This window comes from Nicotiana tomentosiformis, chromosome 12, assembly GCF_000390325.3.
Source record: "Nicotiana tomentosiformis chromosome 12, ASM39032v3, whole genome shotgun sequence".
NCBI lineage: Eukaryota > Viridiplantae > Streptophyta > Magnoliopsida > Solanales > Solanaceae > Nicotiana > Nicotiana tomentosiformis.
In genome coordinates, this window is record NC_090823.1 from 92925764 (window position 1) to 92997852 (window position 72089).

The 72089-nt window shown below is 36.0% G+C and overlaps 1 protein-coding gene and 1 pseudogene across 1 annotated transcript in view; one reads left to right on the plus strand and one right to left on the minus strand.

Moving 5' to 3' along the window:
- Positions 1 to 5308: 5308 nt before the first annotated feature.
- LOC104102742 (acetyl-CoA-benzylalcohol acetyltransferase-like) lies at positions 5309 to 48130 on the plus strand (annotated as a pseudogene).
- A 23714-nt stretch (positions 48131 to 71844) lies between these two features.
- LOC108945028 (AAA-ATPase At5g57480-like) overlaps positions 71845 to 72089 on the minus strand; it is a 612-nt gene continuing 367 nt past the window's right edge. The window contains exon 1 of the mRNA XM_070190959.1: positions 71845 to 72089. This exon is cut by the window's right edge and continues 367 nt beyond it. Within this exon, the coding sequence (XP_070047060.1) occupies positions 71845 to 72089 (245 nt within the window).

Genomic DNA, 72089 nt, shown 5'->3' on the forward strand with positions numbered 1-72089 from the left:
GATCCGGTCATTCGTTATATTGCTGCTTTGTTCTTCAATACCTCAGAGTAAATGAAGGCGGCTGCACACTCGAGAGTATAATATCTTCTAGGGTTTGCAGCTTGCCTCATGTTGGTAATATATACGTGAGGTCACAGAGATGATACAAGCAAGTGTCTGGTACACAGCATGCTTCAACAGTGACTGTTGCACTGTTGCGCCTGCTATACAACATTTTAACAGTTGTACAGAGTTGACTTGTACTGTGACCGGAGGAACTGATATCTATATATTTCCTCTACTGTTTTCTTAATTGATTTCATTGGAACTTGTGCCAGATATTTTGACTTGTTGTCCTGAGTACGGAGAGGCTTTGTATCAGGTTCCCTATCTAGTTTTCATATGAAGTTTGTTAAATCATCACAATAAAAAGGTACATAACTTATCAATTTCACCTTTTTTGATGATGACAAAATTAGAATTAAAATTCCTCCTGAGAACCAAATCTCTATATTGTTCCCCATGCATAATAGCCATATTCCCCCTGAGAACCTACATTTCCCTTTCAATTTTCTTCCCCTTTTGGCATTATAAAAAGAATTTTTCAAGTAAACGTAAAAAGAAGTCCAGCAAAGTTAAGTTATGCTACTTGTATGCACACAACATAGCTAAGAACATGACACAAGAGTATAACATGCATAGAAAAAGAACTAAGATGTTCATTAATTTTAAAGAGAAGAAAAACAAGTAGTAGTACTATTATTACAAACTACCCATAAAATAAACAGCTAAAGTATCACAGTCATAGGGACAAGATATCAAAACAGGATACTGGAGAATAGAACAGGGACTGACAAACTGGACACTGACAAGGGGATAATTTAGGGGGCATTGGAAGAGGGAGGGAAGGACGAAGGGGCAAGAGCCTTGAGGAGACCATCCACTCGAACATTAGCAGTCCTCTGCTCATTAATCAACTGCTTTTTTAGGTTATCAACATGTTTCCTTATCTCTGCATTCTCAGCCGTCAAGCGAGCAACTTCTGCACTGTAACACCCCGAAAAATTTCGAAGTACTTAAGCGCTATTAAAAATGTTGATATGCGCTAATTATATTATTTTATATATAGACAAGGACTATTATATGAATAATATCAATTAATTATGATAATATATGTATGATGTGCATTAAGAATGGTTTATAGTCTAAGAAGAGCCCCAAGGCTAAATCAAGTTAAAAAATTTATGATGGGATAAAGTTTCAAGTGAGTTCGCACAAGATTCTACTTCAAACGTATGTTGCTACTAAACTATAACTACATAGGAGATGATATATATATAAAATTAAAGCTCTTTGAGTCTAGTTTCCAAATCTTCAAACCGTTCGTCATTTTGGCACACCTACAAGAAGTTATGGCTAAATTACCAAAGGCTGAAAAATGCGATTCTGTGACCAATTATGCGATCGCAGAACCATTATGCGATCGCAGAAGTGGTTATGCCACCACAAAATGGTCGAAGAATGGACCAGTACACACCAATTTTTGGCACCGATTTTGCGGCGCATTTTGCGACCCGCATAGCCATTCTGCGGTCCATTATACGACTTGCAGACCTGCTTTCGGAGGGTTAATTTTTTTATTTTCATAACCCGACCCCATTTTGATAAATAGGCTTTGGGATTTATTTTGGGGCAATTATCTGAGGTTTTTAGAGAGAAGTGAGAGTGTTCTAGAGAGAGGAAGTAGATGAAGTATTTTGTTCATCAAGATCTTGTCCAAATTTTGAAATCCAACATGAAAATCTCACAAGTTCTTCATCTAAGAGGTAAGGTTCCATACTCTAGTTTTTAAATTTTGAATTTGGGTAGAAGATGGTTGATTATGAGTATGATTCTTGGATATGAGAGTATTATTTATACATGTATGTACTGATAAGGTTTGTGGGAAGATTGTTGAGCTCAAATAAGTAAAGATTGGGTTGTAGAATGAAGGAAATCTTGTAGAAGAACCTTGTATCCAAATTTGCACACCTAGTGTTTGATAAAATACTCAAATGAGCTTAAACCATGAATATCTTCCTAATTTGTGTTCAATTTTGTTATGTCTAAAAATAGATTGGAATTGCTACAATTTTCGGAACGTTGTAGTAATTTAAGGAAAGCTCAAAGCAAGGTATGTTGGCTAAACTTCTTTCCTAGAATTGAATTCCATGATGTTCTTGTAAGTCCCGAGTTATCCTTTATAAATTAACTATTCCGAATAAGCTTTGTGTTGAAAGATATATATTCAAAATGTATTCCGGATGATCTTATCATATGATATTATCCTTCGGGAATGTGTTCAAAGCATGAGTTGGATATAAAAATGTTATGACTCCAAGTAGTATTTCAACTGAAGGCTATTATGCCAAATTGTGTAAGAAGTCTCGATGTGCCTAAGACTCTTAATTGCTTATAGATGCACTAAAAGTCGTGATTATAGATTCTTTGTTGTCGATAATCTGTAAAGATACTTGAAAGTGAAAGTAGTGGGTTGGTGTTTATGATGATGAGCCTTGAAAGTAATGAAGTGAAAGTATGGAATATGAGATACGGCCACCGTACTCTGAATGAAGAATAATATGTATGGCAAAAAGGAGCCAATAAAATAATGATATTGTAAGCAGTTGAAAGTACTAATGAAGTGATAGTATGAACATGAAATGTGGTCGTTTGCCTAAATAAGAATTACGAGGTGTTGTATGTCCCAATGGTTTCGACTATAGTTGTATGCTTCTAAAATAATGTATGTAAATGACTTTGATATTAAGTCCTCAAGAATCATGAACTTAGCTAATGACCTCAAGATGTCAAGTGAGTGAATAACGAGATGAAAGGGAGATGTCCTATGCTAAAATGATGATGAACCTTAAGAAAAGAAATTGGGCTCATGTGCCATTGAAATTGACTTATTGATTCACCATGCATGTGCTAATGTAATGAGCTATGTTTCTCCATGATGAGCATGAACATGAAGTGTTCCAATGATCCGAGAACTTACGACCTTAATGTAATGTTAAACATGTCGTGTTGAGTTTATATATGGTTATGTGCATAATGATGTGTATGAACCCTATGGACGGGCTATGAAACGCACAGGTGTATAATATGTGAATCATGTGAACCGTCTATGAAATGCACAGGTGTATTGTGTAAGTAAACACTGTGAACGGTCTATGAAACACACATGTGTGTTGTGTAAGTAAACACTGTGAACGGTCTATGAAACACACAGATGCATTATATGGTATATGTGAATCCTATGAATGGTCTATGAATCACATAAGTGTTTAATATGATATGTGAACACTAAGGACGGTCTATGAAATGTATAGGTGTAAGATAAGAGAGGGATATGGACGGTTTAGTGAGACGCATTGTAAACGCAGACATTACGTGCCATTTTCATTGGCCTTGTTTGTACATGTCATTTCAATTATTTTATATTATATATTTCACGCATAGTTTATATGGCCCAGTTAATCCTAAACGAAGTTTAAAATAATGTAAGCATAACGAGACTTAAAATGTGAATCTATGGGATATTTCGTAGTTCTTGATGTACTTCATATGACTCTTATTTGAATTACCATGATATGCATATGTTGTTCTGTTTGCCTTACATGCGAGTATTATTCCACATGTACTCACGTCCCTTTTACCGGGGGCGCTGCATCGTTTAAATAGATATAGGTATACTTCTACAGGATGATATGGATCTTTGGTAGATCTTCTGCGCATCAGATTATGGTGAGCCCGCTACAATTCCAGTGGGCATTCGAGTCTAGTTGATTTTATGTACTTAGGTATCTATTGTCATAGAAGCTCAATGTACATTGTGGGTCATGTACTTAAGTTTTGAGTTTCGTTATGTATTTATGTTCACAGATATTTATGAAGCTATGTACCCATCATGAGAGAAAAAGAAAAGAAAAAAAAATATGGGTCATTGAACCAAATGTATTCAATATAAAAGTCATGATCTAATTATGTTTTGATAAATCACGCATGAGTTATGATGAGAGATTGATGTAACGTAGGCTTGCTCGGCTGGGTTCACTCGGTTGAGCGCCGGTTGCGTTCCTCGACTTCGAGGCTTGACATGCACCCTGAGCACTGTTAGAACCAAGTTTCGCGCTGGCTTGACTGAGCTTTCCCTCAAGAATGGCATTCTGGGCCTTTAGCCTCCTTATCTCCTCGTTAGCAGCACTCTAAGCATCAATGAACAGCTAAACTGTAAAACTGGTGCCCACTCCCCCTTTCCTATCAATACACTCGCATTCCTCTAAGGTACTCATGGAGAACATTTGCTTCCGAATTCCCACGGCTGCTCTCCCCAAGGGGACTTTAAAATGTTCAAAAACATTGTGAGCAAGAACCCATATGGCAACACATGGCTCCAATCCTTGAAGTATACCACCTTCTTCATGTGTTCAATCAGGATCCCGGGCAGATTGATAGCAGTGTATCCGTCCAATGCCTCTAAATGAACCAGGTCCTCTATCGATGTAATGGATCGTCTTTCAGCTCGAGGTAGCTGCACCTTGTTCATCTCAAACATGAGTTGGTTCCCCTATTAAAAATGTTGTTTTTTGTTTTCGTTTTATTGATAGAAGAGATGTAATATTTATAAATGCCGATAAAAACCTACATTTAAATTGAACCAAATAAACTCGAAATGAATTGAAAGGCAATCGACCCATCAGATTGAATCAAACAAAGCATAATGTCAATGCACAAAGCATAATGTAATCTCAAAATTCTGAATCCACCTATCATTCATATGGTACATGTCATTTTCAAATTCTGAATCCGCCTATATTTTTAATGTTAGTGCACAAAGCATAAGCTCATAGATTTATAGTAGTTTTCTGTAATCTCAAAATTTATACAGTAAATTTTATTTTAGAAGGATTAAAGAAGCAATTTCCAATGAAAGACAGAAAATCAAATAATTCGACACTTGTATTTCGAACTCTGTCATTCTTTTTAAACATCAGACTAACAAAAGTTCAGAATGTAAACAAAAAAGAAAAAAATTGAAAAGCACATGACAGTCAATTTTTGGCAGCAACTAGAACTTCATACTTCCCTCGGAGTTTGAAGTGCGGACTGTCTAACAAAACAGACATGTTATACTTCACTGGGAGTTGGAAGTGTGACTGCAAGTCAACTAACAAACAAAGAGCATATTAAAAGGCCTCTACATAGTAAATATATTGCAAAAGAATTCAGAAAATTTCCAAGTATTTAATTTCCAGCTTAAGCTAGTCAAATCAAGAGATACACTATGATCAAAACCAAGCAAAGTTTGAATGGTTCTTGTATTAAAATTGAAATCTTGAATGAAAAACTCATTAAACCATCATTACCAACTCCAAAACACCTCCATTCCTATAAGCTATCCTTCTTTGATCAGCTTGCTCCTAATTTTGTTGTACCCCTTCTTTACTTCTACCCTCCTGTTCCAACTAAAAAATTCGAACTACAAAGTGCTAAAGCAGTTCATGCACAACTACAAAATTCAATATCTGAGATTCTAACAAAGTTTAATCCACTTGTTGGACGGTTGTCAGAAGATGGTAATCTATATTATATAATATAAAAGAGGGAAATTGAGAGTTGATGTGGCATGTTTCATAGGTAAGAATCTCTATTTATCTATTTTCTCAAAATTTTGGACTTTTTCCTTATTTTAAATACAAAATCCTTATTTATCTTCTCTAATTATTATTACTTTATTCCTTTTCTTGCCGTACTAATTTATTCTTTTTCCTTAAACCGTTTACAACTTGATTGGTAACGTTTAGTCATTCTTCAACTTCTCGCACCTCTTTGAATTCCAGACTATTTGCACCTCTTTGTATTCCTTCTTTCGAATATATTCTTCTTCCTCTTCAATATCTTCTAGAACCAGAACATGGGAATTCCATTGTGGAGGAACTCCAAGTTCCTGAGTATTTATGAAAACGTATATTAATTGTTCATAGAAAAAATAACTATAGTCATATGGTGTTTTACACCCATGAGCGTTGCTACAATCACATCTCAACCATATTGGAATTTGAAACTCCAAGTAGAAGCGACTTGCAATATAATGTTACATTATTTAGTGGAAACCTTTAAAAACTCTACTTGCACGATAGAGCAAAGTGCTTGGAGCTTTGTGGTTTACGGTGAGAATAATAATTTTTTTATAATTTTTCATTTATCTATCTTAAAAGTCTCTTTTTTCTCTCTTCCTTCGGTATAACTTTGATCTTTAGTCCTTGAATTCTGATTGCTTCTATGTTTCGGACATTACATGTTGAAGTTGCTTATAACTCCTACACCTCACTAACATATCTTCACCAAATGAAATATGTTTCTCTCTAGAATTTACCACATGCAAGATATCTACTTTTTTTATAATTCGGGTATATTTAGACGGCTAAAATTACTTCATGTTCATTGTTTATTTGCCCCTTTTGATTTTTTGTTCTTTGATTTCTTCTGTTTTCAATTTTAAGCAACTTTCTTTTTTAATTATTTGAGTTATAAGCTTGGTTACTGGAGATTGATTAATTATCGTAGGGATGTTGAGTAGGAAATTGTCTCATCCTATAGAAAAACACAAATCCATTATCATATCTGGGAAGCCTAGCTAGCATCAAAAGGTGGAAACAAATGTACATAATAGGTCCTTCCTAAAATTGAGAGCATGTATATATGTGAATTTGAGGGAATAGGAGAAGATAGAGGAGGTGAATTTATGGTAGGGATTTTGATATACCGCCTATCGTGTGATTTCGGTTACTAATTCTAGAATTAATAAGCCTTTATTTCTTTTGTCTAGATTAATAAACCTTTATCAGTCCATGATAGTCATAATGATTATAATCAAATTGTAGCTGATGCAGAGTTATTATTTTCAGTTATTTTTGAAATTAATTAGGTGAAAAGTTGATTAATTGCATTTGAAGACTTTTCAAAAATTAATAATTAGATAAATGAAGAAATGAAGGGAAAGGTCAAAAAAAGGAGAAAAAAGATAATTGAGTTTCTTGGCCAAAGAAACACGGCGCGTCATCTTTTATTTTCCCCAGTTTATTATATATATATATATATATATATATATATATAGATCTCTATTTTAAAAGGCGTTTCTGGGGCGAGCCCTGGGGCGAGGCGTACCAAAAACGCCCCGGGGCGATGGTGTGGGGCGAAAGTCTCAAGAGGCGTACGCCCCGCAATTTGGGGCGTTCGGGGCGCGTTTTTTGCAGGTTAATCATCCTTTTTGTTCCTCCATATAGAAAACTTTATTCTTTTAGACTCAAATTACTTGTGCTTGTAAGTAACGTATAATAGATTATTTTGATTAGTTTTTTGTGGGGATGGAGCACACATATATATAGTTTTCTTCAATTTTTATGCAATTTTACCTGTTTATAAATATTAACTGTCATTATATTATTTTATAAAATATTAAAAATTAAATATCTATGGGGCTTACGCCCCGCTGAGGCATATGTAAAACGCCCCGTCTTACGCACACGCCTTTTAAAACACTGATATAGATATAGATATAGATATAGATATAGATATACTAGAAGGTTTGGTTTCGGTTCTTGAAAATTTATGTCAACACTATTAATTGTTCTTGAGGGAAAATTCAAACTGTTGTTTTGTCTTTTTTATGGGTTTGAGATTTAGTCCCAATGAAAAAGAGTGAAATTTGTTTTAATAATCTTTAATCCGGATAAACTCATACTTAATTTATATGTAGTGACCTCAGCATTTTAAAAGGGTAGTTTGATTACGAGTTTATATATTATACTATATAGTTTTGATGACAAAAAAAACTGAGTTGAATATTAGCACCAATAATTACTCAAATATAGGGAGAGCTTCAAACATAAAATCATGTTATAAATCTGCTGAAATGCTTTGATTTCTTTAGAGAAAGACACTCTTACATAAACTAAATATTTTATATAGTTCATTATGTTCTATTTTTACTATCTTGTTGTATTCAGTAGAAGTTTGATTTGTTAGAAATGATTTGCAAATCTCTATTTGTACACAATTTCTTTTAATGGGTTTCGTAGACTTAATTTGTGATGAATGATCATAGATTGGTTGAAAATTGGGCTTGATATATAACAAGAATAAAAATTTTAGATGACATTTATATTTGGCTGTGAGGAATATTGTGGAACTAGAAAAGCTTCTCACTTGTTGGACTATTACATTGGTAATGAAAAGTTTAAATTCATTTATATAAAATTATAAGTGTACAGCCAATAATATTATTTTTATCTTATTTGTATAGTAATTGGCAGTTGTAAGATGAAATTTACGTAATTTTGGTTTTAATTTTGCCTTTTCATCGCACAATACTCCTTAAATCATTCTTAATTAGGTAAAATTCAAATAAACTGCATTCTAATTCCTTTGGTAGAAGCAAATTAAATGCTTTAGATGTCTAATTCCTTTCATTTTACTTATTTATGATAACAAAGTCTTCTGTATTTTTGGTTCCAGTATGTCTATAGTTTTTATATTTGTAAGATAAAATATTTTTATAATCGCGCAAAGCGCGGACAAAATCACTAGTATAACAATAAATTTTGTGTTTTGAAAAATCAAAAGACAAAAGAAAGTGTAACAAATTGTAGCATTTCATTGCCAAATATCAATAAGTGCTATTATCTCTAGAATTATACAAAGTTCGACGAAAGTATCATTTCATTCGTCTGTTCAACTATTGAATTAAGGTTGATCTTGAGTTTGATGACCCTCTAACTAATTAATAAGAGAGAAATAATCGTATGAAGTTCAACTAGATGAACTAGCCTAATAAAATTGGACTTTTACTTAAATATTCATATATATTTGAGCTGAAAATTTAATTTTCTGAATTTAGGATTTAAACCCAATTCTATATGGACTAATTCAGTCATTTTTAAATGTCTACAGGTACTTCCATAGAATGTCATGACCAAGGAGTAATTTACTTAGCCTAGACAAAGCCCACAAAGATACTGATCTTGTTAAAGTATTTGTGACACCAATAAGAATCAGGCTAGCTGAATGTAATACCTTATATTTTATTAATAATGGTATATAAGTCTTTAACTAAAGTTTTAAAAAAATAATAATAGGAGAATGGGCTAAAGCCCATTAGAAGAAGAAGCGTAAAAAGGGGAAAAGGGACGTAGGAAAGCTGCTACTAAACAACAGAGAAGGAACAAAAAAAACATAGAGGAAACAAAAGAAGAAGAAGAAGAAGAAGAAGAATAACAAAAAGGCTGGAACCAAACCTTGAGAAATCTTAATTACACACCGGTTCTTACGGGTAATACATATCTCATATGGGCTCTTTTCTTCTGGTAATTCTTTTTATCTCAGTTCATAAATTTGAAGGGTTTTTACAAGGTATAAGAAATTTAATACCAATAAGAGTTATTCTGGGCAAATTATGCAATTGAAAGTTGGTCAATGTTACTGTAGGATAAATTCACTTGAAAAAAAAGAAGGAATATTATGGACAGTAATGTTATTTCAGTTTCAATTTATGCACACGATTAAGGAAATTGAACAGTACAAAGAATAAAACATATAAATACCTTTTTATTTAAAAGATTTTGGACTAATTTAAATTACTCATAGCTGTCACGACCCCAAATTCCCTCCGTAGAATGTCGTGATGGCACCTAATGTCTAAGACTAGGTAAGCCTATCAATGCGGAATAATAATAAATATCTGAAATAAATAAACTATAATTCAAACAATTTCAACTCCCAAAACCCGGTAAAAATAAGTCACAAGCTTCTAAGAATTTATTCTCTATAATATATTAGAGTCTAAAGCAAATAAGGAAGACAATATAGTAAGATAGAAGGGGACTCCGGAGTCTGCGGACGCTGGCAGATATACCTCGAAGTCTCCTCGTACAGCTAGTTTACTGATGCGTGGTCTGATAAGATGTACCTGGATCTGCACAAAAAGATGTGCAGAAGCGTAGTATGAGTACACCATAACGATACCCAATAAGTGCCAAGCCTAACCTCGGTAGAGTAGTGACGAGATCATGTGAGGCCCTACTGGAATATAATAATGGAATGGTAAAATATTTAACAATATAGTAAAATAAAATGACACTAGAAATGAATCAAATAGTATGTCACATTTAATGACACCAAATAATTGTAAATAATATCTCGTGGAATCAAAACAGAACTTCCTTCAACTTTATGAAAATCACAACAATTAATCGAAGGCAACTATGGCCATAAATCAATATTAACAAGGGGACTACCGAGTTACCGTCTCGTAGTCCCAAATTCTAAATAATTTCACAATATCTCATTTTCTTATATCACCGCGGGAGCCTTCACGATTTATTTGAAGAAAATATTTTTTCCGAAATAGCATCCCGCGTTTTAGCCACCCTTATCACACCGCATGACTTCTAGTAGCCCCTCCTACTAGCCACGCGTATCAAGCCACCCTTAACTCACCGCATGCATTTCAACACTCATACCTTATACCACCGCATGCGTATCAATATCACAATATATCACAATTTACACCTCAAGTGCCCAATATTTAAATTTTTCCACAAAAAAAATCAACAACAATATTTTTTCAATAATAAAGAGCTCACGGCTCATGCCAGAATAATCCAAAAAACAAATCTTACGAAAATATTCAAGAATAAATAATTCAGGAAAAATAATATTTCAAATTTTTAATACGTTGCTTCAATATCAAATTTAAAAATATCAAATACTTCATATTAATAATATTTAATTTAAAGAAAATCAACCTTAAAATAATGCACAGTATAAAAGAAACCAAGTTTCAATTAAACAGGTAAAATAATTAGCAGAAAAAGGCAAACAAATTTAAAATATATATATCACAGATCAATGATGAAGAATATAACAAGATAAAATAATTTAATAAATGCGCAACAATGATCTACACAATTTAAAATTATAATCTTTCACATTTAGCCCGTGTACACACTCGTCACCTCGTGTACATGACTTTCAACATATTTTAATAATCACATTAATATCAATTCTAGGGAAAATTTCCCCCACACAAGGTTAGACAAGTCACTTACCTCGACTTGCTCCAATTTAACCAAGTATTATGGTTTTTTCTCAAATTTTCCGACTCCGATCGACTCATATCTAGTCATAATTAATTCGATACAGTCAACAAAAAATTATAGTAATCAATTTCATAAGAAAATATTATATTTTCATTAAAATTCGAAATTAGCTCAAAATTTGCTCGTGGGGCCCACATCTCGGAATTCGGCGAAACTTACAAAATCCGACAACCCATTCAATTACGAGTCCACCCATACCAATTTTACCAAAATTCGATAACAACTCGACCTCCAAATCTTACATTTTCATTTTTGAAAGATTTTGCAAAAATCTTGATTTTTCTTCCATAAATTTACGGATTCATGATGTAAATGAGTATGGAATCATGAAATATAATCAATATAGGATAAAGAACACTTACCCCAATATTTTCCTGTGAAAATCGTCCAAAAGTCGCCCAAGAACCGTGCTCCAAAAATCCAAAACGAAATGAATGAAATGACCATTTTTGGTCCTTAAGTTTCTGGCAATCCGTCACTAAATGTCCATTTTCCATCACTAAAAGTCCATTTTTCGTCACTAAAAGTCCACCAGAAATTACTCTATCAGTCTTCCTTCAATTGATCATAACTTTATGTACAAATGTCCAAATGATAAATGGTTTAAATCTTTGGAAACTAGAATCAACCGACTACAACTTTCATGTTTTGCAACTTTTCTGATTCCTTATGAATTGCAAGATATAAGCTTCCAAAGTCGGCTCCATGCATTAGAATTTCTAGCGAAACTGCTCTACCAGCTTTCATTCAATCCATCATAACTTTCTGTACAAATATCCAAATAATGAATGGTTTAACTTTCTGGATACTAGAAACAAACAACTATAACTTTCATGTTTTGATAATTTTCCGATTCCTTATGAATTACGAGATATAAGCTTCCAAACTTGGCTCCTCTGCAAGTTTCTAGCAACCTTCTTTGTCCGAAATCCATTCCGTTTACCTTCCGAATTCCACCCGAAACCTTCGGGACCTTAACCAATTATTCCAACATGTCCCAAAATACAATACGAACTTAGTCGAGGCTTCAAATCACATCAAACAATATCAAAATGACTAATCGCACCTCAAATCAAAATCTATGAACTTTGAACTTTCAATTTCTACAAACAACACCGGAACCTATCAAATCCAGTCCAATTGACCTCAAATTTTGCACGCAAGTCATAAATAACATAACGGAGCTATGAAAATTTTCATAATCGGATTTCAATCCCAATATCAAAAAGCCAACCCCTCGGTCAAACTTCCCAAAAATTCAACTTCCGTCATTTCAAGCCTAATTCCACTACGGACTTCCAAATAAAATTCTGATCACGCTCCTAAGTCCAAAATCATCATACGGAGCTGTTGGAATCATCAAAATTCTATTCTGGGGTCATTTGCACAAAATTCGATATCCGGTCACTATTTGAACTTAGACTTTTAATTTTTAATCAAAATTCTATATCTCGGGCTAGGGACCTCGGAATTTGGTTTCGGGCATACGCCCAAGTCCCAATTCACGATACGGACCTACCGGAACTATCAAAACACTAATCCGAGTCCGTTTGCTCAAAATGTTGACCAAAATCAACCTAGTTGAGTTTTAAACCTCTAATTCACATTTTAATCCATTTTTCACTTGAAAACTTTCCGAAAAATTTTTACGGACTGCACACGCAAGTCTAGTAATGGTAAATAGTGCTTAGATCACATAATTAATCATTAAATTTAAAGATGATATTTTGGGTCATCACATTCTCCACCTCTAAAACAAACGTTCGTCCTCGAACGGAGTTAGAAAAAGTATCTGAGCTGGTGAATAAGTGTGGATAACAGCTGCGTAAATCATGCTCGACCTCCCAAGTTGCCTCCTCGACCGGATGACCCCTCCACTGAACCTTTACGGAAGCAATGTTCTTTGACCTCAGCTTTCGAACCTGCCTATCTAAAATAGCCACAGGTTCCTCAACATAAGATAGATCCTTGTCCAACTGAAGTCTAACACATGAGACGGATCGCCGTGATATTTTCGAAGCATAGAAACATGGAATACCGGATGAACCACAAAAAGACTAGGTGGTAGTGCAAGTCTGTAAGCCACCTCTCCAACTCTCTCAAGAATCTCAAAAGGCTCAATATACCTAGGGCTCAACTTTCTCTTCTTCCCGAACCTCATCACACCCTTCATAGGCGAAACCCGGAGCAATACCCGCTAACCAACCATGAATGCAACATTACGAACCTTCCGATCCACATAACTTTTCTGTCTAGATTGGGCTTTACGAAGTCGATCCTGAATCAACTTAACCTTTTCCAGGGCATCCTGAACCAAGTCTGTACCCAAAAGTCTAGCCTCGCCTGGTTCGAACTAACACACTGGAGACCGGCCCCGCCTACCATACAAGGCCTCATACGGAGCCATTTGAATGCTTGACTGGTAACTGTTGTTGTAAGTAAACTCCGCAAGTGGTAAGAACTGATCCCAAGTACCCCCAAAATCTATCACACACGCACGAAGCATATCCTCCAGTATCTGAATAGTGCGTTCGCACTGCCCGTCCGTCTGAGGGTGAAATGTTGTACTCAACTCCACACGAGTACCCAACTCACGCTGTACTGCCCTCCAAAACCGTGAGGTAAACTGTGTATCTCGGTCAGAGATGATAGATGCTGGTACACCATGAAGTCTGACAATCTCGTGAATATATACCTGAGCTAGCTGCTCTGAAGAGTAAGTAGTAATCACAGGAATGAAATGAGCTGACTTGGTCAATCTATCCACAATCACCCAAACTACATCGAACTTCCTACGAGTCCGTGGGAGCCCAACAATGAAATCCATAGTGATCCGCTCCCATTTCCATTCTGGAATTTCTAACTTCTGAAGCAATCCACCTGGTCGTTGATACTCATATTTCACCTGGTGACAATTTAGGCACCGAGCTACATATTCCACTATATCTTTCTTCATCCGCCTCCACCAATAGTGTTGTCTCAAGTCTTGATACATCTTTGCAGCACCCGGATGAATGGAGTACCGCGAACTGTGAGCCTCCTAAAAAATCAAGTCGCGCAAACCATCTACATTTGGCCCACATAGCCTGCCCTACATCCGTAATACATCTTCATCTCCAATAGTGATTTCCTTGGCATCGCCATACTGAACTGTGTCCTTAAGGACAAGTAGATGGGGGTCATCATACTGGCGTTCCCTGATACGGTCATAAAGAGAAGACTATGAAACCAATCAAGCCAAAACTCGTCTCGTCTCGGAAACATCCAATCTGACAAACTGGTTGGCCAAGGCCTAAACATCCAAGGTCAAAGGCCTCTCTGCTACTGGTAAATATGCTAAGCTGCCCACACTCTCCGCCTTACGACTCAAGGCATTGGCTACTACATTGGCCTTCCCAAGATTATAGAGAATGGTGATATCATAATCCTTAAGCAACTCCAACCGTCTCCGCTGCCGCAAATTAAGATCCTTCTGTTTAAACATATGTTGTAGACTTCGGTGATCGGTGTAGACCTCGCAATGGACACCATACAAATAATGCCCCCAGATCTTTAAGGCATGAACAATAGCTGCTAACTCAAGGTTGTGTACAATATAATTCTTCTCATGTACATTTAACTGTCTGGACGCGTAGGCAATCACCCTACTGTCTTGCATCAACACTGCGCCGAGGTCAATATGCGACGCATCACAATACGCAATATAAGACCCTGGACATGTAGGTAATACCAACATTGGGGCTGTAGTCAAAGCTGTCTTGAGCTTTTGGAAGTTCTCCTTACATTCTTCGGTCCATCTGAACAGAGCACCCTTCTGGGTCAATCTGGTCTTCATAGTTGTTCATAATCAATTACATAATCGTCAATTAACTTCATGTTAACAAAAATCTCATTTCAAACTTTCACAATACTGATAACGAGACACGAGGCATGAAGACCTCAAAATTATTTACCCAAAATAATGAGTCATATTTAATGTCACCTGGGCGGGAACCTATCTCGTAAGTTAAAACTCAATAATTACAACACAAATTTAGCAAGTATGCACAGAGGATTTCATATAAGTATTTTCAAATAAGCCTAACAGGCATGAATCCCTATTAGTACTATAGTACAAATTAAAATTTACAAGGGAGAACTTAAACACAAGAATTTTCCTCACAAGGATCTCGTCCTTATATAACTTCCATCGCAGCTCGTAGCCCGGTTTAAATATATCAGTTTATATTAAATGCGAGGATCTCATCCTCAATTCTGAATCACAAGTAATATGCACATCGTGCCAATCAAAACTTTTCATTTGCTCCTTCTAAATAATTTCCGTTAAATAAAATCATAACACATAATGAACCCCACACTGGTAGGGCATATAATTCATAATTTGCAATTAATTATTCAGAATTTACATCAAAACTTACCGAAATGAGTAACATAAAGCCACCTTTATCCTCACAACTCTTATTAGTGACCAACATGGAGTGATAGGCGTAGTTATCTCCATAGAATCTCCCAACAAGAGTAAACATATAAGTAGATTATAGAATTACGAAGCTCACTCATAAGTGGAGCACTATAGAAGGACTCGTTTCGATACTGAGAACCGAATCAAGTTAAGAAAATTATTCCTTTATATTATATCAAGGTCATATCTGTAACGACCCCAACTGATGTAGCGACCTCCGCCATACCATAAAAATATATTAACGGCTGGGTCTCCATCTCTAGGACGCCTTCTACCCACATGTCCTCCACCCCTAACTAGTCATGTGGGTGGTGTAGTAACTTCAATGGGGCACGTAGCCTGAGTGCTTTGATGAAATATGTCTCTCCCAAGTTTGGGACAATTTTCTCATGATATGCCTAGTATCACCGTATTCATAACAACCCATTTGTGGGTTTGGCTGCTCATATTGAGTCTGTGCCAGACAACTGGAATAACCATTGTAGGAACTCATGTCGGTGGTGCATTAAAAGAACTTACTGGAGCACCCCGAGTAATCTGATGTGCGGACTGGGCTGGCCGACTGCCCGAGCCCCCGCCATAATGATTTATACTTGCAGAGTAGAATCCACTGAATCCCCCAGAACCTCCAAATGTCTTGGTCTCCTTAGTTTCCTTTTTCCTCACCCCGAACACGTTCTAATATCTTAGCAAGTTGTACAACTAGGAGAAATGAAGTATCAGCTTGTAGCTTCCGAGTCGTACAAAATTTTATGATCATAATTGAGTTCTTTAATGAGTCTGTGGACTCGCCCTCTGGCTGTAGGAAGCAAAGTAGGAGTATGACGGGCTAACTTATTGAACTTGATGGCATATTCTGACACCGTCAATGGTGGCCTGGCGCAACTGTTCAAACCCTATGCGCCATGCATTACGGAGAGACTGGGAAACAAACTCTTTCAAAAGCGTTTCTAAGAATTGAGCCAAGTGGGCAGTGTTGCATTGGCTGGTCTTCCCTCTTCATAGGCTTGCCACGAACACTGGTGGAGAATTATCTCTCCCAAGGCAAATTTCTTCTTTTGTTATGCTGACTCAACAGTGTTGAGCTGGCCCATTTCTTAACATACTCTTCGATTCTTCTTTGGGGTAACCCTTACCCCTATTTATACACAACAATCACAAAAGTAGAGCTCCATACAGACAAATCTTTAACCACATTGTCCAGACTCTCGTCAACAAGTGTACTTCCTCCGAAGCACCCCAAAATCTGCAACAGTGATGTCCACGCTGAGTAGACCTTCTACAAATTTAGAATTGTTTCTATAACTCCTTTGGTATTGAAGTATAGGATTATTAAAGAGGCGGACATACCGCAAGTCCCAACGTTATCCTCTACAAAATCTCAGGCCTTAGACATGTGTAAATTTTAGGGAACCTTTCAGTACCACATATATACATTTCAGGCCAAAACTGATATAACACATGACCCCGCAATCCACCCATTGGTAGTGGACTCCCCCCACTCGGTGCGAAGTCATAGGTCACAACTTCTGATGATCCACAATAATAACCTTCACAGCTCGTATAAATCAACCATATGCCAACGTCTGTTGCACCCCCACATGATTCACTAGGTGATCTCTCAATACACCCACATCTTCAGTCGGAACAACATGTTGAGGCAATGTTTGAGCATCTCTGGCTCCCTCGTAGTCCATCTGCGGCATCACAAACCATTGACGCACAACTGATACCAGGTGCGCAATGTCATACATGAGTGGATACAAAGGAATATAAGATATATGTTTCAAACTAAATCAATGTCGCACGATAAGGAATCAAAGAAGTGAATATTTCCTAACAGTTTCATAGCCTCTCGAAGATAAATACAGACGTCTCCGTACCGATCCGCAAGACTCTACTAAACCTGCTTGTGACTCATAACACCTATGAAACTAGAGCTCTGATACCAACTTGTCACGACCCCAAATTTCCTCCGTAAGATGTCGTGATGGCACCTAGTCTCTAAGACTAGGTAAGCCTATCAATGCGGAATAATAATAAATATCTCAAATAAATAAACTACAATTCAAACAATTTCAACTCCCAAAACATGGTAAAAATAAGTCACAAGTTTCTAAGAATTTATTCTCTATGTCTCTATACATTAGAGTCTAAAGCAAATAAGGAAGACAACATAGTAAGATAGAAGGGGACTCCGGAGTCTGCGGATGCTGGCAGATATACCTCTAAGTCTCCTCGTACAGCTAATTTACTGATGCGTGGTCTGATAAAATGTACCTGGATCTGCACAAAAAGATGTGCAGAGGCGTAGTATAAGTATACCACAGCGGTACCCAGTAAGTGCCAAGCCTAACCTCGGTAGAGTAGTGACGAGGTCAGGTGAGGCCCTACTGAAATATAATAATGGAATGGTAAAATGTTTAACAATATAGTAAAATAAAATGACACTGGAAATGAATCAAATAGTATGTCACATTTAATGACACCAAATAATTGCAAATAATATCTCGTGGAATCAAAACTGAACTTCTTTCAACTTTATGAAAATCACAACAATTAATCGAAGGCAACTATGGCCATAAATCAATATTAACAACGACACTACCGAGGTACCGCCTCGTAGTCCCAAATTATAAATAATTTCACAATATCTCATTTCCTTATATCACCGCGGGAGCCTTCACGATTTATTTGACGAAAATATTTTTCCCGAAATAGCATCTCGCATTTTAGCCACCCTTATCACACTGCATGACTTCTAGTAGTCCCCCTACTAGCAATGCGTATCAAGACACCCTTATCTCACCGCATGCGTTTCAACACCCATACCTTATACCACCGCATGCGTATCAATATCACAATATACTACAATTTGCACCTCAAGTGCCCAATATTTAAATTTTTCCACAAAACAAATCAACAACAATATTTTTCAATAATAAAGAGCTCACGGCTCATGCCAGAATAATCCAAAAAAAAATCTTACGAAAATATTCAAGAATAAATAATTCAGGAAAATAATATTTCAAATTTTTAATACGTTGCTTCAATATCAAATTTAAAAATATCAAATACTTCATATTAATAATATTTAATTTAAAGAAAATCAACCTTCAAATAATGCACAGTATAAAAGAAACCAAGTTTCAATTAAACGGGTAAAACAATTAGCAGAAAAAGGCAAATAAATTTAAAATATATATATATCACAGATCAATGATTAAGAATATAACAAGATAAAATAATTTAATAAATGCGCAACAATGATCTACACAATTTAAAAATATAATCTTTCACATTTAGCCCGTGTACACACTCATCACCTCGTGTACACGACTTTCAACACATTTCAATAATCACATTAATATCAGTTCTAGTGGAAATTTCCCCACACAAGGTTAGACAAGTCACTTACCTCGACTTGCTCCAATTTAACCAAGTATTATATTTTTTCCTCAACTTTTCGACTCCGATCGACTCGTATCTAGTCATAAATAATTCGATACAGTCAACAAAAATTATAGTAATCAATTTCATAAGAAAATATTACATTTTCATTAAAATCCGAAATTAGCTCAAAATTTGCTCGAAGGGCTCACATCTCGGAATCCGGCGAAACTTACAAAATCCGATAACCCATTCAATTACGAGTCCACCCATACCAATTTTACCAAAATCCGATAACAACTCGGCCTCCAAATCTTACATTTTCGTTTTTTGAAGATTTTGCAAAAATCTTGATTTTTCTTCCATAAATTCACGGATTCATGATGTAAATGAGTATGGAATCATGAAATATAATCAATATAGGATAAGGAACACTTATCCCAATATTTTTCCTTGAAAATCGCCCAAGAACCGTGCTCCGAAAATCCAAAACGAAATGAATGAAATGACCATTTTTGGTCCTTAAGTTTCTGTCAATCTGTCACTAAAAGTCCACCAGAAACTGCTCTACCAGTCTTCCTTCAATTAATCATAACTTTATGTATAAATGTCCAAATAATAAATGGTTTAACTTTTTAAAAACTAAAATCAACCTACTACAACTTTCATGTTTTGCAACTTTTCTGATTCCTTATGAATTGCGAGATATAAGCTTCCAAAGTCGGCTCCATGTATCAGAATTTCTGGCGAAACTGCTCTACCAGCCTTCTTTCAATCCATCATAACTTTCTGTACAAATGTCCAAATAATAAATGGTTTAACTTTCAGAAAACTAGAAACAAATGACTACAACTTTCATGTTTTGACAATTTTCCGATTCCTTATGAATTACGAGATATAAGCTTCCAAATTTGGCTCCACACACCAGAAATTTCGCCCAAATTTCCAACAACTTTCTTTGTCCGAAATCCATTCCGTTTACCTTCCGAATTCCACCCGAGACCTTTGGGACCTTAACCAATTATTCCAACATGTCCCAAAATACAATACGAACTTAGTCGAGGGTTCAAACTACATCAAACAACATCAAAACGACTAATCGCACCTCAAATCAAAATCTATGAACTTTAAACTTTCAATTTCTACATACAACACCGGAACCTATCAAATCCAGTCCAATTGACCTCAAATTTTGCACGCAAGTCATAAATGACATAACGGAGCTATGAAAATTTTCAGAATCGAATTTCGACCCCGATATCAAAAAGTCAACCCATCAGTCAAACTTCCCAAAAATTCAACTTTCGGCATTTCAAGCCTAATTCCACTACGGACTTCCAAATAAAATTCTGATCACGCTCCTAAGTCCAAAATCACCATACGGAGCTGTTGGAATCATTAAAATTCTATTCCGGGGTCATTTGCACAAAATACGACATCCGATCACTATTTGAACTTAAACTTTTAATTTTTAATCAAAATTCCATATCTCGGGCTAGGGACCTCGGAATATTATTCCGGGCATACGCCCAAGTCCCAATTCATGATACGGACCTATCGGAACTGTCAAAATACTAATCTGAGTCCGTTTGCTCAAAATATTGATCAAAGTCAACCTAGTTGAGTTTTAAACCTCTAATTCACATTTTAATCCATTTTCACCTGAAAACTTTCCAGAAAATTTTTACGGGCTGCACACGCAAGTCGAGTAATGGTAAATAGTTCTTAGATCATATAATTAATTATTAAATTTAAAGATGACATTTTGGGTCATCACAATAGCATGGGTAACTATAATTCGGTTAATTTATGATAAAATATAAAACTCGGAGGATTGGGTATTCTAAATTAGTGATGGATTTAGACTAAATGAGGTAATTAATACGAGATCGGTGTTGATATAATTATAGATTGATTGGAGGAAGTTGTACGAATTGCTCGAGGTGAAGCATTTGGTATTCCGCACGAGTACTGTGAGTAGTAATCTTACCGTAATTTATGTTTTTATAACTTACATGATTTACACATGATTTTTAATATGAATATGTTACCGATTATTTTAAGTTGCATATGGGACAAGTCTTTTACTCGATATGATACCGAAATAGTTATTTGAGATGATTACCGTTGTTTTAAATATTCTTGTTGTCACTAGATATGTTTTACCGTTACTTGAATTTACAGTTATTGAAATGAAATTACATGATTTGATAAGAACCAAAATGCCCTATATTGTTTTAAAATATTTTCTTATGAGTATAAACGGATTACATAGACAAGTATAAATGGGAGTAGACTTTGAAAGATCTCGTAGCTAACGGCGGGTTCGTTAGACCTGGTGCACCTTGTAATTACCGATTACCGTTATAGCCATCACTAGTGGGAAGATAGAACTAGCATACCGTTACTGATTTCCCTCGAGTAGGGACTACCGTTATATTTGACTTCTTACGAAGAAGTCCACAGTTATACCGATTACATGATCCATTTATTGAAACCTCCCAAACATGAATATTGATATTACACAGTATTTTACCGAGCTTATTACCGAATTGTCAATTGATTTATATTACATGAAAAATATGATAAGACTGATTATTGTTTATTGTTTCTGAAAGGGCATTCTTATGATATTTTCTGTTTAATATATATACTAACATGTTTTCTAACTTGTCCCCAATAAAAACGGTTGTGGTTAAGTATTTTTATTCATTGAGCTAGCGACTCATTCCCCGTTAATTTTTCTTATAGAGACAGCAGTTGACGCAGGCGAGGATTTCGTTAATTAGAGCGCACAGGTTGATAGTTTTTGGTGAGCCTCGAACTTATTCGCGTGGGCGGAGATTTTATTTATTGTTATGATCTTTTCTTTGAACTCTTAGAGTCGCTCCATAGTCATCCTTTTAGTGTCGTGAGTATTCATTTGTTGATATGGACTAGTTACTAGTATTATACTTTCTTTCCGTATTTTTAGAGTTGGGTTTGGTTTTATTATGTTGAGGAGGTTGGTAATATTGGTGGAAACCCGTTTGTGGTTAGTTGATGAAGATTATGACTGATTTAGGTGAATATTAGTTGGTTGTTACTTGTTTATGAGACAGGAAAGTTTTTGGAATAGTCCAAAAATAGGGGAACCGCTGTTCGATTTTCTGTAAAATACCGATGAGGCTTACTTGGGGGAACTTGCTCCTAAGTGCCGGTCATGATCCTAAATTGGGTCGTGACAAAGTTGGTATCAGAGTTTAGGCTTTAAGTCCCGAGTCATGGAGCAATGTTTAGTAGAGTCTTGTTCATGGGTATGTAGGCGCCCATACTTATGATCTTGAGGCTACTGAACATCTAGGAATGTTTTCCCTTCTTTAATTCTTTTATCGTGCGTTGAGATAACTTGAGATTGACTTTGGAATATTTCTTTCGCAGATGGCTAGGACACGCACACCCTCATCTGCTGGATGTGGTGCTACCCGGGGTAGCGGTCAAGTTGGCGTTCATCAAACTAGAAGACAGGCTGCCCCTCAACTAGCTGCTATGCCAGATCAAGTGCAAGGGCAGGGAGTTCAGGATGCTCCACCACCAGTGCCAACTGTTGTGCCTACTGTTGCCTTGCCTGCAGACGCAGTGGCAAGGTTATTGAATGTGTTAGAGGCATTGGCACCTACTCAGGGTGGAAGTTCAGCTCCTCAGGCTACTTTACAGACACAAGCACCTATACAGACTCAGACTATCGGGAAAAAGGAAGTATCCCTACAAGAGTTCCTGAAATTGAAATCACCAAAATTCACAGGTTCTGATAATTCAGCAGATCCTCAAAGTTTCTTGGATGGGATACTCAATGCATTACGTGCTCTAGGATGTTCTATTGAGAGAGTCGTGGAGCTCACAGCATACAAACTAGAGGATATGGCCAACACATGGTATGAAACTGTATTGCTAGGAAGGCCAGCAGGAGCAGCACCACTGACATGGGACGAATTCACTAAATTATTCATGAATTATTTTCTTCCGGAAAGCCTCATGCAAAAATATGATAGACTTTGAGAGATTGGTTCAAACTCCAGATATGGATGTGTCAACATATAACACCAAGTTTTGTAAGCTGGCTAGATATGCCCCTTACTTAGTGCCTATCGAAGAATCTCGAGTTCAGAGGTTTGTTGATGGATTGGTTGGTCGTCTATACACTGCAGTGGCCCCAATAATGAGGACTTTATCCTACTCTGATGCAATCGACCTTGCTAGAAAGATTGAAACCAAGGGACGTGAGGAGCGTGCAGCTAGTGATTTACGTAAGAAGGCCAAGACAGGAGGGTCTTTCAATGGCGGTTTTAGTGCAAATCGAAGAGCAGGAAATCAGGGACAACAATAACAACAGGGTTCTCAGACAGGGACACACTTGTCTTCACAGTCCACATACAGACCACATTACAGATAAGGTAATAGGGGACCATCATCTTCTGGACATCATAATTCTGGGCAGATATATGCCACTACTCCAGTCTGCCAGACCTGTGGTAGATCACATTTGGGCCAATGTCGTGTTCTAACTGGAGAGTGCTTTCGGTCTGGCCAGTTGGGGCATCACTTGAGGGATTTCCCTCAGCCTCTGAGAAATTTCAACTAGGCTTCTATTCAGTCAGCTACACCTATTCATACTACTCGTAATACTTCAGGTACTATAGGTATAGGAAATAGAGGTCGAGGTACTGGAGATCGTGCAACTGTGAATCAAGGACAAGGGAATGCTGGTAGAGGTCAGGCGAGAGATTAGTTGTAAATGACACAAGAAAGGAAACAGCTAGTATAGAAAATGTACCAGTAGTGAGAGAATTTTCTGATGTATTTCCTGAGGATTTACCAGTATTGCCTCCAGTACGAGAAATAGAGTTTGGTATTGATTTGCCACCTGACACACAACCCATATCAATACCACCATATCGGATGACACCAGCAGAGTTGAAGGAGCTAAAACAATAACTGCAGGATTTGTTAGATAACAGTTTTATCAGACCGAGTATATCTCCATGGGGTGCACCAGTACTGTTTGTAAAGAAGAAAGATTGATCCTTGAGAATGTGCATTGACTACAGGCAGTTGAACAAGATAACAATACGTAATAAATATCATTTGCCTCGTATAGATGACATGTTTGATCAGTTAGAAGGAGCTGCCCACTTTTCAAAGATTGACCTCTGTTCTGGTTATCATCAACTTAGAATCAAAGATGAAGATATTTCTAAGACTGCTTTCATAACTCGATACAGGAACTATGAGTTTCTTGTGATGCCTTTCGGACTGACTAATGCTCCAGCTGCATTCATGGATTTAATGAATAGGTTGTTCAAGCCGTTTCTGGATAGATTTGTAATAATATTTATCGATGATATCTTGATATATTCCCGTAGCCAAGGAGAACACGAGAATCATCTTAGGATTGCGTTGCAGACATTGCGAGAGCATCGACTTTATGCTAAGTTCTCGAAGTGTGAATTTTGGCTAGACTCGGTAGCATTTCTGAGGCATGTTGTATCCAAATATGGAATTATGGTAGATCCTAAGAAGACAGAACCTGCACAGAAATGGCCCATGCCTACTTCTCCTACAGAGATTTGCAGCTTTTTAGGCTTAGCAAGCTATTACAAGCGTTTTGTGCAGGATTTCTCCAGAATAGCAGTGCCACTGACCAAGCTAACGCAAAAAAATGCAAAGTTTCAATGGACAGAGGAATGTGAGCAGAGCTTTCAGAAACTCAAAACGTGTCTGACAACTGCACCAATATTAGCCTTACCATCAGGTTCTGGAGGATTTACAGTACTCTGTGACACCTTGAGTGTGGGATTAGGATGTGTTCTCATGTAAAATGGTCGTGTTATAGCTTATGCTCGAGACAATTGAAAAAGCACGAGCAAAACTATCCTACACATGATTTGGAGATGGCTGCAGTAGTATTTGCTCTAAAAATTTGGAGGCATTACCTATACGGCGAAACTTGTGAGATTTATACTGACCATAAAAGTCTAAAGTATATCTTTTAGCAGAGAGATCTAAATCTTCGACAACGTCGGTGGATGGAATTACTCAAGGACTATGACTGTTCTATTTTGTATCATCCTGGAAAAGCCAATGTGGTGGCTGATGCATTGAGTAGAAAATCTATGGGGAGTTTGGCACATATAGCTCCTACAAAGAGACTTTTGGCCAAGGATATTCAGAGACTAGAAGGTACAGGTATTAGATTTAGTGTCGGAAATTCAGAGGCATTGTTGGCTTATGCTCACACTAAGTCTTCATTAGTTGAACGCATTAAGGCCACCCGGTATGAGGATGAGCGATTATGCAAATACAGAGATGAGGCCTTAGCTGGTAAAAGAAAGGATATGATTGTTGAAAGTGATGGTGTGCTTCGAATGGGTGACAGGCTATGTGTAGCAGACGTAGATGGGTTAAGACATGCTATTCTTGAAGAAGCCCATAAGTCTAAATACACTATACATCCTGGATCCACAATAATGTATCATGACCTAAAGCAATTCTATTGGTGGGAAGGTATGAAGAAACATATTGCTAACTTTGTTTCTAGTTGATTGACTTGTCAGCAGGTCAAGGCTGAGCATCAGCGACCCGCAAGACTGTTACAACAAATTGAGATTTCAGAGTGGAAATGGGAAAGAATTACTATGGATTTTGTCACCGGGCTACCACGAACCCTTAGAAGTTACGACTCTATATGGGCGATTGTAGATCGACTGACGAAATCAGCACACTTTTTGCTAGGGAAGACTACATATGGTGGAGTGAGGTATGCACACATATTTATGAACGAAATTGTCCGACTTCACGGAGTTCCAATATCCATCATCTCTGATAGAGGATCACAATTTACCTCACACTTTTGGAAATCTTTTCAAGAAGCATTGGGTACACGAGTAGATCTTAGTACTGCACTTCATCCACAGACAGACGGGCAGTCTGAACGTACTATACAAATCTTGAGGATATGTTGAGAGCTTGCATTCTTGAGTTTAGAGGTAGTTGGGACGCTTATCTACCTTTAGCTGAATTTGCTTACAACAATAGCTTCTAGTCAAGTATTCAAATAGCACCGTACGAAGCATTGTATGGTAGAAGATGTCGTTCTCCTATCTGATGGTTTGAAGCTGGTGAGACTAACTTATTGGGACCTGATCTAGTACAAAAAGCTATGGACAAGGTCCAGTTGATCAGACAGAGATTGCTTGCATCTCAAAGTAGACAAAAGTCTTATGCTGGTAAGAGAAGAAGAGATTTAGCATTCACAATTGGTGACAAAGTGTTCCTACAAGCCTCCCCTATGAAAGGTGTGATGTAGTTTGGGAAAAGAGGCAAGTTGAGCCCCAGGTTTATAGGACCGTATGAGATACTAGACCGAGTGGGAGTTGTGGCTTATCGTTTGGCACTTCCTCCTGAGTTATCCTTTATTCATCCAGTGTTTCATGTCTCAATGCTAAGGAAATGTATATCAGACTCATCTCAGATGCTTGAAGCACCTACTATACCACTTGATGAGAAGTTGTCTTACGAGGAGGAACCGATGGCTATTGTTGATAGGCAAGTAAGAAAGCTACGGTCAAAAGAAATTGAGTTCGTAAAAGTCTTATGGCGAAATCATACACTTGAAGAAGCTACATGGGAAGTAGAAAAAGATATGCAAGCGAAGTACCCCCATTTGTTTCAGTCTACAGGTACGTACTTGAGTTAAATTCGGGGACCGAATTTTATAAGGTGGGGATGATGTAATACCCTATATTTTATTAATAAGGGCATATAAGTCTTTAACTAAAATTTAAAAAAAATAATAGGAGAATGGGCTAAAGCCCATTAGAAGGAGAAACGTGAAAAGGGGAAAAGGGACGCAGAAAAGCTGCTGCTAAACAACAGAGAAGAAACAAAAAAAACCATAGAGTAGGAAACAAAAGGAGAAGAAGAAGAAAGAGGTTGGAACCAAACCTTGAGAAACCTTAATTACGCACTAGTTCTTAGGGGTAATACTCGAATATCTCATCTGGATTCTTTTCTTCTGGTAATTCTTTTTATCTCAGTTCCTATATTTGAAGGGCTTCACAAGGTATAAGAAATTTAATACCAAGGAAAATTATGCAATTGGAAGTTGGTCAATGTTACTATAGGATAAATTCACTTGGAAAAAAAGAAGGAATATTATGGACAGTAATGTTATTTCAGTTTCAATTTATGCACACGATTAAGAAAATAGAACAGTACAGAGAATAAACTATATAAATACCTTTTTATTTAAAAGATTTTGGACTAATTTAAATTACTCATAGCATGGGTAAATATAATTCGGCGAATTGATGATAAAATATAAAACTAGGAGGATTGGGTATTCTAAATTAGTGATGAATTTAGCCTAAATGAGGTAATTAATACGAGATCGGCGTTGATATGATTATAGATTGATTGGAGGAAGTTTTACGAATTGCTCGAGGTGAAGCATTTGGTATTCGGCACAAGTACTGTGAGTAGTAATCTTACCGTAATTTGTATTTTCATAACTTGCATGATTTACACATGATTTTTAATGTGAATATGTTACCGATTATTTTGAGTTGCATATGGGACAAGTCTTTTACTCGATATGATACCAAAATAGTTATTTGAGATGATTACCGTTGTGTTAAATATTTCTGTTGTCACTAGGTATGCTTTACCGTTACTTGAATTTATGGTTATCGAAATGAAATTACATGATTTGATAACAACCGAAATGCCCTATATTGTTTTAAAATATTTTTTAATGAGTATATACAGATTACAGAGACAAGTATAAATGGAAGTAGACTTTGAAGGATCCCGTAGCTAACGGCGGATTTGTTAGACCTGGTGCACCTTGTAATTACCGATTACCGTTATAGTCCTCGCTAGTGGGAAGGTAGAACTAGCATACCGTTACTGATTTCCCTCAAGTAGGAACTACCGTTATATTTGACTTCTTATGAAAAAGTCCACAGTTACACTGATTACATGATCCATTCATTGAAACCTCCCAAACATGAATATTGATATTACACAGTATTTTACCGAGCTTATTACTAAATTGTCAATTGATTTATATTACATGAAAAACATGATGAGACTGATTATTGTTTATTGTTTCTGAAAGGGAATTCTTATGATATTTTCTGTTTAATATATACACTAATATATTTTCTAACTTGTCCCCAATAAAAACTGTTGTGGTTAAGTATTATTACTCATTGAGCTAGCGACTCATTCCCCGCTAATTTTCTTTTACAGAGACAGCAGTTGACGCATGCGAGGATTTCGTTAATTAGAGCGCACAGGTTGATAGTTTTTGGTGAGCCTCGCGTTTATTCGCGTGGGCGGAGATTTTATTTATTGTTATGGTCTTTTCTTTGAACTCTTAGAGTCGCTCCATAGTCATACTTTTAGTGTCGTGAGTATTCATTTGTTGATATGGACTAGTTACTAGTATTATACTTTCGTTCCGTATTTTTAGAGTTGGTTTTGGTTTTATTATGTTGAGGAGGTTGGTAATATTGGTGGAAACCCGTTTGTGGTTAGTTGATGAAGATTGTGACTGATTTTGGTGAATATTGGTTGGTTGTTACTTGTTTATGAGACAGGAAAGTTTTTGGAATAGTCCAAAAATAGGGAAAACTCTGTCCGATTTTCTGTAAAATACCGATAAGGCTTGCTTGGGGTACTTGGTCCTAAGTGCCGATCATGATTCTAAATTGGGTCGTGACACTGAATTACCAAATAGACCAACGATGCCAATTGAAGCTACCATGTTTGAATGTGGTGGCTTAGCTTTAGCAGTGCAGATGGTCCATACATTAGGTGATGGATTTTCCGGCTACGTGTTCACCGAAGAATGGGCTAAGGTTAGTAGAATGGAAAAGGAAAATGCTAGAATCTTACAATTCCGTTCTGATTTGGCTGATGTATTCTCACCTAAGGATAACATTTTTTTAGATGATTAAGAAAGGTAGGCCTAGAGGATATTAGATGAAAATTGCTATTAGGATTTTCATGTTTGATGAATCTACAATATCTAAGTTAAAGGAGAATGTGAACAAGTCTTTAAGTTATTCGTCAAGAGTTGAAGTTCTGACTGCACTCATTTGGAGAAGCCTTATACGACTAGTGCGGCTGAGGTAATGTCATAATAGGTCGTCCATATTACAATTTGCCATTAATTTATGTGGAAGAACAACTCCAAAATTAATAGGGATGCAAAATATGTTATCCTTTTCTTTTGCCATTAATTTATGTGGAAGAACAACTCCAAAATTAATAGGGATGCAAAATATGTTATCCTTTTCATCATGTATTGAATTGCAAAATACATTTGCCCTTTTTATAATTGCGTGATCATCTTGTCTAAAGCCCGTTAAAAATATATAAGTAAAAAGACCTTTTCTTTTGGGTGACGATGAAATTTGAACATAGGACCTCTGCCTACTCTAGATCATACTGAATTGTATGACAATCACGTCTAAAAGTTTAAGTTACTCACGGTAGTACACTTTTAATTACTTCATTATTGTCACGACCCTAGTTTTCCATCTTAGGATATTGTGATGGCACTTATTCTCTAAGATTAGGTAAGCCTAACATATATTAAATAATAGCTGATACAACATAACTAAGCCAACGTCAATCATACAATCTCACAATCGGCAGTACAAGTCATAATTTTTTCAAAGAGTCACTAGAAATAACAATACATCAATGTCCAAGAATAATAGGAAATAATGGAAATAAAATACAACCGAAGGTGACTTCAGAGCCTGTGAACATTAAGCAGGTATACCTTGAAATCTCCAGCCGCGCAGACATAAGTCCCAAACCAACTCGAAAAATTTACAATCAACAGTGAATATAATAGAAGCACGAATAGCACCAAGAGATAAACGAGTAATAAAGAAACAGACGATAACTCAATCAATACAATCGTTCCTAATGCACAATTTACAACAAAAATTACCCGAGGTACCACTCCTCGCAATCTCAAATCATAAGTCACAACTTTCAAATCTAACACATATGGCACCTCGTGCCCACATCTTCTCAAATCACTTTTACACGGCAAAACTCACGTGCCACCATGTACATTGTATCCATGTCAAATGCTAATTAAAATATTCAAGAGATTTATTAATATACAATAAGGCATAATAACAACCCTGAATAAAGTAGGGAATCAAATGAGAAAATAAGTTTATTTTAAAAATTATTTGGGTGAAGAAAATAACATTTTTAAATAAAAAAATATCGGATAAGCTACTGAATTAAATATAAAATTTGTTAAAATAAAACATAATAAAGATTTTTTAAGTAAAGTAAAAAATGAAATAGGATAAGAAATTTAAGTTGAGAAATCAATTAAAGTGAATGTCACGATCCCAAAACCAACCGTCATGATGGCGCCTATCGTGGAACTAGACAAGCCAACTACTCAACCAGATCACCAAGTAAAAACTTTGAAAATAAAAAGGAAGCAGTTAATATTTAAGAAACCATTTAAAACCGAAATAAAACCACAACGTGATACAAATCTCTCCCAAAAATCGGGGTGTCACCGAGTGCATGAGCATCTATACAAGGATACAGTCTACTACAATGTCAGAGGAAATAAGAACTGAAATACAGATAAAGAAAATGAATGAGAGTCAAGGCCAACGAATGCCATGCAACTGCCTCGATAGTCTCCAAGATCCCGACATCTCACTCAGCAGCCGTCATAACCAGAAGTACCTGGATTTGCACATGAGGTGCAAGGTGTAGCGTGAGTACAACCAACTCAGTAAGTAACAAGCCCAAACTGTAGGCTGAAAGTAGTGACGAACTCAATCGGCACAGTTCAATGCAGAAAATAAGAGTGCATAAATGTAGACATGCTTTCAAGTTCGATAGATATCTTAAAACAGCAAAATAGATCAAATTTGAATGATATGAAAAATATAACTCCTCTACTTCTATCACGCCAATGCACATGTGGTATGTGATGTACCATGCTGACACCCTCATGTGCTCACACTCTCAAGTGCTCAATTACTCGGTACTGTATATGGCCCAAACGGCCCAAGAAAGATCCTTCCCGGAATATATATACATCGATGACCATCAGTCACCCAGTACCGAGTAGGGCAAATCCAGCCCGTGGAGAAGATCCATATCCAGGTATATATAGTGTTTCGGACAAGATCCATGTCCATGGAAGATCCATCACTCAATAATATCAACTGCGCTCACTAGGGGTGTGTGCAGACTCCGAACGGGCTCCTTCAGCCCAAGCACTATCATAAATCAATATATCACCGCTGCAGCGTGCAACCCGATCCCATAACTGTCACTCATAATCAGGCTCTCGGCCTCACTCAGTCATCAATCTCTCCAGTCTCACTCACGGGCTCACAATGCCATGAAAACTAGCCCGAAACAATGATATGATGTGTCAATAAATAACAACTGAGACTGTGATATGATATGAAATAAATGAATATGACTGAGAATGAAATATCAATGAAAACAATAAGATAACAACAAGAAACGGCCATTATGGGTCCCCAACAGTACCGGCATAAAGTCTAAACATGATATATAGCATGATCGACAACTCAATTGCTTTATCACATGCTAAAAAACACGGATATCAACAAGATAGAACCACTATACAGTGCCATTGAGTCAACCAGGTCACAATTCTCATGGCGCACGCCCACACGCCCGTCACTTGGCAAGTGCGTCACCTCAATACCAACCACATAACACATAATACGGGGTTTTGAACCCTCATGACCAAGTTTGAAAGTGATACCTCAATCCGGGCTAAACTTTACTCCAAAATGTCCTTGCCCCTCAAATCGTTCTCCAAACGTCCCGAATCTAACCACAACCAGTATAATACAATCAATATAGGCTAAATGAATCAATTCCATATGAAAAATACGAAATTATAGCCAAAATCCAAAAATTGGCTCAACCCCCCCCTCCCCCGGGGGCCCACGTCTCAAAATCCAACAAAAGTCACAAAACCCGAATTCTCATTCACTCACGAGTCTAACCATACCAAATTCATCAAAATCTGACACCAAATGGCCATTTAATTCCCTAAAATCAATTCTCCAAATCCCTAGCCTCAAACCCCCAAATTTCTCCTCAAAAACTCACCAACTAGGTGTAAAATCAGTGGAGAAACATAATTATTGAAGAAAAATAAACACAAGGAGCATACCTCAAGAATATCCATGAAAATCCTCTCAAAACCTCCAAAATCCGAGCTCACAAATGTTAGAAATGGCCAAAATTCTCGAAACCTCGCTTAAATGGGTTCTGCCCAGGCATTTCCACACCTGGGAAGCTTGGGCTCGCACCTGCATGACTCGCTTTTGCGAAGGAAATTCTACTTTTGCGGCAATCAGTTACCCCCATCTGCCTCCGATTTTGCGACACATCACCTGCATCTGCGCACACCGCAGGTGCGTAAAAGCCATTGCACCTACGCCATTCTCCGCATCTACGCCCAAGGTTCGCTTATGCGCAAACCGCTTCTGCGCGCACATGTATGCATCTGCAGCCTCTGCCCAAAACATCTATGGCCGCTTCTGCGGCCCCTTTTCTCGCTTCTGCGAGCTCACATCTATGGTCCCCAATCCGCAGGTGCGATTACACCAGCAGTCCTCAAACTTCAACACTTCTTCAACTTCAAACTTTGATCTGTTAACCGCCCGAAATCAACCCGAGGCCCCCGGGACCTCAACCAAATATACCAACAAGTCTTATAACCCAAAATGAACTTAGTCGAATCTTTGAATCACCTCAAACAACATCAAAAACACGAATTACACACGGATTCAAGCCTAACGAACTTTGAAATTTCCAAATTCTACAAACGACGCTGAAACCTATCAAATCACGTCCAATTGACCTCAAATTTTGCACACATGTCACAAATGACCCCCGAACCTACTGAAACTTCCAGAAATCCAATCCGACCCGATATTAAAAAGTCCACTCCCGGTCAAACTTTCCTAAATTTTAATTTTGGCCAATTCAAACCTAATTCTACTCCCGACCTCCAAATCGCAATCCGGACACGCTCCTAAGTCCAGAATCACCCAATGGAGCTAACGGAACCATCAAAATTTCAATCCGAGGTCGCTTACACATAAGTCGACATCCGGTTGACTTTTTCAACTTAAGCTTTCAATTAAGAGACTATGTGTCTCAATTCACTCTGAATTCTCTCCGGACCTAAACCAACTAACCCGATAAGTCATAAAGCAATAATGAAGTACATAAATGAGAAGAAAAGGAGGAATGGGGCTACAACTCTCAAAACTATCGGTCGGGTCGTTACAGTAAAATATGACAACTTTTAAGAATAGTAAAGTACCAAATGAAACGATGAGTTTTAACTTAAGAGTCACATAAGGTAAGCATCTTAATAATTATTTTATTCAAAACCGTTAAGTTACCAACAACTCAGCAGGGTATGAGATAATGACTCTACGCAGTAAATTTATCTTGAAACTCAATTCACCAAGTAATCATGGAAGCACATATTGACACATTGAAGTAATACAACAATTCATGTAGGATGCATGACTCACATAAAATATAACAACAACAGCAAGTACAACACACACAATCCATTGTGGCACGTAACTCGATCCCACAGTATCATCATTTATCAATATCATAATCCTCCCTTATTCCACCAAAGTATTAATAAGCAATATCAAGTATCACGTCTATAAACCATTACGGCGCGCAATCCGATCCCACTGTATCATCATTTATCAATATCACAATCCTCCCTTAATTCACCCGCTGCGGCGTGCAACCCGATCCCACCGTATTATCATTTATCAATATCATAATCCTTCCTTATTCCGCCTGTTACGGGGCGCAACCCAATCCACCTAATAATCATTTATCAATTTCATAATCCTCCCTTATTCCACCCGTTGGGATGTGCAATCCAATCCATAAACAATTTCAATTAACAATTACAATAACAATAACAATCCAATAACTCAATTTACAAGAATCTCTATAATCAAAGGGTATAAGTGCACGGCAATAAAAGAACCACGTAATAATCAAGAAATGCAACAAATATTACAAGAAAAACAGCACGACAAGTAAAACACATGACAACTAAGATGTGCAAGTAAAACAGTTCAGGAAAGTAGCAAATAAGTGCGGAGTCATGGAAGGGACTCAACAATTAAGAGGTAGCAAGATAGTAAGGAAGGCAATAACTTCAACTAAAGCATGTGAGGGCAAAATAACAAGTAAGAGGTAGAACAAGTGCTAATAATGTCAAATAGAGCATGTAAGAGTAGATTAACAATGAGAGATATAGCATGTCATGACAATTCAATTAAAATCGTGGAAAGAATCTAGATAACCTAAACCGGTAAAATACCACATATAGCATGTGTACCCACTCGTCACCTTGTATGCACGGCTTTCACAATACACAAATAGCACAATCAACATGAATCCTAAGGGGTAGTTTTCTCCACACAAATTTAGACAAGATACTTACCTCAAAGAAGTCAAATCAATTCTCTAAAATGACCCTCTCATGTGAAACACCCTCCGGGCGGCTCAATTCTAACCAAAATAAGTTAATATCATAAATAAATACCACAGGAAATAATTCCGGATAATAAAGCTTCTTTTTTAAAGAAAATTAAAAAGTCAACCCAAAAATTAAACCTCGGGCCGGCACCTCGAAACCCAACAAAATTCACAAAATGTGAACACTCATTCCAATACGAGTCCAACCATACTAAAATTATCAATTCTGACATCAAATCGGCCTTCAAATTCTCATTTTACATTTTCGAAAGTTTATACAAAATACTCATTTTCACCCATTCAAATCACTAATTTAATGTTAAAAATAAAGATGGAATGACGAAATATAATCAAATCCGGATAAACAACACTTAGCCCAATCCAACACTTGAAAATCCCCTCAACAATCACACAAATACGAGCTCTCTAACTCAAAAGGCGATAAAATATCCAAAGCCCTCGAAATAGAGTACTTTTATTCAGCCCAGGCTTTGCACGTCGTGATCGTGGAAATAAGCATGCGACTGCAAAGAAGAAATAGCACTGCCCCCACAAAAACACAACATGATTATGAAACCAGCGGCGCGAACGCGATGCACCTAAACTTCCAGCATACGCGGTCGCCAAAGGGCTATGTGAACGCAATGAATAGGAGGTTGGCCTTCCCAGCATGGTCGCCCACTACGCGACCGCGGAAACACTATCGCGAACGCGATGAGTCAACAGCCATTGATCCGCGATCGCGGACCTATCCATGCGAACGCAAAGAAGAAAAAGGTGGTAAGTCACCAAATACACTACGCGATCGCGGCTAACACTTCGCAATAGCGAAGAAGGTTATCAAACACTAACTATCAGCAACTCCAAAACAAGGAGAATTCACCCGTAACCCATCTGAAACACACCCGAGGCCCCCGGGACTCCATCGAAATATATCAACAAGTTCCATAACATAACACGGACCTGCTCAAGGCCTCAAATGACATCAAACAACATCAAAACTACGAATCGTGATTATGAACTTTCAACTTCTACAACTCACGCTGAATCTTATCATATCAACCCGGAATGACGTCAAATTTTACATGCAAGTTCCAAATGACACAACGTAGCTATACCAACTCTCGGAATCAAAATTCGAACCCGATATCAACAAAGTCAACTCCCGGTCAAACCTCTCAACTTTCCAAACCTTCAACCTTCAACCTTCAAATATTTTGCCAAAATATCAAGTTAACCTACAGACCTCCAAATCCAAATTTGGACGCACGCCTAAGTCCAAAATCACCATACGGAGCTATTGGAATCATCGAAATACCACTCCGGAGTTGTACACACAAAAGTCAAACTCCGATCAATTCTTACCGCTTAAGCTCCTAAAGCAAGAATCTTCCTTCCAAATCAATCCCAAATCATCGGAAAACCGAACTCAACAACACACATAATTCATAATACATGATATGAAGCTACTCGAGACCTTAAACCACCGAACGGGATTCTAATTCTCAAAACGACCGGTCAGGTTATTGCATTCTCCCCCTCTTAAACAAACGTTCGTCCTCGAATGTACCAAGAACCTTTCTGAAGTCATCAAATCACTAAATGAACTCACCTTACATATACTTGTGGGTGATTCCATGTCACCCCAATCCACATAGGCCCGACAACACCATCTCAACTGAAGGTTATTCCTTCCACCCACACTGATAAACCTTAAAACTAGATTTCTCACCATCCGATCAATTCCCAAAGACCTAATTCCCACGTCCACACATGGTATCAGCCTCAACCAGCTGCAAAAACTCATGCCTACACCCACAAGGTACAACCATACAACGTAACACATCACACATATGTCCATAACAACATTTCTGACCACCATAGCTGCCCATAATCAAATCCAGCACCGACAATTAATCCCTTATCACAAACCTTCACAATACTGACAATTATGCAAAAAACATGAAGATCCCATAACCATCTACCCAAATCATCAAGTCACATCTCATACCACCTGGGCACACACCTCACAAGCTAAAACCTAATAAGCACATCGTGAATATGACTGAATATGTGAAGAGAAACACATGAGAGAACTATCAAACAAGCCCGACAAGTACAATTCCCTATCGGTATCATACTACGAATCAATTCTACAAGGGAGAATTAAATCATATGAACTACTCACAAGGATCTCATCCTAATATAACCCCACTGCGGCATGTATCCCGGTTCAAGCATATCAAACCACATGAAAATGCGAGGATCCCATTCTCAGCACTAAATCACAAGTAGAATACATATAATACTTTCCGCTACTTCAATTCCGCGGAACAAAATCATAACACGTAACGAACTCCCCATATTGGTAGAGCATATAAATCATCAATCGTAATCAAACCATCCAGAAATCACATCAAAACCTACCGTAATGAGTAGGAGAAAGTCACTTCTAGTTTCATAGTTCTCAATAGTGAACAAAACAAAATGATAGACACGGGCTACCACTATATAATCTTCCAACAGGGGTAAACACATAAGTAGAGTATAAAATCATAAAACCTGCCCATATGGATCAAGGTAGGAGGACTTACCCCAATTGGCGGAATCGAATCAAAATAAGAATGACGTTACTCTATAATAAGTCGAAATTGTGCCAGTAACGACACCATCTGGTGAAGCGGTCTCATCCCTACCATGGTAAGCATATTAACGAGACGGGCCTCCCCCTCTAAAACACCCCCTACCAGCATGTCCTCCGCCTCTAGATGGTTGTGCACGTGGAGTAGCAACTGGAATGGAGCCTGTAGCTTGAGTGCTCTGATGATATCTACCCCTCCCAATTTTGGGACAATCTCTAATGATGTGCCTAGTATCACCACACTTATAATAACCCCTATGCGGGCGTGGTTGCTCGTAATGAGTCAGTGCCGAATAACTGGAATAACTGTTGTAGGAACCCCATGCCGGTGGTGCACTAAAAATGAATGCCCCACAGGAGTACCCTAACTAACTAGGGCACCACGAGTAGTCTGAAGTGCGAACTGGATTGGCCGACTGGACGACTGCCCGAGCCTCCACCATGATGGGACATCGCTAAAGAATAGAATCCACTGAACCCTCCTGAACCTCGAGACCTCTTGGTCTCCTTATCCTTCCTCTCCTCACCACGAATACGCTCTAATATCCTGGCAATCTCCACCACCTACTGAAATGGAGTATCAGTCTGTAACTTCCGAGTCATGCTGAATCTAAGATAATAATTGAGTCCCTCAACAAATCTGCGGACTTGCTCCCTGATTGTAGGAACCAAAGTAGGTGCATGACGGGATAACTCACTGAACCTGACGGCGTACTCTGACACTGTCATAGTGCCTTGACGCAACTACGCAAACTCTATGCACCACGTATCCGGAGGGTCTGGGGAATAAACTCCCCCAAGAACATCTTTGAAAATGAGCCTAAGAGGGTGGTGCTGCATCGGTTGGTCTACCCTCCCCATAAACATGCCACCACTAATATGCTGCCCCCAACAGTTGAAATGTAGTAAAAGCAACTCCGCTCACCTCCACAATGCCCATGGTGCGAGGAATACGGTGACACTTCTCTAGAAAGCCATGTTGGTACACAACGATCCCAAAACCAAAGTTCAATACAGAAGATCCTAGCACAAACCACGTAGCCCAGAAGCTTATAAACCACTGTATTTCCTCTAAAGCACCTCGTAATACTGCAACCGAGATACCCACTCTGAAGAGACCTTTTGTGAGTCTGAAGTTGTTTCTCTAACCTCTTTGGTGCTGAAGTGTAGAATTATTAATGACGCAGAAGTACCGCAAGTCCCAGCATTAGCCCATATAAATCTCAGATCTTAATCATATACAGGTTCCGGGGAACCCTTCAATACCATATATACATCGCAGTCCAGAACTGATATAACACATGACCCTGCAATCTGATCGTCGATAGTGGACTCCCCCACTTGGCGCAAAGTCGTAGGACACAACATCCGATAATCTCCCATACTAACCTTCATAGCTTGTACAACACCAATCATGAGATACCTCAAATCATCTACTAAGCACATATCCATCCTTGTGACAGTCAAACTCGCTTCTTCCAGTGCCTTGAATGATAATATGTACCTTTCACTGAGTAGAAATCTCATACGAACCATATAGTCTCTAATACCACCCATTATCCTCAAATCATCATCCACCTCATGACCCTACCACGATCGCGATGATTAGGAAACCAATTAAATCTTCCCAAGTTCGTACTTATCAGCCAGATGCCAGAACCCGTTGTACCCCCACGTGAACAACTGACTGGTCTCTCAATACATCCGTATCTTTAGTCTGGACGACACATTGAGACAATGTTTGAGCATCCATGTCTCCCCCATAGCCCATCCACAGCATCACGAACCATCGGCGCATAGCTGATACCCGAGTGCGCAATATCATACTCGAGTGGATGCAAATGAATATAAGATATATGCTTCAAGCTGAATCAACGCCGCACAATAAGACATAAAGGAAGTGGAATTTCCTAATAGTTCTGTAGCCTCTCGAAGATAAGTACATGCGTCTTCGTACCGATCCGCAAAACTCTACTAAACCTGCTTATGACTCGTAGTACCTATGAACCTAGAGCTATGATACCAACTTATCACGACCCCAGTTTTTCACCTTAGGATGTCATGATGGCACATAGACTTTAAGACTAGGTAAGCCTAAGATGTGCTAATTATTACTGAAATTTAACTACTTAACTGCAATATATTAAATAATAGCCGATATGACATAACTGAGCCAACGTCAATCATACAATCCCAAAATCGGTAGTACAAGTCATAAGCTTTTTTAAGAGTCACTAGAGATAACAATACATCACTGTCCCGGAATAATAGAAAATAATGGAAATAAAATACAACAGAGTCTGTGAACGTCAAGCAGTGACTTCGGAGTCTACGAACGTCAAGCATGTATACCTTGAAGTTTCCAGCCGCACAGACATAAGTCCCAAACCAAATCGTTCATAAGTACCTGGATCTGCACAAAAATGTATAGAAATATAGCATGAGTACACCACAACGGTATCCAGTAAGTATCAAGCCTAACCTCGGTAGACTAGTGACGAGACCAGGCAAGACACCTATCATACATGTAAACATGTGCAGGACATAACTTAAAGCTAATAATATAAATAACATCAATGTAAGACCAATAGCAGAAGGATCACAAATTTACAGTCAACTGTGAAAATAATAGAAGAATGAATAGCACCAAGAAATAAATGAGTAATAAAGAAACAAATGACAACTCAGTCAATCCAATCGTTCCTAATGCACAATTTACAACAAATATTACCTGAGGTACCACTCTTCGTAATCTCAAATCATAAGTCATAAATTTCAAATCTTACATGCATGGCACCTTGTGCCCACATTTTTCAAATCACTTTCGCACGGCAAAACCCATGTACCACCATGTACATTGTATCCGTGTCAAATGCTAATTAAAATGTTCAAGAGATTTATTTATATACGATAAGGCATAATAATAACCTTGAATAAAGTAGGGAATCAAATGAGAAAATGAGTTCATTTTAGAAATTATTTGGGTGAAGAAATAATATTTTCACATAAAATAAAGCATTGGATAAGCTGCTGAATTAAATATAGAATTTGTTAAATTAAAACATAATAACGATTTTTTAAGTAAAGTAAAAATATCAGATATGATAAGGAGTTTAAGTTGAGAAATCAATAAAAGTGAAATATTAACTATTAAGAATAGTAAAGTACCGAATGAAACGACGAGTTTTAACTTAAGAGTCACATAAGGTAAGCATGTTAATAATTCTTTTATTTAAAATTGTTATGTTACCAAAAACTTAGGAGGGTATGAGATAATGACTTTGCGCAGTAAATTCATCTTGAAAATCAATTCACCAAGTAATCACGGAAGCACATATTGACACATTGAAGTAATACAACAATTCATGTAAGATGCATGACTCAGACAAGACATAACAACAACAAGTACAACACACACAATCCGCTGTGGCGCACAACCCGATCCCACTGTATCATCATTTATCAATATCATAATCTTCCCTTATTACACTATAGTATCAATAAGCAATATCAAGTATCACGTCTACAAACCGTTACGGCGTGCAATTCGATCTCACTGTATCATCATTTATCAATATCACAATCCTCCCTTATTTTACCAGTTTGTGGCGTGCAACCCGATACCACCAAACCATCATTTATCAATATGATAATCTTCCCTTATTCCACCCATTGCGGCGCGCAATCCGATCCCACCATATCATCATTTATCAATATAATAATCCTCCCTTATTCCACCCGTTACGACGTGCAACCCGATCCACAAATAATTTCAATTAACAATAACAATCCAATAACTCAATTTACAAGAATCTCTACAATCAAAGGGTATGAGTGCAGGGCAATAAAAAACCACGTAATAACCAAAGGAATGCAACAAATATTTCGAGAAAAATAATAGGACAAATAAAGCACGTGACAACTAAGATGTGCAAGTAAAATAGTTAAGGCAAGTAGCAAATAAGTACGGAGTCGTGGAAGGGACTCAACAACTAAGAGGTAAAAAGATAGTAAGGAAGGCAATAACTTCAACTAAAGCATGTGAGGACAAAATAACAAGTAAGAGGTAGAACAAGTGTTAACAACGTCAAATAAAGCATGTAAGAGTAGATTAGCAGTGAGAGATATAACATGTCATGACAATTCAATTAAAGGCATTGAAAGAGTCTAGGTAACCTAAACCGGTCAAATACCACATATATCTCGTGTACCCATTTGTCACGCGTGCACGACTTTCACAATACACAAAGATACTTACCTTAAAGAAGCCAAATCAATATTCAAAAATAACCCTCTCGTGACACCCTCCGGACGGCTCAAATCTAGCCAAAATAACTTAATATCATAAATAAAAACCATAGGAACAATTCTAAATAATAAAGCTTCGATCTTTAAAGAAGGACTTGCACATGGTGTTCATTAACCTAGAGAAAGCATATGACAAATCCCAAGAGAGGTGCTCCGGTGATGCTTGGAGGATAAAGGGGTTCCAGTAGCCTACATTAGGGTGATTAAGGACAAGTATGATCAATCTAAGACCTGGGTTAGGGTAGCCGGAGAAGACTCGGAACACTTTCCGGTTATGATGGGGTTGAACCAGGGATTAGCTCTTAGTCTATTCCTATTTTCCTTGCAGATAGACTCTTTAACAAGACACATTCAAGATGAGGTGCCATGGTGTATGTTATTTGCGGATGACATAGTTTTAATTGATAAGACGCGGGGTGGTGTTAATGAAAGGCTGGAGGTTTAGAGGCAGACCCTAGAGTCTAAGGGTTTCAAGTTGAGCACGACCAAGATAGAATACATGAAGTGCAAGTTCAGCAACGGTACCTAGGAAGGGGATATGAAGGTGAGGCTTGATGCGCAAGTCATCCCCAAGAGAGGTAGTTTCAAATATCTTGGATCTATAATACAAGGTAACAGGGAGATTGATAAAGATGTCACGCATCGTATCGGAGCTGGATGGATTAAGTGGAGGCTCGCTTCTGGTGTCTTTTGTGATAAGAATGTGCTGAGACTTAAAGGTATGTTCTACAAGGTTGTAGTTAGACCAACTTTGTTGTATGGAGCAGAGTGTTAGCCAGTCAAGAACTCTCATACCCAAAAGCTAAAAGTAGCTGAGATGAGGATGTTGAGGTGGATGTGTGGGTATACCCGGTTGGATAAGATTAGGAATAAAGTTATTCGGGAAAAGGTGAAAGTAGCCCCTGTGGAGGATAAGATGCGGGAGGTGAGGTTGAGATGGTTCGGGCATGTTTAGAGGAGAAGTATAGAAGCCCCAGTTAGAAGGTGCGAACGGTTAGCCTTAGTGGGCAGCAGGAGGGGTAGAGGTAGGCCTAAGAAGTCTTGGAGAGAGGTTATTAGGCGGGACATTGTCACGACCCCAAATTCACCCTCCGTAGGATGTCCAGATGGCACCTAGTCTCTAAGATTAGGTAAGCCTAACAATTTTTGTGGAAATACATAAAATAAAACTGAAGCCAAATCCTCAACTCCAATCCAATAAAATTGCAATTCAATAATTTCAACTCCCAAAATCCGGTAGAAATAAGTCACAAGCTTCTAAGAATTTATTCTTAGTGTCTCAATACATCAGAGTCTAAAGAGAAATTAGGAATACAACATAATAAGGATAGATGGGGACTCCGAGGTCTGCGGACGCTGGCAGATGTACCTTAAAGTCTCTATGTACAACTAGTTCACTGATATCTGGTCTGATAAGAAGTACCTGGATCTGTACAAAAAGATATGCAGAAGCGTAGTACGAGTACACCACAACGGTACCCAGTAAGTACCAAGCCTAACCTCGGTAGAGTAGTGACGAGGTCAAGTCAGGCCCTACGGGAAATAATAATAAATAAGGCAGAAATTTATAATAGGGTAATGAAGTGACTGATAAATAAACGAAATTTAAAGAAAGATAACAACACAACAATTAGAGGTAAACAACAGAGGCGCTCCCGAGGTACCGCCTCGTAGTCCCAAAAGTAAATCTGCAGTACAGGGGATCTCCCGAGGTACCGCCTCGTAGTCCCAAAAGTAAATATGCAGTACAGGGGATCTCCCAAGGAACCGCCTCGTAATCCCAAAAATAAATATGCAGTATATGGGGATCTCCCGAGGAACCGCCTTGTGGGGATCTCCCGAGGAACCGCCTCGTAGTCCCAAAAGTAAATATGCAGTATAGGGGGATCTCCCGAGGAACCGCCTTGTAGTCCCAAAAGTAAATATGTAGTACAGGAGAATCTCCCGTGGAACCGCTTTGTAGTACCAAAAGTAAATATGCAGTACATGGGGATCTCCCGAGGAATTGCCTCGTAGTCCTAAAAGTAAATATGCAGTACAGGGGGATCTCCCAAGGAACCACCTTGTAGTCCCAAAAGTAAATATGCAGTAGGTAGTCAGAGGAACAACAAATTTTCAGCAAGAAATCTTACAGTTAAAGATTTAAATCAAATCAAAGAAAGCAGGTAATTCAGCTAAGCATGTTGCACATATTGCACGTAAGAGTTAAAGCACGTAGATAAGTGATACTGGGCTAAACATGATCACTACATATGCTAAGGCAACTCAGTTAAAGAATTTAAAAGAAGACTACTCAGCAAGAACCGATATTTTTAAATTTTAGCCCGTGTACGCACTCGTCACCTCGTGTACACGGCGCTCACATATCACAAAATGTTACAACAGTATCAAATCCTAAGGGGATTTCCCCCACACAGGGTTAGACAAGCCACTTACCTCGAACCGGGTAATTCTTTACTTTGCTATGCCTTTGCCTCGCGAATTGGACTCTAAAAGCCTCGTATCTAGTCATAATTAATTTAATTCAATCAATACAAATTATTTGAATTAATTCCATATGAAAATACTAATTTTCCAATAAAATTCTCATTTTCTCCCATTAAAATCACTAATTTAATGTTCAAAACAAAGATGGAATCACAAAATATAATCAAATCCGGATAAAGTATACTTACCCCAATCAAACACGTGAAAATCCCCTCCAAAATTGCCTAAATCCGAGCTCTCTAATTCAAAAAGTGATAAAATATCCAAAGCCCTCGAAATAGAGTATTTATATTCTGTCCAGGCATTTGCACATCGTAATCGCGGAAATAAGCATGTGATCGCGAAGAAGAAATAGCATTGTCCCTACAAAAACACTACGTGATCGCAAAATCAGGGGCGCGAACACGATGCACCAAAACTTCCAGCCTACGCGGTCGCCAAAGGGCCACGCGAGCGCGATGAATAAGAGCTTGGCCTTCCCAGCATGGTCGCCCACTACGCGACCGCGGACACACTGTCGTGAATGCGATGAATCAACATCCACTGATCCGAGATCTCGGACCTATCCATGCGAACGCGAAGAAGAAAAATGTGGCAAGTCACCAAATACACTATGTGACCACGACAAACACTTCGCGATCGCGAAGAAGGTTATCAAACACCATCTATTAGCAACTCCAAAACAAGGAGAATTGACCCGTAACCCATTCGAAACACAATCGAGGCCTCCGGGACCCCGTCGAAATATACCAACAAGTTTCATAACATAACGTGGACCTGCTCGAGACCTCAAATCACTTCAAACAACATCAAAACTATAAATCGCGCCTCAAATCGAACTTAATGAACTTATGAACTTCCAACTTCTACAACTCGCGCTGAATCATATCATATCAACCCGGAATGACGTCAAATTTTGCATGCAAGTTCCAAATAACACAACGGAGCTATACTAACTCCCGGAATCGGAATCCAAACCAGATATCAACAAAGTCAACTCCTGGTCAAACCTCTCAACCTTTCAAACCTTCAACCTCGCAATTTTCGCCAAAATGCATCAAGTCAACCTACGGACCTCCAAATCTAAATCCGTACGCACGCCTAAGTTCAAAATCACCATACGAAAATCATCAAAATACCATTCCGGAGTTGTCTACACAAAAGTCAAACTCCGGTCAACTCTTACCGCTTAAGCTCCTAAAGCAAGAATCATCCTTCCAAATCAATCCCGAATCATCCGAAAATCAAACTCGACCACACACGCTAGTCATAATACATGATACGAAGCTACTCGAGACCTTAAGCAACCAAACGAGACGCTAATTCTCAAAATGACCGATCGGATCGTTATAATTATATTATGTCCTACCACTGTCAAGTTCTCCTTATTCTAAAATACTTACCGAAACCGCTACCTGCACAAAACAAAAAAGGGCCTGATATTTACTTTGCAAAAGGTTTATCATTTAACTATGGCTAATTATTACTATGTATTTTTACCTTAATATATCCCTTAATCCTGGCAAATTAACATGATTCAATGCTTGCACTAGGTCCGGTTACATTTTGTTTGCAGGGGTCAATAACAATTAATCTAATCTATTTCTTACCTAAGAACATTTGTGTTGGTTACCAAATTAAATGTAATAATAAACCACATAGTGTTATATTGATCACGAAACACATCCTACCATCTACATATTTTGCATAATTCTATAGTTCATGTCTTTGCTTTCTGAATGCAGGGGAAGATCAGTACTTTTTTGGGAACTTCTACCTTAACATTCCAATCAAATGTATACCTTCTCATACCAACCAAGATATGGAATTGCATGAGATTGTAAGCTTAATTAGGGATGCAAAGAACAAAATTCTATCTAATATATCAAATGCTTCACAAGAAGAGATTTTCTCATTGTTGATCGAGTCCTTGAATCAAATAAGAGAACGGTATAAGGACGATGAAATTGACCTTTATCCAACTTCAAACTTGTGTAGATTTCCTCTAAGGATGTGTTTGGTAGGAAGAAAAATATTTTCCGGAAAATATTTTCTAATTTTTTCATGTTTGGCTGGTTTATATGTTTTAAAAAATATTTTTCTCATGAACTTACTTTCCTCTAGTTGGAGAAAAATATTTTCCTTACCAAAAGAAGGGAAAATATTTTCCAAATCTCTTTTTCAACTTTCTCCACCTTATTCCTCGTCACCATCAACCCCCACCAATCCAATCCCACCCACCTCACTCCCCAAACCACCACCCCTACCCACTCCCAATCCACTACACCCCCCCCCCCCACACACACACACCCCCACCGACCTCTTTCATTTCAGCAAAACGAATAAATTTTTTTATTATTATTTCAACAAAATGAGTACTTTCTTTTTATGATATAGAAAAAATTATTTTCTTTCATTTAAACAAAACGAGTACTTTCTTTTCATGATTTAAAAAAGTAGTTTCTTTTATTTCAACAAACTAAGTATTTTCTTTTTCTGAAATAGAAAAAATATTGTTTCCAACAAAATAAGTACTTTCTTTCAAGATGTAGGAAAAATATTTTCTTTTATTTCAACAAAACGAGTACTTTCTTTTCATGATATAGAAAAGTAGTTGCTTTCATTTCAACAAACTAAGTACTTTATTTTCTTAAAATAGAAAAAGTATTTTTTTTCCAAAAAAATAAGTACTTTCTTTCAAGATGTAGAAAAAGTATTTTCTTTCATTTCAACAAAACGAGTATTTTTTTTCATGATGTAAAAAAGTATTTTCTTTTATTTCAACAAGCTAAGTATTTTCTTCCTGAAATAGAAAAAGTATTTTTTTTTTCAACAAAACGAGTACTTTCTTTTCAAGATGTAGAAAAAGTATTTCTTTCATTTTAAAAAAAGTGTACTTTTTTTTTCATAACGTAAAAAAGTTTTTTCTTTAATTTCAACAAACTAATTATTTTTTCGTGAAATAGAAAACATATTTTGTTCCAACAAAACGAGTAATTTCTTTTCAAGATTTAGAAAATATATTTCTTTCATTTTAAAAAAAGTGTACTTTCTTTTCATAATGTAGAAAAAAATTAATTTCAACAAACTAAGTATTTTCTTCCTGAAATAGAAAAAGTATTTTTTTCCGGCAAAACGAGTACTTTCTTTTCAAGATGTAGAAAAAGTATTTCTTTCATTTAAAAAAAGTGTACTTTCTTTTCATAATGTAGAAAAAAAATTCTTTAATTTCAACAAACAATATTTTCTTCCTGAAATAGAAAATATTTTTTTCCCCAACAAAACGAGTACTTTCTTTTCATGATGTAGAAAAAGTATTATCTTTTATTTTTAAAAAGAGTATTTTCTTTTCATGATATTAAAAAAGTATTTTCTTTCCAACAAAATAAGTATTTTCTTTTCATGATGTAGAAAAAAAAATTATTTCATTCAACAAAATGAGTAATTTCTTTTCATGTTATAGAAAAGCAACAAAATAAAGTATTTTCTTTATCGATCTCAAATCTCAACATTGTTCTTGTGTAAAAAACTAAAGTATCACATTAGCTCCTTTAGGTTTGTGTGAATTGAAAAGAATAATTAAATTATTGAAGAAAATAGAGTCGAGGGAGGATGCGGAGGAGTACAGGAAACATGAGAATTTTGGGGAAGGTGGGTTGAGGAGAGTAGCATAAAAAATTATTTTCCTAAAAATATTTTTTACTCTCAAACCAAAAACTAGAAACTATTTTCCGGAAAAAAAATTCACTCACCAACCAAACATGGAAAAATAAGTGATAAAACCACTCATTTTTCAGAAATACGTTTTCTAGGAAAACATTTTCCATGGAAAATATTTTCCTTCCAACCAAACACACCCTAAATGAGTCTGATTTTGGCTGGGCAAAACCAGCTTGGGTGAGCAGAGTAAATGTGCCATTTCAGATGTTCTTTTTGATGGATTCAAAAACTGGAATTGAAGCTAGAGTTTGCTTGAATGAAGATGATATGATTAAGCTTGAAATTGATGCTGATATTGTGGAGTTCAGTTCTGTGCCAAAGTAGTGATTCAATTTAATGAATTAGTTCAACGTGTATCAGGTGAACTTGGATTTTCTTTGGTTTATGTTTTGTGTTTCAAACTTCTTGTCGGTTTTCTTGTTTTAGATTATCAGTATGTTTTTGTTTCAGTCTTCTTGTTGTTAAAGGCCTCTTGTGTTTCCGTATATTTGTCATTTAATTTTTATATACTCACGGTGCAAAACGAATTTTACGCTATTAAGTCATTAAAATATAATTATTAGTAACTGTTCATAAAAAACAAGATTAGTAGGCACATAATTAACTAAATAAGTTGGACTATAACAATAATTAACGTAAGAAAAATTTACTAGAATACACTTTAATTATTAAGGCATCACAGGCAAGAGAAAACACTAATTACAAAAGAACTAATCTAGAATCACAAATTGTTCGTGGTTTTCACACGTTTTAGTTGTTGAGATCGGTGTTTTAAAAGGCGTTTTCGGGGCGAGCCCCGGGGCAATGGTATGAGGCGAAAGTCTCAAAAGGCGTACGCCCAGCAATTCGGGGCGTACGACCAGCAATTCGGGGCGTACGCCCCGACGTTTGAGGCGCGTTTTTTTAGTGAGGAATAAGCCCCATAAACTTTTTCAAATTAAAACAAAATTTATTGAATAAGTCTTTCATATAATACCCAAATTCTCAAAAGCCAGTTTGGTAATTACTCAAAATGTTTAAAAAGGAACTCAAAAGTATTAAATTTAAAAGTCAAGACTTTTTTTATTGATTGAATCCCTAATTCATGGTATTTTCCAATTCTTTATCTTGTCCGCTAGCTTGCTAATATCTCCCAAAAGCAACGAATATTTAATTTTTTTTACAAATACAAAGAGAACTCAATTCTCCTTCGTAGCAGTAAGTTCAAAGTTCAAATTATAGGCTAATCATAATTTTTGTTTCTCCATGTAGAAAACTTTATTCTTTTAGACTCAAGTTACTTGTGCTTGTAAATAGTGTATAATAGATTGTTTTGACTAGTTTCGCGCGCGCGCGATATATATATATATATATATAGTTTTCTTCAATTTTTATGTAATTTTACCTGTTTATAAATATTTATTGTCATTATATTATTTTATAAAATATTAAAAATTAAATCGGAGCTTACGCTTCGTTGAGGCATATGTAAAACGCATTACCTTACGCCCACGCCTTTTAAAACACTAGTCGAGATCAAGATGGCGATGACAAAAAATTAATCTAATTTGGATTCAATTATTTGTCAAAGAGATTGATTAGCAGCATTACGAAAATTTTTAAAGCATAAGCAACAGCTTAAAATGATCTATTTATGCGGAATCAAAATTTAAAGGTATGGTTTCTGAACTTATTGTCAACCTTATAGCTTGTCTTAATTGCATAGTTCGCGATTAAATATTTATATATTTAAATATATTTTTTAATATAAATACTGAATCTAAGCAAAAACTATTTAATTCATCTTAATTGATATCTATTACTCTAGTTTCGCTGCTACCTTCCAAAGAAAACCAGAAGGGAAAAGTCCAAAATATCCCTCTACTTTTGAATATTGTCTATATCTAACCTGCGTTATATTATTTGGCCAAAATTTATCCTATCGTTATATTATCTGGCCAAATTTACCCCTACCATCAGCAAACTTTTAAAAATTACCCATCAATCCGTCTGGTGACTCAGAAGCTCCCAAATTATTTTAATTAAGTCACTTATGCTTATTTTTGATCCACTATTTTTGAAATAATTGACATTTACCTACTTTCTCACTTGAAAAAATAAATTAAGAGAAAGAAGTATTAAAATAATACAACGGTTAGTAAACAAATTATAGTAAATTGGAGAATCTAAATTAGGTATCTTGTCTAAATTCTAAAAGTATTTACAATACCCCAACTTTAATAAATTTATTGCACCAAAGATATGGAGACTTTGCAAGTGTTCGTCATAGAAGTTGAAGTTCCTTGGAGATTTTACATTATCGAATTCAACGTTGCTTTAATCAATTGGATATGCATTGTGCACTATTAAGTTAGTCGATCGAACTTTAATCATACAATAACATAATATATTCAAATATACATGCAGAGGCGGATTTATGTGGAAGGGATGGGGTACATGCACCCATGCTCCCCTCCCTAGGCTATGTATAAACAGTACCAATTTTAAAATTATCTATATAAATATATTTGTGGCCACCCATGTTAAATTGATTACCATAGATCCCCGGTAAGTTGGTTCCCTGTGGTCCCCCAAGTCAAGGGTTCGATTCCTAGTCTTTATACGTTTTTTTAATTAAGTTTTTTTAATATTTAAAAGTCCCTTCTGGCTAAAATATAAGAACACATCCCACATTTTGAGGGAGAATTTGGATATAATCTATCAAATCCCTAAAAATAAAATACAGTGTCTCTCTCTTTTTAATTAAGTTTTTTAAAAATATTTAAAAGTCCCTTTTGGCTAAAAAGTAAGAACATATCCCACGTTTTGAGGGGGAATTTGGGTATAATCGATCAAATCCCTATAAATAAAATACAGTGTCTCCCTCTCAACTCTCTCTCTCTATTGGCTCTATATGACGGTGGAATGTGAATTCTTCAAGAAAGTAGCAATTTCTTCTCCATCATGTTCCTTAAAAATTCTCAGGTATGTAACTACTCTCTCTTTCCTTGAAGTTTGAAGTCTTGAATTTTGATAATTTATTGAATTTGTGCACATATTATGTTTGAGAAAATGCTTGGCCGAGTCAAAAATTAAAATCCATGGGAAAAAGAATTTATGCGAAGGAATTTTGGCTTCTGTTTCTTGGGACCTTTGTCCAAGTTTCAGTTTTATTTTTAGTTATACGTATCATTGAATTGGTAAATAAAATTTATTTTAGTTACCAAAAAACAAATTGAACAAGGAACTGCATGTACTATCTTAAAGATAATGGTGCACTCATGTTCTCAAAATTCTGGATATGCCTCTGTATACATGTATATACATGATGAGCAACTACATATAATACACAACTAATAGATCCACTGGATTCTACTGTATGTATATGGTTGAAGAATAAATAAAATTTTAAACTAATTCCAAACTTATTATCACAAGAAGAGAAGTGGGTGTAGTGGTATTTAAAAATATCCATGAATTTGTATTGTCTAGTACCTTTAGCATTCATATCAATAGTAATTTTTAAAAGTAGTGGAGCAAGAATAACAACAAGTGATTTGAATAAAAGAACAACAACAATAATTCAGTATAATCCCAATATTGGGTCTGGAGAGGGTAGTGTGTACGCAGACCTTACCCCTACCCTGGGGTAGAGAGGCTATTTTTGATAAACTCTCGGCTCCCTCCCTCCAAGAACTCTCCACCTTGCTCTTGGGGTGACTCGAACTCACAACTTCTTGGTTGGAAGTGGAGGGTGTTCACCACTAGAACAACCCATTCTTGTCGATTTTAATAAAAGAAATTGGGAGATTTTGGATTACCTAACAAATCAAGGGGTAATTTTTAAAAGTTTGTTGATGGTATGAGTAAATTTGATCGGATGGTATAACGATAGCGATATATTTGGCCGGATAACACGAAGGATGTTAAATATAGATAATATCTGAAAATATAGGCTATATTTTGCCCTTTTCCCAAAGCAGAAACGTGCCGTAGAGTTTGATGTCGATGAAAAATCAATAAAAATTGACCATTCAGTACGTAAGACCTGGGACCATCATCAAGAAACAACACATAAAGAGGTGTATGTTTCAAGTTTTCAACTGAAGTTACACATCTACTGCTATTCTAATAAATGTCTGACATTTAAATACTTCTTACTTGTAGGTAAAGGGAAAAAAAAAAAAAAAAAAAACAGAATGAGAAGAGATGAAGAAACAGAAGTAAGATCCATTTCCATTTTCTTTGGTGTATGGTAACCTGTCAAATCAAGTGCGTCATCATATAGGTTGTTGACGTATGATTTACGTCTTTTTAGGAAAAATGACCAAATATACCTTTCTACTTTCATATATTGTATGCATTACCGTTATACTATCGGGCCAAATTTATCCCTACAATCAGCAAACTTTTAAAAATACATCTTGATCTGTTAAGTAATCCAAAATCTCCTAAATTTTTTTTATTTAAATCATGTGTTGTTCTTCTTGCTCCATTATTTTCAAAAATTACTATTGATATGAATGTTAAAGTTATTAGACTATACAAATTATTCATAATTTTTTTAAATTACCAATGCACTCATTTCTCTTCTTGTAATAAATAAAATTGGCTTAGAATTTTATTTATTGTTCAATCATATACACACCATAGAATTTAGTGGGTGTGTATTATATGCAGCTGATCATTATGTATGTACATGAATATTCAAATATATTTTATCATTATTTGGTTAGCATAGAGTTCAATCGACTAACTTAAAAGTGCACAATATGCAGGCATTTAATTAAAGCAAAGTTGAATTAGACAATGTGTAGGAATTAAAGCAAAGTTGAGTAATTTCAATTTCAATCACTAATACTTGCAAAGTCTCCATACATTTGGTGCAACAAATTCATTAAAATTGGGATGTTGTAAATACTTTTAGAATTTAGAAAAGTTACCTAATTTAGATTTTTCAATTTACTATACTTTGTTTATTCAGTTGTATTATGTAATATTTTTTTCTCTTATTTAAATGTCAATTATTTCAAAAATAGTAGACCAAGAAAAACAACAAGTGATTTAAATAAAAAAAATTTGGGAGATTTTGGATGACTTAATAGATCAAGGGCTATTTTTTAAAGTTTGCTGATTATAGGAGTAAATTTAGCCCGATAGTATAACGGTAGGAGCAAATTTGGCCCGATCGTATAACAAAGGTTAAATATAGACAATATATGAAAGTAGAGGGGTATATTTGGCCATTTTCTCTCTTTTTATTCTAGACTAGATAAATGATCTTTTTAGATTTCTTATGTATAAAAGATAGATCTCTTACGTGTAAAAGTAAATTTCTCATTGTAAAAAAAAAAAAAAAAAAAAAGGTAGAGTCATAAAATTAAAAAGAGGAATGTTCACAAACCACTATTGTTTAATGATTATTAACTTCATATAGCTACCATATACATAGTTACTTCCTATAGCTATTATTTAGTTGTTACGCGACTGTATTCGCTGTATGCGCGCTACTGTATTCATGAATACAGTAGCATTTTTTGCCTAAAAAGTAGGGGAGTCCAGCTATGTGACTGTATTTGTTGTATTCGCGCTATTGTATTTATGAATATAGTAGTGAAATTCGCCTAAATAATAGGAGAGTCCGTCTATTTAATAATGAAAAGACAATCAATTAGCGTGTATCACTCCTAATTTAACTCAACAAAATCAATTCTACATAAATTTCGTTGCTATGCGAATGTATTCGCTCTATTCGCTACTGTATTCATGAATACAGTAATAGGGGAGTCCAGTTTGTGCGACTGTATTCGTTGTATTCACGCTACTGTATTTATGAATGAAGTAGCAGAATTCACCTAAAAATAGGTAAGTCTGACTGTTTAATAATGGAAAGAGGATCAATTAGCGTATATCACTCCTAATTTAACTCAACAAAATCAATTCTACATAAATTTCACTGCTACTGTGTTGTATTCCATGTATTTGTGCAACTGTATTTATAAATACAGTGATGTAATCAAGAAATATGGTGTGCACTGTTCTATTCAATTCGATTGTAAATATTATATTTAATTCACAAATATTCATTATTCACAATTACACATTGTATTTAATTTACCATATTCAATTTGACTGTATTCAAACAACAAAAAATCGCAAAACACAGTGATATTCAGTTGTATTAAAAAATATAGACCTTCGGAATACATAAATACATGCGAAAAAATAATGTATTTATACAAAAATATAATATATTTGAGAGTATTTGTACATAATACAATATATTTGTATCACTGTATGTGACTAAAAAAGCAAAGAAGAGAAGAAAGTTCGTCAGAGATGACTTTTTTGGCCAAGCAAAATACCGTATACATTGTATTAAAACTAAAAATGGAGACGAACAAAAATTCGGCCCTCAAATCTTCTCCGACGTAGCCATGGGCAGATCAGTTCGCCTAAGAGGATGAGCCAATAGTAGATGATAACGCCGACGGTTCTGACGGAGACTATCAAAATTGAGTGCAACAAATGGGCGTGCAACTCTCTTCGGAGTTGTTGAATCAATCACTGAAGACGAAATTTGATGTTTCTTCCTCAAAACCTAACAATGGCGAAAATTAAAAAAAAAAGAGTTAAGAGAAAAAGAAGAATAGCAGAGTAATTTGGCGTGAACTAGCCAAAAGCTTTACCAATTACCACGGACTTTTGGAGCAAAAACGTTGAGGATCAATTCTGAGAAATTTGTTCCTACAATCTTGCTGAGAGAGAGAGATCGTGGAGATAAAAAAAAAAAATCTTGATGTGATTTGAGAGAGCACGTGTGATAACTGAAAGACAAAGAGAGAGGAAACATAAATATCGTATTTCACGCCTATATGGTAGTGTATACAATAAATATCTATTTTGTTATAAAATATAAAAAGTAACTATAGATAATAATATTTTAAAATAGTTTTGATTTATAATAAATACGGCATAATAGTTTGTTATAAGAGGTAAAATTTTCAATTAAAAATAAGTTTGTAAAAATTCACAAAACCAATTGACCCATTAAGTGGACTTAATAAAGATATAAGTTAAATTCATCAATGCTAACGGTAGAACTCATATTCTTGAGTAGTTATAATTAGATTTAAAATTTAACTTTAATGAATTTGACATTTATGATTTTTTAGTACTGAACTCATAGTAATTTTAAAATTAAGAGTTTTAATCTAATATTTGCTGCAACTTTAATATATTTTCATATACAAACTTATATTTTATTTTGACATTATTAAATTTGGTTAAACTCGGTATCGAAACGTGGATCCCTCTATTGGTCATTGTTGATCCACTACAACAACCTTTATTTTTCTTTTAATAATAATAGGAAAGGAAAAAAAAAAAGGTCCTTTTCAATCGGAGCACGTTCTACTTTTATAAGCAATGTTTCTCGGGTGTAGTATGTGAAAATGTCCAAATTTACCTATCTACTTTTAAATATTATTTATGTCCGGTCAAATTTATCCCTATCGTTATACTATCGGTCAAATTTATTCATACCATTAGCAAATTTTTAAAAATTATCCCTCAATCTGGTAGGGATAAATTTGATAGGATAAAGTAATGGTAGAGGTATATTTGACCGAATAGTATCACGAAGGTGAGGCGTAGATAATATTCAAAAGTGAAGGGGCAAATTTCAATAGTATAATGATTTTATTGACCTTTACTGCCCATTTTACACTTAGTCATGGGCTTAAGGGCATAATTCCAAAAAGATAGACCATGTGCCCATCTTGATTTTTTTTCCGCTAATCATCTTGATTATTTCAAATATCTCTGCGGTTGAGGTTGGTTTAATTATTTCGTTTAATTAATCTTGTCTAATTCTTTTGTCTAAGCAATCTAGTTTTTAAATCAATGTATTAATATGTTTTCATGGTGTTAAGGAATGGAAAGACAAGAAATATTTCCCTAGGGGGATCGGTCTTTGACGTTTGAATGATTAACCACTTCTCATAGTTGCTATTTTCTGTTAAAAATACTATGAACCCTCAATAATTTTATTGAAAATAGCTGCAAGTCTTTTCAAAATTTGTGAGTGTTTTAAATATTTTGGACCAACGTAAAGTTCAAATGTATACTGACTAAACATCAATCAATTTAGAGGGTCTCAATCTATTTTACCGTTTGCGAAATGTCAAACTACTGAAGTTTAAAATACTGATGTTAAAAAAAAGTTAAATTTTACTGGTCACTCAAAACGTATAAGACGACAGACAATGATGAGTTTTTAGACGGACAAACTTGCAAAATTAACGTTTGGACATTTATGGCTGGCTCTTGTTTCTTGCCCTTTCTTAATAGGAGAATTAATAAAAAATATTTAGTAGCTTAGGTTAATGTCTTTGACTTTTAATCAGCATAAAAAAAGCCAAATTTCTCTTATGAAAGCCTATCGGTGACTGTCCCGCCGAATGTAAGCAAACACAATCACATTTCAATCCCCTTTAGACGGGATAGGCTCTGCTCCAATAACCTAGCACCAGTATTTGTTACTAGTCCTCTCGATGAATGCCACGTGGACAAAAGAACTTTTAAAGGCTAAATTCGTTTTTCCATTAAATGAGTGATAACTTTTTTAACCAATAAATAACAAACTAAAGAAATGTGTACTGTCCACTCTTGCATTTTTTATTTTTCCCATCTCTCTCGGCTCCACCATATTTCCACTGCAAACAAAAATTGCACTTCTCCGTAGAATCTCCAAATAGACCCCAATCAATATATTTTAAACGGAAAAGGGCCTAAAATACCCTTTTACTATATGAAATAGGACATGATAACTCTCCGTTAAAAGTTGGTCTCTATTCTGCCCTTACCGTCAACAAATGAGCTCGTATATGCCCTCCATCACTAACGAAAGACTCATAAAGCCACGTGGAATATATGTGAGGGTAAGTTAGACCTAATTCGAATTGTACAGAGGCATATATGAGTCAGTTATAATAGTCATTTCTCGAACACTTCACAACTCCATATCAGTTTACTTAGACACCTATTTGATAACACCAAACTAATTATCACAGCAAATAAACTAAGTCATAGACACAAACATTCAAATGAACGGCAATGACTTCATTAAATCATAGTAGCTTAAAGGGGTCGAATCTAACAAAAGACAACAAAAGACAATGTCGGAATGTTCTAGTAGCTCAAAGGGGTCGAATAACAGGTGTCATTGCGGACTTGCTGCCAATTATTTCATGGCATAGACTCCTTTAAATGTTGGAAGAAGTTTTTTCAAGTGCCCGAAACATGAGGTAAGTAAATTTTTTGATGGGTTCTTTTAATTATTCTTATTTGCTTGTAAATTTGTTTTATTTATTTTTGATTTTTAGGATGAAAAATATTCCTATTGGGAATGGTAAGATGAAGAGCTTCCTGCTAGAGTTTTAAATCTCATATGCAGTTTAAAGAAGGAAAAGGAAGCTCTAAACCGTGAAAGAAATGCTCTCCAAAGAAAAATTTGATCTTGAAAATGTTATGATGCTCGTCGATCATGGAGGAATAGAAGCCTTGGAATTGGAAAGAAATATTCTAATGAAGAAAGTGACCGATTTAGAGTACTCAGTTATGCTTGATGCTAAATTTCGAAAGAAGATGTGGATTTTCATGTGTGTGATATTGGGATGTTTTGTTATGTTCTTTGGATCCGTGGAAAATGATATGTAATGTTAGTGTTATTGTGGCTTATTGTTGTCTTTTATTATGTAATGAAACATTATGTTTTTGTACAATAATTTAATAAAGTCATTGTCGTTCATTTGTTGTGTCTATGACTGAGTTTATTTGCTATGATAATTAGTTTGGTGTTGTCAAATAGGTGTCTAAGTAAACTGATATGGAGTTGTGAAGTGTTTGAGAAATAACTATTATAACTGACTCATTTATGCCCCTGTACAATTCGAACTAGGTCTAACTTGCCCTCACATATATTCCACGTGGCTTTATGAGTCTCCCGTTAATGATGGAGGGCATATACGATCCCATTTGTTGACGGCAAGGGCAGAATAAATACCAACTTTTAACGAAGAGCTAGCCTGTCTTATTTCATATAGTAATTTTAAATACCAAAAATAATCAGCTCATTCTCATCAGATTTAAGGAAAAACAAATGGGTGTATTCTTTAAGCTCCAGTAAATTGAAATTTCTTGAATTCTAGGTGAAAACACTAACCGAAAAACATTAGTAATATGAAAAAAAGAAAATGCAATTTTGATTGTTCCTGAACAGAGCGAGAGTGAAGCTCTTCTTTTTTTTCTTTTTAAGGATTTTGAAAAGCGATGCATGTATGTTCCATTATTGAAGAAAAAGAAAGCTAGGTGCTGGCTCACCTAGGTGGCGATGGAGAAGAGTGAAGTAGGTATAGAAATATAATTACTCTACTTTTGTGGTTAAAAAGTATTACTCAGTTAATAAACTAAATAAAAATTGTTACTAAATGAATCTAGCCTTTAAAAGTTCTTTATCCAATGGAGCTGTGCCGATCCCTTTTAAACATACATTCTTTTAATACTAGGTCGTCTTCAAAAGATTACGAATTGAAACTACGAACATTAAAGTACCAATCTTTCAGCATATAACTAGACTAGATATAGACTATAGGGGAAAACAATAGATATAGACTTTTTATTTCCAAAAAGCATAAATGTACATACTTTTTTTGGTACGAATGTACATACTTACTTATACAAACAATATTCTAGTTACTATTGCTTTTTGGCACTCAAGGGCATTGCATAACGATCCATCAAGATGGTGAAAATCATAAGAAAATCGAGTTTATATTTTACTATAAAAAAAAAATTGGTGATTTATCTAGTGAGTGTTGGTACATGGTGGAATCATTACGGTACTCACAAGATGACTTGACTACAATAATATTTTACCAACCCGATAAACATGACACACATATATCCTCGAAACATTATTTTTACTAAAGCATAATTAATTGTCAACTTAATATATAACTTAATCATGATAAATTAGTACGATCAGATATTAACACTCCTTTTTAATCTCTATCTCCGGACTATACAAACAATATGTGAAGTTATCAATTCTTAAAAATGTTTCAAAAATTATAACTAAAGAAAGAACGGTTTGATATTATAAAAAAACAATATTATATAAATCGATATTGTTAAAGGAAATCTAAAAACCATTGATTATTGATTAATTAAAAGAAAGGGAAAATGTAAAGGTAGAAAACAAATGGGAAACTCTTACTAGTAGAAGAAGGAACAAAGAGAAAGTTAAAAATGGCCTTTCACAGGCCTACCAAAATGCCAAAGGCCAAAACACATGTTCCAAATTCTCAGATCCCAATACCCCACCCCTTAACCCTCTGGCAATAACCCCTTTTGACATTTCTTCTGCAAAACCATTCAAAGAAACACTCTGCTCTTAGGAAATCTCTCTCTCTAGACCTTTAGTAAGAACAGAAACAGCATTATATATAGTAGGAGTAATAGTGGTGAATAATGCAGAAAGCTGAAAAAGACCTCTCTTTTCTTCATCTCCAATTGTCTTTTGTTCTTTGACTTTTATTTTGTTACTATTAGAATATCTGTCGTGTTCGTATCTACAACTAAATGTATCAAGTCAACGTAACTTGTCCAAAAAAGTACTTATTAAGTTGTTACTATTGTATGTAACAATTCTTGAGACAGTTCTTTTTGAGGTTTTGCTGTTACTTGGCTTAATCTAAAGGGGGCATTATTGTGAGCTGAAATGGGGACTCGTTATTCTCTCATGTTTGTGGCATTACACGGAAGAAGAAGATGTGGAATGGCAAATCTACCCTTTTGTTTGTCAAGAAAGAGGTACTACTGTCCTTTCCAAAATACAAGGTCATTCTTGGGTTTTCAGAGATGAAGGAAGAGGACAATGTAGATGTATGTCTCTCTGTGAGATCTCTCATTTCTTCTCATTAGGTGGTTAGACGGCAGACAGGATGGAGCCAGGCATTTTTGTTTATTATATTAAGTTTTTTTTTAAAGATTTTTCTTTAATCTTATATATTTTGATTATGGAAAAACGGGGAAGTGTTATACTATAATCTTGGTACTGGATATTTGTTCCCTTATTTCTTTTTCTGAATCAATAACATTTTTAACGGGACATAAAGGAGGTAAAGGAGCTAAAGATTCATCAATTATCATAGAGTAATCAAGAACCTGCTGACCTGAAAAGAGAAAGAGTAGGGGAAAAAATACAAAGAATTTTTTTGTCAATTTTTTCTTATGGGGCACAGCGAAATGAAATACGTATATGTTTTTCATTATATTCACAAATGATGTACTAGCGGCCGCCTAGCTACACATTGATTTTTATGACTATTGATGTATTTTGAGAATTTTCCCTATTCTCACAGATATAAAATACATACTTTAGGTTTAATTCTTGGCCGATAGGCATTTTTTTACCCCCTCCCCCCTCTGGATTGGTACTTTTTTAAAAAAAAATTATTTGGAGGGTGGGTTGGTGGATAATATCAAATATGTGTGATTAGTTGATTGAAGTTTGTGTTTTTTGTTTGGAAGCGGAGGATTGACGTAATTGGTAAAATTGTTGCCATGTAATCCGTCATGTAATCAGGAGGTCACGGGTTCGATCCGTGAAAATAGCCTCCTGCAAAAATGCAAGATAAGACTGCGTACAATATACCTCTGTGATCTGGCCCTTTCCAGGATCCCGCGCATAACGGGAGCTTATTACATTAGGCTGCCCTTTTAATTGATTGAAGTTTGTGTTTTTTGTTTTATTTTCTTTGGTTCCCAACAGTTGAGGCATCTATATTTGCTTCAGGAACCTCCAGAATTAGGATTCCCTTTCTATTAATGGCAGTTGAAAATGAATTTTAAGTTTCAAATAATTTACTTGCTGATTCTGGAATGTATTCAGGTTTCATTCTTTTTATGAGGGACAGAAGCTTGGTCTTTAAAAATAGTAAGGTGACTTGTCCCAACATTTCTAAATAAGATGTATAAGCAGCTTTAGAAGTGTATATAATCTGACTGACTGCAAAATTATGCCGCTTTGCTCTACAAGTTTCTAACTTAGTCCCATTCTCTTCTTAATTAACAACTTGGAAACCACGGATGAATATAATGGTGAGTCGGATAAGATCCTTTACACTAGAGATCCCGGATTTGAAGTACTAGGAACATTGAAGTTCCTAGGAATTACTCGGGCCAGTGGTTTTGCATCTCTCTTTTGTAAACAGAAATTTATGTATCTTTGTAAAATTCGAGACTGCAAAATCTGAATTTCTGATATTGTGATATTGATTTGGCTTCGAAATGTTCACTAACACTTAGTTTGTCAACTTTACAAATTTGTAAAAAGCAATTCTCTTCTTGGAACTTGCTGAGAATGGTAGAAGTGTAGAACCCATTTCACTCTCGTAGCTGAGCATCTAATTTTGTCCGTTGTGAAGAGCGTGAATCGAGAAAAAATGACCAGCTCCTTTTTGCTTAAAGCAAGTGAAGCGGAATTTTAAAAAATACATTAAAATAAATATTGCATAGACAACACATATAACTGCAAGCAAATGTTCAATACTTCAATGTAAAAACTAAAGAGTTGCATCAATGAAGGTACAAAATCAGCATCATATTCTTCTACAAGATTGTCAAATTCTTGGATTTCACTATCATTATTATATTGCTCATCATCTTCTTCTTCTTCTTCGTCAACTAGAGAAAAAATAGCTGCTTCTTTTCCCTTCCTCTGTGAGTTTGAAGTTGAAATATTCCCCCTCAAACCATAGATCTTCTCTCCAATTCTACGTGCCTCCGCAACATCACCCCAAGTGATATTAGAAGTTTTCTCAAATACTTCTTCATCTGCATGATCTTCCGGGACTCCAGTTAGCACTTCATTAGCATCATCGATGTTATCCAAACTAATTGGATCAATTATATTGCGAGCGTTGTAACGTCGCCTCAATGTTCTATTGTACTTAATGAAGACTAGATCATTGAAACGCTTCAAGGTTAGTTTATTCCTCTTTTTGGTATGAATCTGCAAATAATAAGTAATTAATAAGATTAGGACAATTAAGATATAATTTAATTATCTCAATATACTAAATCTTTCTTCTTAGTTCTTACATGTTCAAACACACTCTAATTCCTTTCACATTCGGATGAGCTACAAGTTAGATTTAGAACTTTGATGGTAAACTTTCTTAATTCTGGAGTGGAATGGTCATATTGCTTCCACTATTGAACTGTAGAAGTAGAAAAAATATTCAAAATATAATATTTATAAAAAAAAATAACTTATTAACTATAAAGCAACATATAAGCACTCGCTCACCTGGTGACTTCATCTTTCTTTGTGTAGTAGCCATTATTTTATCCAAAAAGTTGTTCAGCATTCCTATAAGTACTAAATTGTACTGTTATTTTATCTTGCTTGGATTCTTCAGGTATCAACTTCTCAATACATTCAATGTATCAATTCCACAATTCTGCATCTCCTATAATCCTCTTTTCATTGTCGTAAAATAGTTTCGGGTTCAAAACAAGTCCAGTTGTATGCAAAGGGCGATGAAACTGATCTGTCCACCTTTTATCTATGATCTCAAAGACTCTTTTATATTTTTTTATCACTAAACGAGTCTCGATAAACTCATTTGCCCTATCCATTACTTCGTAAAGGTATCCCTTGGTGGTCTTTGCTCTCCATCCGCCAAACGAAGCACTTTAACTAAAGGACCACCAATCTTCAATTCATAAACCACATTATTCCAGAATGTATTAGAAAGCATAATATATGCAGATTCTCTCCCTCGAGCTTCCCTTCCATAGGCAATGTTAGTATACTCATCAGAAATAAAAAACTTCTTCAAAATGCTTTTTTGCTCATATATCCTATTCAAAGTCAAGAAAGTGGTAGCAAATCTTGACTTTGTAGGTTTCACCAAGTTTTTTTTGTTTAGTGAATCTCTTCATCATATTCAATAACAAAGGCCTTTGAACAAGATAGTAATGTACTCTAATTGACTGATTAAAGACTCTACTGAAGGGTCTTTACTTGAAAATATCACCGAAGATCAATTTAATACAATGTGCTATACATGGAGTCTAATAAATATACGGGTACGCTGTAGACATCAAATAACCAGCTTTAACATTTTCACTAGTGTTGTACGTGACAACTTGAACAATATTTTACATTCCAATAGAGTCTATTGTACTCTTGAACAAGGAGTACATTTTAAAAGAATCAATAGAAGAGTTGCTTGCATCAACACACTCAAGAAACAAGCTTCCCTTAGGAGAATTCACCAAGATATTGATGATCATTTTTTCATTTCTTGCCGTCCACTTATCTATCATAATGGAACAACCAAACTTGTTCCATTCTACTTTGTGCTCCTCCACAATTTTGTTAATCTCTTCTATCTCTTTTTTAGATAGACATCTAATTTCATGATAAGTTGGAGGCTTTATTCCTGGACCATATTGGTCTACAACCTCAGTAAAAGCAGAAAAAGTGTCAGTATAATTAACACAATTAAAAGGAAGACTTGCATCATACATCCACCGCGTAAACATTGCAACTGCACGATCCTTCAAAATTGTTGTGGCATCAATTTGACGATTGCCACTTTTTTCCTGCCATATCTCCTATTTTTTGTGGGGAAATAACAATTCATATGACCTTTAGTCTTACCGGTAGATCCACAACTTGAATACAATATTTGTATTCTTCCCCACTTTTGTGATTTTAACGGAAGCGATAAACGATCCTTCAAAATCGTTGTGGCATCAATTTGACGATTACCACTTTTTTCCTTCCATATCTCCTGTTGTTTGTGAGAAAATAACAATTCATATGACCTTTAGTCTTACCGGTAGATCCACAACTTGAATACAATGTTTGTATTCTTCCCCACTTTTGTGATTTTAACGGAAGCGATAAACCATCGTTACCTTCTTCTATTTCATCATGATCATCATCAAGATTATGTACTTGTTCATGATGCATTTAAGTCTTTAAATCTTTTTTAAGGTATTGATAGATAGTTGTGTCTAAATAGTCCTAATCTCGTATATAGTAGGAGTAGAATATGTCCTAGTCTCATATGTAGTAGGAGTGAAATATGTATTATGTATAGAGCTCATTGTATCATTGTTAATGAATAAATTTTTCTCTCGTGTATTCTCACATGGTATCAAAGCTTCAATGAGAAACTTATTATTGTGCGTCATTACAGCGATATTCGGGAAGAAAGATCTCATCGCCGTGCAATTTTTCGGAAACTTCGTCTTGTTTCTAAGGTTCATCACTTCTATAATGGTACTGTGCATATACTAGTACCACCATCAAATCCGAAATGCTTGTGCGACCAAACTCTAGAAATTCCAGTCTCATCGGAACAGAAAAGTCAGTCACTGTGTATCTTTCCAGTTAACGACTTAAGATTGATTTGCGTTATCTCCCCATCGGTAAGTGTTATGCGAAAATCAATACTACCATCTTATTCGAAAAGTAATGCGACAAAAACCCAGTCATTCATTCCGATAGAAAGTCACTTGCGCGCCTCTACGCGCCGCCATAACTAGGGTTCCTACGAGCTACAATAACTTTTCCGACGTGTGCGAGCCATTCCGGCTACTGTTTGATAAAACTTCTTCAGGACAACTTACTCATCCAGTGATTTCGAGTCTACCCATATAAATTATATCAAATTCTGATAACTTTTACTTTTTTCAGCGTAAACAATGATTTCCGGCGTGAACAGTAATTTCCAAAAAAGTTTATGTTTTCTAGTGGTATTTTAAAGCCTATTTTTTAGTGTGAAATTTGGCTTAGTCTCACTATTTTTGATTTTTTCCGGCGACTTTTTGGCCAGCTTCTGTCTATCAGAAACCACCTGGTTTTGTTGCTCAGGGAGAGTCTAGTGGTCTTATATGTCGAATGATCAACTTGTAAATATTTTCACTAAGTCCCTCACTGGTCCTCGTATTAGTTACATATGTAATAAGCTCAGTACATATGATTTGTATACATTGACTTGAGGAGAGTGTTAGATAGTTATATGTAAATAGTCCTAGTCTCATATGTAGTAGGAGTAGAATATGTCCTAATTTCATATGTAGTAGGAGTAGAATATGTCCTAGTCTCATATGTAGTAGGAGTAGAATATGTCCTAGTCTCATATGTAGTAGGAGTAGAATATGTATTATATATAGAGCTCATTGTATTATTTTAATAAATAGATTTTTATCTCGTGCATTGTCACAGGTATGCTTTCAATTCTTTTTTCACATACAGCGGAACTTTAAGACAAGATACGATGTTTGGATCACCACCGATGAGATAAAATTTTTAACGATAAATTTCTCCATTAGAAATCTTGTCACAAAAAAGACATAATTTCTATCTTGTTGGTCTCGTTAACTCTTTCAAAATAAGCCCAAGTCGGGTCTTTCCTATCTTCTTTTGGTACCATTAAAAGAATAAATGAATAACACAAAAAATGACAGTAAGAACTAAGAACAAAGGCTGAAGAACTGAAGAAAAAAAATTGGGCAGTATTTTGCTGCAATTTTAAGGACTAAAACAAGAAGAAGAAGAAGAAGAAGAAGAAGAAGGAGGAGGAGGAGGAGGAGGAGGAGGAGGAGGAGGAGGAGGAGGAAAAAGAAATCACATACTTTGGCTTGAACTTGAAAAGTGTTGAAAATAGGAACCCTAGTCGCTGCTTTGCTCTGCTGCTCAATGATGTTTTGAAAAAAGACGCAGCTTTCTTATCTTTAACGTTGACAGTTACTTAAAATACTAAAGCACTCGTTACTGTTGCTTCTCGCTTCAATCGTGCTTCTCGTTTTTTGGAAGAAGTGCACGCTTCAACTCACCTGTTACACTTCACAACATAGAAGCGACCATGTGCCCGCCTCACTCCGCATTTTCACAATACTATTTTGTCCCGTATTGTCCAAAGGGATAAATCAAACTCAGTTATTAGCACTTGATTTTTTATACTTGATCAGTTGTAAATCAGTCGATATTCATTGTTTCCTCTTTTATTTTGTATATTTTATGTAATACACTGCAAATTGAGCTGAATAAAGAATCTCTAGCATCCCGAAATATTTGAAATGACTTGTCTAGAAAGAGTACGTTAGGTTAACTTGGAATATTGTTGCAATTTCTACTGGATTAAGGACCCATTTGTCCACATATTTGTTGTTCCTTTTTTTGATTTTTTTCCCTTTAAAATGTGTTTGTCTATGAAATTTTGCAAGTATTTGGGGATTTTTCGAAAATGAGTTTTTAAAAATCAAAAAGTGATTTTGACCACTTTTTCAAAATTTTTAGAAAAAACTTTTTGTACACTCACTAAACTGAAATATTTTTTAAAGTGAAATGCATTGTCCAAACATAATTTCAAATTTCAAATATCATTTTTCAACTTAATTTCAAATATTATTATTTTAAAAAAAATATATAATTTGTATGTCCAAACTCCTACTAAGTGATGCTGATCATTTGTATAAGCAACCATTTCTTTAAAGTGATAGTTTTTGATATTATTAATAAATAATAATTTAAAGTCAAAGAATCCTTTGTGGGTCTTTTTTCTTTCTCACTTCTTTGTCTTTTATAAAAGATAAAGTGTCTCTCATCGATTGTGAAAAGTTTCTTTCTTCTCTTTATATTGAGTTGTTCTTTATTGGGCTGATAAAGGTCTAGCAAAAGGGAATGGCCTTGCGCACATGAGAAGTTGGGTCTGAAGGTTAAATAAGTTGATTTGCCCCTTGAGCGCGAGATATACCTGAGGTCCAATCCAAATCTGGTTTTGCTAAAACTATTTTTATATTTTTTAGCTTACCAGAAAAGTATCCAAATACATACATTACAAGAATAGGACCAGATTCGCTCTAGCCTTGAATTCTTGTAACAACCCATTAAGTTTTGTAACCCCCATTAATCCATTACTTCCCCTTCTTATAACAGCTCCAGAAGCTCACCTATATAAGGGGTTGTTTTGAGAAGCTTTCCAACGTTGAAAAATACCTTTTTCCTATCTTCTTCTTCAGTCTCTCGGCAATTGTATATGCAAACTCAAAACTTCCAACTATGAGTGCACGTATTTGGAAGTATTATAAAATCTTGGAGAGCGACCGTTCTTAATGATTTTGTACCATTTCAGGACAAAATCGCTTTCAAATCAGTGGCTTGCCACGACACATCATTTGTTCGATAAGTTATTTTTATTCTCCTTCTTGTTCTTGGTTAGTATTATCAGCTATTTTTCTAACATGTTTCATCGGGACAAAACCATCTGCTGCTTTTTTTGCTTGTTTACAATGTCTAAAAGTCATTGTTTATAATGTCTAGAAGTCATTGCTTATACAATTACACTTTCATCCTCGATCTTGTTTTGTAGTGCATAACGCTTCATTGTTTGCACTTGCATCCTCAATCCTGTTTTCTAATCCATACGAGTTCTGTCCCAGTGTGTGATAATGACTTGCCTAAAAAGTTGAGATGTGAGTCAAGATTCTGTTGTACCTAGTTCACTTATACTGGACTTGTTAATTATTGTGCAAATAATGACGCTAAACTCTTATTTTCTGTTGATATCAGTTGGCAATCTTAAAGCAGTAGTTTTCTTTTTTTTTTCTTCTCCTTCTCTACACTTGCTTAACTGCAGGGGTGGATTCATGCTGAAAGATATGAGTTCGGCAAAATATGGTGGATTTGGGCTTTTGGCCATATCTAGTATATATGTTAGAAATTCGTTAAAAATATACAAAAAGTAAATTCTAAACTCAGCTACTAGCACCTTTTAAACTCAGCTACTTATACTTAGAGATTACTGTCCTAGAATCTAGAAACTATAAACTTCAAATCTTGGATCTATGTCTATTCAACTCAAAATGACAAATGTATAGTTCTAGAGAGTATTCCCTAGTTGTCCCAAGTTGCACTGTTTAATTTTGACATCACAAAGCAGTAGACTAGTTTTTTTTTTCTATTCTAAAGTGCTGCTAAAATTCATATAAGAGAAACATAGATTTGTGACGGATTTATAAAGATTTTATTTTTGGGATCTTTACACAAATAATTGGTCGTATTTATTATTTAATTTTTCTAGTCATATACAAAAATTATACATTGTTGTGAACTCAATAAGTGACTCGGTGAAGGACATGTTTGGAGATTTGAAAAATTATGTATGGGACCCATTTTGAGCGTAGGAAGGTGCTCATTGCGTGAAGTGCAACATAAGAGAATTAGTTATAAATACAGTAGAAAGCGTAGTATATTTTATGCTGAAGTTGTCAAGTGTTAGCTCTATTTTCTCATCTTTGTTCATCTATACTTTTCATCCTCAATTCTGAGTAAGTCTATTTCTCATCACCTTTCTTCTTAGTTTGCTATTGCTTTATCCTTACTATCATTAGCATTGTAATTCCAATTAATGTTGAGTTTATAAAATCAGTTGGTTTGGGTGAAATATTTTGGTTTGTTACATTAGTGCTTTCATCCATCGAACTCCATCGAAGATAATGTTTTTACAGGCAACTCGGAGAATTGGATTTTTCGGGCCGAGTTGTACTTCACTTACCTTGGCTTCTCCAAGAAGGACTGACTGCCTCTTCCTTCCTTCTACCTGGAAGGCGATGCCCTGGCATGGTTCAATTGGTTGTTTCGCAACAATCAATTCTATGATTGGGACCATTTCAAGGAAACATTTCATCTGCATTTTCCAAAACGAACCTTTGCTAATTTACAATGTAGTTCAACTTTCTATGAGCTTGAATCTGCTTCCAGACCAGACAACAAGACGAAACAAGAATTTTTTGTAATGTCTACTAGAGTTTTACCTAATGCAATGGCTGATAGGCCTTTGGTTATAGCAGCAAACTCCAAAATCGATCCTTCTTATTCTTTCGGTTTATTCACAAAACTTCAAGTACCTGATATATGTAATCCCATCTCTAGTTTAACTGATAGAGAGAAGTGTGCACCATATGAAAACAAGGGGTTCGACAAAATTTCTCACCATGACGAACCTGCTCTGCCCTGCCATTTTACATGCGATGAATCACTCTTCGTTCCTCTTGTTGGACAAGATCAGCTTGTGCCCTGTGAGATTGCTCAATTTCCTTTTACTAAGAATTTATGCGCTAAATCTAACAAGCTTTTGGCTGCACGAGCCCTTCTTTTTGAGATGCAACCTGATTTAGAGGATAAAAAATTTGAGGAGTCGTTCGATGAAATGTTAAATAGTTGTTGCCCACCATCATTTGCGAAGGCGCAATCAGATGCCCCAATTAAAATGATCCATGAAGATGCTATATGTCCTAAAAGCTGTGAAGTCCAACTGTTTGCTAAAAGTCCCCAAAGAGATATGCTAGTGAAGTATGTTACTGCACCTTCTTTTGATCACGACCCTACTAAACAGCAAATTGAATTTGAGACTTTTGAAGACATGTATATTGGTGAATTTCTCTGGGAGCTTGAGAGTATTGAGGACCTATATCTTGATAATTCTTTTAAGGAGAATGAGGACGACATTCCAACAAGTTACATGCCTTCGGATAAAATGCTATCTGATGATGGGCATAGGGAATCTACTGGGGGATTCAATGATCACCATATTTTGAATCGATTTCCATTTGATCGTGGTGCTAATTTCTTATATGTCACCATAACATTAACTGTAACAAATCTTTATGTATGGGATCCAGAACTTAGTTCTGAGTTCATGGATCTAACATGTGGTACAGAAAATGAGGAGGTACATACATTGTTTGAAGAAATTAGAAACAAAAGGAGTTGCTTATTTGCAAAGTTGTATGATTGGGTGACTGTGGGTGGAGTCGAAACGGGTGTCGAATGCAGTTGTAATTTTCAAAATTCTTGTACATCATACAAGCTACTAGGCGAGTCTAAAGCACATTCCTTTTTGTATTCCTTTGATGGTGCTCCTACTCACCTTGAGGAACAGTCCATAATGTGGTGTCACCGTGAGATTGCTTATCTAATTGTTGTAATGCATTGGATACTAATGGAGCTCATTCATTATGAAGAGGTCATCACTCGCTATAGCCCCGTATACAAAATTTTAATGTTGCTTTCCTGCTGGGTTGGAGTTCCTAATTCTAAAGTTCTAAAGTTGCATCAACCTAGTAAGATTTTGGCTATGTTTGCTGGTAAAAAAGGATGGAAGAGCAAAGCGCCAGCACATTTATTAAAGCTTGACAAAGGACTGCATTGTCTCAACTTAATGGAAGAGTCTAAGCTCGAACATGACAATGCACGTTATGTCCTCATTTTATATATTGCATGGTCGATCAAGTCAATTAGTTTATGCTGGAAACTATATATATGAAGCTGCAGAATTCATGGATATGTACTTACTGGTTGTTGGGGTTAACATGAAGCCATTTAGAGGGCTTGTCAAGGTGGGGTTCCAAACCATCATATATATTTCGCAATATTATTCATCTTCCACAGTATATTTGGTTGTTTATCTCAAGTTTGCTAGTCTTCCCTTTGATCCCGGTATACATGATATCACTATAACATATTCTATCAACCTAAATATGTTTACAAATAGTAATAATTTTTCTACTTATGATCCATTAGCTACACTATGGGGTAATTAGATTTATAGTGAAGAGAAGTTAGCATCATGTGTTGTTTGTATTGTTTCAATGTCTAAGGACGCAGGACTACTTGGGCAGGTTATTACGAGCCAACGCTTCGACTTTTACCCCTATGATCCAGGAATCCAGGTTCTGCTACCTAACACCTATGATCTTGTATGTAGGAAGGAGGTTGTTGCCAATGTTTTGCTTGGTGGTATTTGTACATATTATTCTGTTAAGTTGCTACCTCGAACCAAAGATCTAAGTGCAACTGCTATAAATATTGTTGAGGCCTCTGAAGAAGCTGGATGGATGAAACCAAATCATCGTTACATAAACAAAAAGGGTGCAACATTCATTCAATCATTTTATCCCTAGTGTCAGATGGCGAGATCTATTTTCCATGGCTATAATCACAGTGAGGAAGCTAAAATTTCGTGAAATGCCTTACCCAATTTAACAATAGGGATGGGAAAAAGAGTTGTTCAAATTGAGATTAGACTAATTTATGTTGCCCTTTCCTGTGCATTTCTTTGCACTGATGCAAGAGTAATGAGCCACTACGTTAAGCTTGTTGCTGATGCTTTTTTGGGTACCTTAAGGTGTGACATAAGATTGCTTTCATTGATGGCAGATGTTGATTTACGTCACTATATTATTACGCCTCGTACCAGATGCGAAGATGTTGCTGTGAATTACTCATTTGCCGTTGACAGTGTCAAGCGGATATTGCTGCAATTTCTACTTTACTCGAACCTTGCGGACAAGGTTCTATTTGAGACGGTAAGTATTGTTGTGAACTCAATAAGTGACTCGGTGAAGGACATATTTGGAGAATTGGAAATTATGTATGAGACCCATTTTGAGCGTAGGCAAGTGCTCACTGCGTGAAGTGCAACGTGAAATAATTAGTTATAAATACAGTAGAATGCGTAGTGCATTTTATGCTGAAGTTGTCAAGTGTTAGCTCTATTTTCTCATCTCTATTCTTCTATACTTTTCATCCACAATTCTGAGTTAGTATATTTTTCATCACCTTTCTTCTTAGTTTTCTATTGCACTATCCTTAATACCAGAACCTAAATGTGGTTCTTTTTGTCAAGTAGGACGGAAATAAGTGTAAAAAAAAAGAGTGACATATCTATGTATAACCGCTCTTTTAAAGAGCACTATACATTAACGGACATTTTGGACGTTAAGGTATAACGCTCTTTAAAAAAGCGTTATACATATAACGCTTTTAATAACAGCGTTATAGATGTATAGCGCTTTTTTAAAGAGCGTTATACCTGTTTTGTGAGCCCGCCAATAAATCTCATGCCATAACAATAATTTAAATGGGTATAACGCCCTTTAAAGAGCGCTATACCTAAAAATAAAAATAAAAATCAGCCCAAAAGATGTGCCATAATCTCAGCCTTTTCCTGAGGATCCATAGCAAGTGTCTCAAAAGTACTGGGATGTTTAAAGGGTACCGATTCCCAAGGATGGCCTCTGGAATCAATTGAACCCCCACGTGAATTCGTGTACAACAACCGATCTTGGTTTTTCCTTCGAATTTCATTTGCTTTTTCCATGACAAAATCCAGATAAGAGCCCAACACCACTGCTTTGTCTTTCTTCTTGGCACGTA